Raw genomic sequence first — 72,089 nt, forward strand, 5'->3', positions numbered from 1 at the left:
GACACTCTGAATAGGCCTATATCTACTAAATAAATTAAGTCAATTATTAATAACATTACAAAAAAGAAACCACCAGACCTAGATGGTTTCACTGGTGAATTCTACCAAACACTTAAGTGAGAAATTATAAAATACCTTCCAGAAGATAGAAGCAGAAGGAAAACTTCCTAATTCATTCTATTGCTATGTAACCAACACCATCCTAACACCAAAACCAGACAAATATATTACCAAAAAAATCTAAGAACCAACATCTCTTATAAACATAGATGGCAAAATCCTCATCAAAATATTAACAAATTAATCCAAAAATGTATCAAAATAAGTATACATTATGACCAAATGAGATTTATTCAGGTATGCATGGATAGTTCAACATTCAAAATTCAATTTATATAATCCAATACATTAACAGGCTAAAGAAAAAAAAACTACATAATCACATCAGTAGATGCAGAAATAATATTTGAGAAAATTTAACACCTATTCATGATAAAAACTCTCAGCAAACTAGGAATAGAGGGGAACTCCCACAACTGGATAAATAACTTATAGAAATAATCTATAGCTAACACTATACATAATGGCGAGAAACTTGAAGCTTCCCGTAAATATCAATGTTTAGTCCATTTTCTGTTACTTAGAATAGAATATCTGAAATTGTCTAATTTATAAGGAAAGGAATTCCTTTCTTACAGTTCTGGAGGCTGAGAAGTACAAGGTCAAGGGACTATATCAGGTGAAAGTCTTCTTGCTGGTAGGACCGCTCTACAGAATCTCCAGGTGGTACAGAGTATCACATGGTGAGAGGGCTTAGCATGCTAATGTGCTAGCTCAGGTCTCTCTTCCTCTTCTTATAAAGCCACTAGGTCCCCTTCCATTACAAGCCACTAATCCAGTAATCTATCTATTAATTCATGAATGTATTAATTCATTCATGGGTGCAGAACCCTCACAATCCAATCTCCTCTTAAGGGCCCCACTTCTCAACACTGCCATACTGTGGACCAAGTTTCAACATGAGTTCTGGAGGGGACATTCAAACCACAGCAATCTAGAACAATGAAAAGACAACACCTCGCACCATTCTTTTTCACATCATACTACAAATCCTTTCTAATGCAACAAGGTACATAGATTGGAAAGGAAAATATAAAACTGTCTTTGTTCACAGATAATATGATCAACTATATGGAAAATCTGAAAGATCACAAACTCCCGAACTAATAAACAGTTACAGCAAGGTTATAGGATGTAAAGCTAATATACAGAAATCAACTGCTTTTCTACAGACACACACAATAAATAAGTCAAATTTGAAACAAACAAACCAAAAAAACATAAAATAAATAAATGATATAAACTTATCATTTTCATTTGGACCTCCAAAAATGAAATACTCAGATACAAATTTAACAAAATATGCATAATATGTATACTAGGAGAATTATAAAATTCTGATGAAAGTTATCAAGGAAGAACCAAATAAATGAGGAAATATTCCAGGTCCATAGATAGGAAGACTCAATATTGTCAAGATGTTTGTTTTTCCTAAGTTGATTGATAGATTCAATACATTCCTAATCAAAATTCCAGTAAGTTTTTTTTTTGTGAATATTGACAACTTAATTCCAAAATTCACATGGAGAGGCCAAAGACCCCAGAAAAGCTAACTCAATATAGAAAGAGAAAAAAAAAAAAAAATCAGAAGACGGACACTATCTGACTTCAAGGCTTTCTACAGACCTACTGCATGAAAATAGTGTGATATTTCCAGAAGAATAGGCAAATAAATAAATTAAACAGAATAGTAAGCCCAGAAGTAGACTCAGACAAATATAGTTAATTGATCTTTGACAAAGAAGCAAAAGCAATACAATGGAGAAAAGACAGTCCCTTCAACAAATGGCACTGGAATGATTGAACATTCATATTAAATAAAAAGGATTAATACACTGTTTACAAATATTAACTGAAAATAAATTATATACATAAATAGGAAATGCAAAACTATAAAACTCCTAGGAGATAACATTTTTAAATATCTGAATTCCTTTGGTTTTGCTGATGATATGTAGAGATAATACTGAAGCCATGGTTTTTGAAATAAATAATTAATAAGCTGAACTTTATTAAAATTTAAAACTCTGCTCTTCAAAAGACATTGTGAAGAGAGTGAGAATATATGCCAAAGACTGGAGAAAAATATTTGAAAAAGACATATCTGATAAACAACTATTACCCAAAATGTATTTTAAAAACTCACTTAAAACTCAACAATAACAATAATGCTTGATTAAAGATGGCCAGAAGATCTCAACAGGCACCTCATCAAAGAATATAAACAGATGGCAAATAAACGTATGAAAACAAGCTCCACATCATGTCCTTAGGGTACTGAAAATTAAAACAACAATGAAATACCACCAAACACTTATTTAAATGGTTGAAATTAAAGCACTGACAAAATTAAATGCTGGTGATGATGTGGGGCAACAAGAATTCTCATTCATTGCTGGTGGAAATTAAAAATGTTACAGCATCTTTGGAAGCCAACTTGTCAGTTTCTAACAAAACTAAATATATTCTGGCCATGGTATTCAGCCATTATGCTCTGTGGAATTTATTCAAATGAGTCAAAAATTTATATTCACATGAAAATCTGCACATAGACATATATGTAGCTTTGTTCCTAATTGCCAAAATTTCATTCGGTAGGTGAATTGATAAATAAACTGTTGTACATGAATACTTTAGAATATTATTAAGTACTAAAATTAAATGACTTATCAAGCCATAAAAAGACATGGAGGAAACTTCAATGCACATTGCTAAATTAAGGAAGTCAATGTGAGAAGGCTACATACTATATTAGTTCAAAATATGACATGCTACAAAAGGCAAAACTATGGAGACATTAAAAAGATCAGTGTTTTCAAGGGATAAGGGAACACCCATAAAATGCATAACATCAAGAAAGAACCTAATGTCAACACTATGAACTTTGGTTGGTAATGATGGCCGTGTAGGTTCAGTAATTGTAACAAATTTATCACCCTAGTGCAGGATATTGATAAGGAGGAGGTTGTATATCTGTGAGGATACTAAGTATATGATAATTCTCTATACTTTCCACTCAACTGGTCTGCAATCCTAAAACTCCTCTACAGAATAATGTCTATTTAAAAATTTTATGTCAAAGTACATGTTTAGTGTTCATTTGGCAAAAAATTGGAAATCATTACTACCTTTTGTACATAAAAAATGAATTCCTTCAAATCTGTTGCAAGATAGAAAATAACTCACCAACTGGTGAGTTAACTCACCTACCAATCTCATTAAGCCTTTCTTATTGTAACACCATAATATTGTGGTATTATGATTCGAATACTTCCTTTAATGAGAAGGAAAATTCAATGTATTAGTAGACACTTGATGTATCTGAATTTTTAGGCCCATTAATCTTGCTCTATTTCTTGGCAACAGATTACGAACTACTCTATAGCCACTGTGTTTGATTACTAGATTAATTGATGAGACTCTTGCCAAAATAAGCGAGTCCATTGAGCATTAGAATAAAGACTCCAAAATATTTTCCTTTGTTTAGTTTTATTTTTTAACAGAATTAAAGTCAGGTTTTTCCCTTGTCACCAGTGGTACCTTCTTCACTTCAGTTCTTGCTAAAAGTAAGAGATCTAAGTAGTAACCTCATAATTCTCCAGCTGAATTGAATCTTAGCTTTCAATGGAAATAATTATTTAACATCAAATATTCAAACCATTCTCTTTGTCATATCTCCAAATAAACACTCTATTAATTCATTTAATCCATAAACAATTATTTTTAGTATTATGTCTAAGTAGAGTACATTTTGAGTCCTTCAGAAATTCTGAAATAAATATGACATATAACCAAGGTGCTTAATATATTGTGAGCACTGACTAATCAAAACAGATACTCAAAAATCAAAGAAAATTTTGGCTGGTATTCTGCATAGTTCTTTCCAAGTGGAATTCACAGTGTAATGGGAAAAGAGAGAGGAATAAATGACTATAAGTAAGAAAAAACCATGTAATGTCCAAATTATCGCATATGCAAAAATAAGCAAACAGCAGAGAAGACAGTTAGAAAATTTTCAGAGAAAATGTAGGATTTGAGCTAAAAGTTGAAAATCAAAGAAAGAACAAAAAAATTATAAAATTGAAAAATAACCTCTCCAAAACCAAAATGGAAATATAATATAGATATAGCCATTAACAAAGTTATAGTATATATGTGGAACACAAATATTAAATGTTTGTCATGTCTATATATCAAGGATAGAAATAAACTTCATATATAGCCAAAAATTACTGTTCATTTTGGTGTATATAAACAAAACACTGCATGTATACATATGTAACAAACATGCATGTTGTGCACATGTACCCTAGAACTTAAAGTATAATTTAAAAAATACTGAAGAAATGTACCAGCCCAGTAGAAATATGCATAACTGAAACATGTTATAAATGAAGTAATAACTCTTCACCGATTAAGACTTACATTTTAAAACAGCATTTAAAACAGTATCTACAGATACTCATCTGTAGATTTAGGGAAAGAAAATAATTTGTGCATTACAGAGAGTATATTTCTGTAATGAATACATTGCTCAGGATTGATTATCTTATGCTGCCATGTTTAACTTAATTAAGTTTTCTTTTGCACTCACTCAAAATCTGCTCATATCTAGGTGAATCATTAGGACAGTTCAACGATTGATTTGATATCTATCTCCAAGTCCTATCACTTTCAACAAGTGGGCTACAGAATATGTTGACAGGGAAGTGGCCTGGAGAGCCCAATTTTATTCCCTTGATTCTGAAGATACACACTCAAGTTGTACTCACAATTATTTGGCCCAAACTCATACCTTGATTGCCCAGTGACTTCCAGAATGTTAAGAAGTATACCCAGCAAGGAGAGGGGAACTAGATACTGGTTTTCTCAAGTAATGTCTCCTAAAAATACACATTCATGACATCTACTTTGACAAGTAAACATGGAGAGTAAACATACCTGTAATCAAATATAAGGAAGATTGATGAGTCCATGACTTTACTGTTTTCTTTTTGTTTTGTTTTTTTTTTTTTTAAGAAAATAGAATGCGTTTCAAATTGTTTGTGTAGTGTGTGATTTCTTTCAGCAGTGCTTCATAGTTTTCTTTGTAGAGATCTTTCAACCCCCTTGGTTAGGTATATGCCAAATAATTTTGTTTCATTTTTTGCAACTGTTGTAAAAGGGATTGGGTTTTTGATTTGATTCTCATCTTGGTAGTTGTTGATTGTTGGTTAATATCAATAGCAGTGCTATTGATTTGTATACACTGATTTTGTATCCTGAAACTATACTGAATTCATTTATCAGATCTAGGAGCATTTTGGAGGAGTCTTTACGGTTTTTTAGGGATACCATCATATCATTGGTGACTAGCAACAGTTTGACTTCCTCTTTATTGATCTGGATGCCCTTTATTTATTTCTTCTGTCTGATTGCTCTGGCTAGCACTTCTGGTACTATGTTAAATAGAAGTGGTGAAAGTGGGCACCCTTGTCTTGTTCCAGTTTTAAGGGGGAATGCTTTCAGTTCTTCCCTGTTCAGTATAATGTTGGCTGTAGGTTTGCCATAGATGGCTTTTATTACCATGATGTATATCTCTTGTGTGCTGATTTTGCTGAAGGTTTTAGTCATCAAGTGATGCTGGATTTTGTCAAATTCTTTTTCTACATCATTGAGATGATCATATGATTTTTGTTTTTAATTCTGTTTTTATGATATGCTACATTTATTGACTTGCAGATGTTAAACCATCCCTGCATTCCTCGTATGAAACTCACTTGATTATGGAATTTTCTTTTTGAATTCAGTTAGCTAGTTTTTTTTAAGTATGTTTGCATCAACATTCATCTATGATATTGTTCCGTAGCTTTCTTTTTATGTTATGCCCTTTGTTGGTTTGATATTAGGGTGATACTTGGCTTCGTAGAACGATTTAGGGAGGATTCCCTCTTTCTCTATCTTTTGAAATAATTTCAGTATAATTGGTTGTCAATTCTTCTTTGAATGCCTGATAGAATTCAGCTATGATTTCATCTGGTACTAGACTTTTGTTATTGACAATTTTTTCTATTACTATTTCAATCTTGCTACTTGTTACTGGTCTGTTCAGAGTTTCTGTTTCTTCCTGATTTAATCTAGGTGGATTGTATATTTCCAGGAATTTATCCATCTCTTTTAGATTTTCTAGTTCATATGCATAAAAGTGTTCATAGTAGCCTTGAGAAATCTTTGTATTTCTGTGGTATCAGTTGTAAATCTCTTATTTCATTTCTAATTGAGCATATTTGTATCTTTTCACTTCTTTTTTGGTTAATCTCACTAATGGTCTATCAATTTTTTTTTCCCCCCAAAGAACCGACTTTTTGTTTTATTTATCTTTTGCATTTTTCTGTTGTTCCATTTTCATTTAGTGCAGCTCTCATATTTATTATTTCTTTTATTATGTTAGGCATGAGTTTGGTTTGTTATTGCTTCTCTAGTTCCTAGAGGTATGACCTTAGATTATCTATTTGTGCCCTTTCAGACTTTTTGATTATAGGTATTGAATGCTATGAACTTTCCTCTTAGCACCACTTTTGCTGTGTCTCATAGGTTTTGATACCTTTTTTCAATATTGTTGTTTAGTTTAAAGAATTTTTAAAATCATGCCCATGAATGAGTAGAATCAATATTGTGAAGTGATCATACTTCCAAAAGCAATCTATAAATTCAGTGCAACTCTCATCAAAATACCATCATCATTCTTCACAGAACAATAAAAAAAAATCCTAAAATTCATATGGAACAACAACAACAAAAAAAGCCTGTATAACCAAAGGAAGACTAAACAAAAAGAACAAATCTTGAGGCACCAGGTTACCCAATTTTGAACTATACTATAAGTTCATAGTCACCAAAACAGCATGGTACTTGTATAAAAATGGGCACATAGACCAATGGAACAGGATACAGAAGCCAGAAGTAAAGCCAAATATAGCCAACTGACCTTTGACAAAGCAAACAAAAACATAAAGTGGGGAAAGGGTACCATATTCAACAAATGATGCTGGGATAATTGGCAAGCCACACCTAGAAGAATAAAGCTGGAGCCTCATCTCTCAATTTATACAAAAATCAACTCAAGATGCATCAAAGATTAAAATCTAAGACCCAAAATTATAAATATTCTATGAGATAACATTGGAAAAACTCTTATAGACATTAGCTTAGGCAAAGAGCTCATGACCAAGAACCCGAAAGCAAATGTAACAAAAACAAAGACAAATAGATGAGACCAAATTAAATAAAAAAGCATCTCCACAACAAAAGAAATAATCATCAAAGTAAACAGACAACCCACAGAGTGGGAGAAAATCTTCACAAACTATGCATCCAATAAAAGACTAATATCTAGCATTTACAAGGAACTCAAACAAATCAGCAAAATAGTAGTAATAATAATAATAATAATTCCAACAACAAGTGGACAAAGGAAATTAATAGACACTTCTCAACAGAAGATATGCAAATGGACAACAAACATATGAAACAATCCTCAGCATCACTAATTAACAGGGAAATGCAAATCAAAAGCACAATGTGATACCACCTTACTCTTTCAAGAATGGCCATATTTTAAAAATTAAAAAATAACAGATGTTGGTGTAGATGTGGTAAAAAGGGAACACTTTTACACTGTTGGTGGGAATGTAAACTAGTACAACCATTTTGGAAAACAGTATGAAGAGTCATTAAAGAATTAAGAGCAGAACTACTGTTTGATCACAAAATCCCACTACTGGATATCTACCCAAAGAAAAATAAGTCATTATATGAAGAAAATACTTGCAAATGCTTGTTTATAGTGGCACAATTCACAATTGCAAAAATATGGAACCAGCTAAATGCCCATCAGCCGATGAGTAAAGAAAGTGTGATATATATGTGTGTGTGTGTATATATATATATCACACATATCACACATATATATACATATCACACTTATATATATACACATATCACACTATATATATATAGAGAGAGAGAGCTTTCTTTTTATGTTATGTCCTTTCTTGGTTTGGTATTAGGGTGATACTTGGCTCTGTAGAATGATTTAGGGAGGATTCCCTCTTTCTCTATCTTTTGAAATAATTTCAGTAAGATTGGTTGTCAATTCTTCTTTGAATGCTGTTATATATAATCAGAATACTACTCAGCCATGAAAAGGAATAAAATAATGACATTCACAGCAGCCTGGATGGAGTTGCAGACCATTATTCTAAGTGAAGTAACCCAGAAATGGAAAACCAAACATTGTGTGTTCTTACTTACAAGTGGGAACTAAGCTATGAGGATACAAAGGCATAAGAATGATATAATGAACTTTGGAGACTCGGGGGATAATGGTGGGGTTGTGAGGGATAAAAGACTACACATTGGATACAGTGTACACTGCTTGGGCGATAGGTGCACCAGAATCTCAGAAATTGCCACTAAATAACTTTTCCATGCAACCACATACTACCTGCTTTCCTAAATCTATTGAAATAAGAATAAAAATAGGCTGGGGCCAGTGGCTCAAACCTGTAGTCCTAGCACTTTGGGAGCCTGAGGTGGGCCAGTTGCTTGAGGCCAGGAGTTTGAGATGAGCCTGGGCAACATGGCGAAATCCAGCCTCTGGGAAAAATATAAAGAAAAATATATTAGCCAGACCTCGTGGTGCACGCCTATAGTCTCAGCTATTCAGGAGGCTGAAATGGAAGGGTTGCTTGAGCCCAGGAGGTGGAGGCTGCAGTGAGCCATGGTCATGCCACTGCACTCCAGCCTGGGTGACAGAGAGAGAATCTGTCTCCGAAATAAGTAGGTCAATAAATAAATAAAGTAAAATAATATGAAAATAAAATAAGTAAATAAAAACTTTAAAAACTTACTGAATAGAATAAATTGATAAATAAAAGAACAAAAAACATTTATTTTTTAAAAAATAAAATAAAGTAAAATTTTGGTCTTAAGATAGGATTTGGGCAGGATAGCCAAGGGAAGAGAAAAACTCCAAAAAGACCATTGGAGTGCTATTTAGTACAGTATGTGCAGATGCTAAGGGCCTGAATAAGGATGAAATTGTAGGAATTTTAAAAATAGGCAAGGGAACTTAGGAAAGCAAGAAACTTCAGAGTTCATAGATGATTGAAATTTGAGTATGAGAAGAAAAGGAGTCACAAACATGACTATGATCTTCAAAAAGAAGTAAAAAGACTCCTCAAGCTCTCTGTTTAGTACTTCTCTTGTATGTAAAAGAAAAAAAGTCATACTGAAAAAAAGAAAAAAATATTACAACAAACCACTCACAGAAATGTGCATAGTCACCTAAAATTATCTCTACCAGATTATAAAAACACCAGTTACACAGCAATGGAATTCCTCAGTTGTTTCCCTGGCCATGGAAGAATACAAGCCCTTTGGGTGCCACTTTAAGTTTCAGGGTTAAAAATTTTAAGTTTCCTATCTTTCGCATAAAAATGGGGTCATAGAGAGGATATATTGAACTGTTATTGAGTAGTTCTGTGTTTATTTTTCTGGCTCTGCCACTAAGGCTTTTTGTGATTCTGGAAAGTACAACTTTTCTGGATCATTTTATTTTTTCCTCTAAAGACCTTTCAATAAAAGATGACCAAAATCTTCAGCTCAAACATTCTAACTTTACCAGAAATGATATATGTTACATTGCCTAATTCAATTTCTACTTAGGACAACATACCGAATTAAAATCATGATTAAAAGAGAACTTGAAAAATTATAAAAATTATTGTTCAAGTTTTCCTGGGATTTTTGTTTGATGACATTTATACAGTGAAAGCACTTTATAAGGTAGCCTTTGTTATACTAGAATGTTAAATCAAGACAGAGTTGGAACCTAGATGGAACTAGTTTTTTCAAAATAGAGTTATTTGGCAACAAAAAAATGTAATAATATCAGTATTTCAATTGTTATTCCTGAGTATTTGTAAACATGGGAGTCATGGGAATCTTTCTGATCTTTCCCAGTAATTATTGGGACTCTTCAGGAAGCATTTCTTTCAAATAACAGGCATGCTACTTTATTGTGGATTTGATGGTAAAGTTCTTAACATTTTACAATCTTGCTAAGAGATGTCTCTTTTTGCAAGTGCTAAGTAATATGTTGTTATTAATGCATCAGCTATCAATATGTTTATTTTCAATACAGCATTTCAGGATCAAGTAGTTTATTTATTATACCATTTTTTTTCTTTTTTCTTTTTTTTTCCAGAGTAAGGGTAGAAAAGAAAAGACCTGCTAAGAGTTAAAAATATAGCTTTTCTTTATGTTAGGAGGAGAAACAAGCCTGTGAACCCAAAATGGCAGCTAAGAAAGGGTAGTATTTATAGAAGCTAGAATATGAAAGGAAATGCCAGGAGATGTCAAAATTGATTGAAATGCTCAAGCCTGACAGTTCTGAAATTTGCAGGTTGAATACCTGCCACAGTTTGTGAGTGATCCTCTATATTCTTAAACTGCTTGGTTTAGCTAGCATTGTGATAGAAATGGATGAGAGAAGCCAAGAAACTATAAGGTATATCTTAGTGCCATTTCATTCCTAAAACTTGTCCTAATACATGTTATTCTGCAATTTAAAACATGGCGAAAAAGTATATATGGATGTTGATTAGAAATTTATCCTCTAGTGACTTTTTTCTATGTCATACACGAATAATTTCAAAATGTAAACACTTTCAAATAACGTTTTTTTCTACTGAGGTGCTTACTTATTATTTAAGTGATCTGTACATGAACGTATGCTCTTTAATTAAATATATTTATTTACCTGCTATTTTGTATTTACTTACGTACAGTTGTGTGTGTCTGTTTGTGTATGTAACAGTTAAATATTCACTTGACATATGGTACTGAAGAACCTGTGCAACTTTATTAAATAAGATTGGGTGAATTGCAGAATGCTCTAACCTACTAGGCAAGAAATAATAAATAAGCATTAACAAAAGAAAATGCATAGAAGAGAGTCAGGATCTCTTGGTTAATCAAGGGTAACACAGGCAATTTAAAGCTTACCATCTATTTAAAGTTTACCAGTGGGGATTTTTATAAGTGTTGAAACAAAACTAGAATGGAAAACAAAATAATTTGATTTTAGCTAAATCAAAACAAGGTAAAGGGTAAAGCAGAGACATATTTATTTTAGTCTTTGCAGAGATTCTTTTTAGTCTAGCAAAATTCAAGTCCACACTATCACTACTCTACCTTTATATTCTTTAAACACATACACATACCCAACCACATATATACATAATATTTCAAATATAAAAAGAAATAACTGTAGCTTTATAGTTAAAATACTGTTCTACAATACACCACTCTACAAATATAAAAATTATTTGACTCTAACTGGTATTTACTGGTAAAATAATGCCAAAAGTTGCATATTAGTAGAGACTGAGCATCTTAGTTGTGTTCTTTCTTTATTCTTCTATTAGAAGCAAAGTGATGTCTTTGTAAACATTACATATTTTGTTTAAAAAATTGACAAATTACAAATCCTCAATCTTTCCAAAAGAACAACAATGCTAAAGAAAACATACAAAAATTTAACATTTCACTGTTGAGGAAAATGAATAACAATTTTCTTCTTTTTTAATAGAGTTTTTCAAAATGGAGAGAAACTGGAATATTGACTTCAAAAAACAGTTTCATAAAAATATAGTTATCCTTATACAGTATCAGAAGATAGGAAAATCATATTCAAATACATACATTTATTTTTAAAAAATAAATATTATTCAAAGGCCTGATGTCAATAAATACCAACATCCTTAACAAATTTGAGAAATAGGTTCTGAAAATTTCACCACCAACAATAAAAAATGTAGAAAGCCCTGATCTAATTACTATTCAGGAATGTAATTGATTTGTTGTAATTAAATAGGAAAAGGAAAAACAAGTGAGAAGCTGACAAAGATAAATACTTTAAATGTTCTTACCTTCCTTTAGGGATAGTGTACCTTTCCTACTTAGATGGACTCTATCATCATCAGAACTTTGGTATATGTTTACTACTCCATCTTCATTTAAACCTGGTACCATTGCCCAAGTCACTCCCAACCCATCCACCTCCATTTGAGTAGCCTGCATTTCCTGTGGTCTTGTCATTTTATTCTATCCTTTACTGAATTTTAATGTCACCATTCCCCTATTTGGTTGAAATAATTATGACTTTAGAGCCAATGGCTGCAACTTTAGTACAATTCATTAGACTTTAATCAAATGGTGACTTTAGAGCCAATTATGTGGCAAATATTAAACTCTCAAAGGTCATTGGAATAAATGAATAAATGTAATATAGCAGTGTGATAACTTCAGATTGTGTAGTACTTATTGCAAATAAATTATGAGCAAAACAAACTATCTATATTCAAATTGTATTTAAAATGTTTAATGTAATCTAAAAGATAGCCTAATTGCTGGTATAATCTGTCAGATAAATAGAATAATCAAATTAGATAAAGTTAGCTAAATCTAACTATGTAGAAATATATTTGTGATAATAGGTGATGTGGTTTGGCACTGTATTCCCACCCAAATCTCATCTTGAATTATAATCCCCGTAGGTTGAGGGAGGGACCTGTAATTCCCATGTGTCAAGGGAGGGAAGTGATTGGATTATGACACTGTTCTTGTGATAGTGAGTGAATTCTCATGAGATCTGATGTCTTTATAAATAATAGTTTTTCCTGCACTGACACAGGTGCACTCTCTCTTGCCTGCTGCCATGTAAGACATGCCTGCTTCCCCTTTCACCAGGATTGTAAGTTTTCTGAGGCCTCTCAAGCCATGTGGAACTGTGAATCAATTAAACCTCTTTCCTTTATAATTACCTAGTCTCGGGTATTTCTTTATAGCAGTGTAAGAATGGATTAATACAATAAATTGGTACCACAGAGAATAGGGCACTGCTATCAAGATACCCAACAATGTGGAAGCAACTTTGGAACTGGGAAACAGGCAGAAGTTGGAACAGTTTGGAGGGCTCAGAAGTAGATAGGAAGATGTGGGGAAGTTTGGAACTTCCTAGAGGCTTGTTGAATGATTTTGACCAAAATGCTGATAATGATGTGGTTTCAGATGGAGATGAGGAATTTATTGGGAACTGGAGTAAACATCACTCCTGCTATGCTTTAGCAAACAGACTGGAGGCATTTTACCCTGCCTTAGAGATATGTGGAACTTTGAGCCTGAGAGCTATGATTTAGGGTATCTGACAGAAGAAATTTCCAAGCAGCAAAGTGTTCAAGAGGTGACAGAGAGTAAAAGTTTGAAAAACCTGGAGCCTGACTAATGCAAGAGAAAAACAAAACCCATTCTCCGGGAAGAAATTCAAGCCAGCTGCAGAAATTTGCATGAGTAACAAGGAAACAAATTCTAGTTGCGGAGATAATAGGGAAAATGTCTCCAGGGTACGTCAGAGACCTTGGCTGCAATCCCTCCCATCATAGGCTTGGAGGCCTGGGAGGGAAAATGATTTAATGGGAGAGCCGCAGGGCTCAACTGCTATGTGCAGCCTTCTGAACATGGGGCCCCGTTTCCAGGGGTTTTCAGCTCCAGTCTTGGCTAAAAGGGGCCAAGGTACAGATTGCACTGTGGCTGCAATGAGGGTGCAGGACACACCTTGATGGCTTTCATGTGGTGTTGGGCCTGTGGATACACAGAAGTCAAGAATTAAGGTTTGGGAACCTCTACCTTGATTTCAGAGGATGTATAGAAATGCCTGAATCTCCAGGCAGAAGTTTGCTGCAGGGGCAGAGCCCTCATAGAGAATCTTTGCTAGGCAATGTGAAAGGAAAATGTGAGGTTGGAACCCCCACTCATAGTCCCCACTGGGGCACTGTTTAGTGGAGCTGTGAGATGAGGGCCATCATCTTCCAGACCCCAAAATGATAGATCAACAGACAGCTTGCACTGTGCACCTGGAAAAGTCACAGACACTCAACACCAGCCTGTGAAAGCAGCCAGGAGGGGAACTGTACCCTACAAAGCCATAGGGGCGGGGTTTCCCAAGACCACGGGAGCCCAACTCTTGCATCAGCATGACCTGGATGTGAGACATAAAGTTAAAGGAGATAATAGTGGAGCTTTAAGATTTAATAACTACCTTATTGGATTTCAGACTTGCATGGGGCCTGTAGCCCCTTTGTTTTGGCCAATTTCTCTCATTTGGAATGGAAACATGTACCCAATGCCTGTAATCCCATTGTATCTTGGAAGTAACTAACTTGCTTTTGATTTTACAGGCTCATAGGTGGAAGGAACCTAACTTGTCTCAGATGACACTTTGGACTTTGACTTTTAAGCTAATGCTGAAATGCGTTAAGACTTTGTGGGATTGTTGAGAAAGCATGATTGGTTTTGAAGTGTATAAACGACATAAGATTTGGGGGGTGGGCAGGGGCAGAATGATATGGTTTGGCCCCGTGTCCCCCACCAAACCTCATTTCTAATTGTAATTCCCACATGTTGAGGGAGGAAACTATAATCCTGTTTACAGGGAAAGAAGTGATTGAATTATGGGGGTGGTTTCCCCCATGCTATTCTCATGAGAGTGAGTGTATTCTCATGTGATCTAATGGTTTTATCATGTTTTTTTTTTCTTTTTTTATTATTATACTTTAAGTTCTAGGGTACATGTGCACAACGATAAATGGACTGTTTCTTACCTGCTGCCACATAAGATGTGTCTGCTTCCCTTTCCACCATGATTGTGAGTTTCTTGAGTCCTCCCCAGCCATGTGGAACTGTGAGTCAATTTAACCTCTTTCCTTTATAGACTACCCAGTCTCGGGTATTCTATGTAGCAGTGTGAGAATGGACAAATATAACAGGAATATTAGCTTTCTGTTTTATGTAAGAGTTTAGTTTTTTTAAATCAATTTGAGTTAAATATTGAAGAATAATGACACAGTAGAAAGAGCAGGTTATTTTTAACGAGTTAATCTGAACTTGAATTTCAGATTTGTTATTTATTGCTCTCTGATCATGGGGAAGTTACAAGCACTCTCAGCCTCGATTACCTCTGCGTGCAAATAGGCATGTAATTAGTGTTGTAAATGAGAAAATATCCTAACTCGTTGATCACCTTTGGAAGTTACTTGGTAATATTTGGTCTCACATTAAGTTGCCAGCTCTACTTTTTCCCATAAGATAACTCATGTACTTATTTAACTTTTAAGATCCTAAAATCAAATGTGATGTGAAATCAAAATCCAATAGAGAGAACTAAAGAAAGAAAAGGGATTTAGTATCACTTCTGCCACTTGATGGGTGTGCACTATTGAGGAAAATACTTTAAAATCCTAGCCTCATATTTCTGAAAACTAAGGACAAAACTATGCAAACTGCCTATCTCATATGGATGCTGTGGAGATCAAGTTAGAGAATACATGTGAATAATTGAAAATTATGTTTGTATTAAGTATAAATGAGACTAAAACTGAAAGTATGACTCAATATCATTCTAAATAAAGGTGAAAAAAAGTGGAAGAGTAAGGCTTCAGTGGATGATTTTTTGGTTAAAATTTGTTATACTACTTATTTTATCAAACTAGTGTTTATTTGAAATAAAAAAACAAGTGCTTTATAAACCATACAAGTAGAATCACATAGAGTAGTCAATCAGACAATAATATGTTGAATATACAGATTATTTTGGAATTAGGGACAGTGGAGACATCTGAGGCATAACACTTGGTAAGATTTCTACCTTATCAAAAGAGAATCTTAGGCCAGGCACGGTGGCTCACGCCTGTAATCCCAGCACTTTGGGAGGCCAAGGCGGGTGGATCACCTGAGGTCAGGAGTTTGAGACCAGCCTGGCCAGCATGGTGAAACTCCATCTCTACTAAAAGTACAAAAATTAGTGGGGCGTGGTGGCAAGCACGTATAATCCCAGCTACTTGGGAGGCTGAGGTGAGAGAATGGCTTGAACCTGGAAGGTGGTGGTTGCAATGAGCCAAGATCATGCCACTGCACTCCAGCCTGGGTGACAGAGCGAGACTCTGTCTCAAAAAAAAAAAAAAAAAAAAAAAGAAAGAGAATCTTCAAGCCTGCCAATGTAAAGACAAAGACTTAAGGTAACAGGTAGAACAATGAGTTGGAGCGAGTTCCAGAAACTGGGAACCTCCATAAAGCTGCTAGTTCCAGTCTCACAGAGTGAGTTGACTTTAAGTCCATGGCAGAAAGGATTAAGGTTTGTATCAAATGCAGGTAGTGTTTTCAAATTCAATGACAGTTGAGAGTTAGGTGTGTGGACAGGGATACAACAGGGGAAACATAGCAAGGGTGATGATTGATAACTCATGAGACAGGAATGAATCGGCAAACCATGTTTTTCAATGGAAGTCCCTTTGTTAATAAGAGACAGATAGGAAAACCATACTCTACCTTTTATGATGAAGGGTTAGCAGTAGACATATCTAGGAGTGAACTCTAAAGGAGAGGAGTTGTGTGTACCTATTGCTAGGTTTTCAAAGAAAATGTATGCTAAATTTCACAGACAGAAGAGTTTCTCTAAAAAAGCAATGTCATCAGTAAATATATAAAAAGAGCATGTGCCACATTTTATTAAAAACTATTAAATTACAAAATGATCAAGATAATCTCTTATGGTAATCATTTTATCATATTTATTATGCATGATATTAAAAACACATTTTGTATTATGCATATTATGGCAATTCTTACAAGTTTATGTAGAGGTGGCTCATCTTTCCATTACCTTCTTTTGTTTTGGTTTTCTTATCCTTTTTCATGGTGAAATTGTATTATAGCATATGATTCAGAAGATAGCTACTTTATTACATATATACGAAAGGAAATTAACCATATACTTGAGATGAAGTTTGTCATGGAGATAGAAAATCTCTTAATCTCTAAATATATAAAAATCTCATTTATTTAATTCTTTCACCCATTACTAAGTTATTACTTATTCATTTATTTTATTAAAGACATTGAAACTTTAAAATTCCTCAGGAGTTTAAGACCAGTATAATCTCTACTTTTTAGTAATTATGGAAGAAATGAGGAAAGATTTGATTATTTTCTCTAAACAAATTAACTTTGAGATATCATTCTTTTATTTCCCCTGAATAAACTTCCAGCTTCTTAAATAATTTTTATCATAAAGTTTTCATACAACTTTTAAACATAGATGTTTTCATAAAATATTACACAAAGTATCTACATTTATTTATATTCGCATCTGAACAACTACAAATATCTCTGGAGAATGATGTTTTGTGAAGATGAGTTTTAAAATATTAATGAACTTGAAAATAAAGTAGGTAGACGGAGGTGGAGCAAGATCGTCAAATTGTACCCCCACCCTCACATGAGCACCAAATTAAATTATCCATCTCCATAAGATCCAAAAATCAAGGGAGTGATCACAGTACCTGGCTTTAACATTATGTAAAGTAAAGAATCATTGAAGAAGGTAGGAAAGACAGTCTTGAATTGCGAACACCACCCCTCCCTCATGCCATTTCTGCAGCCTCATGGTGCAGAAAGAGAATCTGTGTGCTTGGGGAAGGAAATAAGCAGTGACTGTGGGACCTTATATTGAAACTCAGTGCTGCTGGTCACAGCAGAAAGCAACAAAGGGCAGAATTCAGCCAGCATCCACTGAGGGGGCATTTAGACTGGCCCCGACCACAGAGGAATCATTGATCCCAGGTGTCAGAATCTGAGTTCTGGCTAGCGCCACCACTATAGGCAAAAGTGCTCTAGGCTTCTAAATATACTAGAAAGGCAGTCCAGGCCATAAGGACTGCAACCTGGGCAAGTTTTGGTGTTGTACTAGACTTCAAACTAGTGGACTTGGGGTGCACATAACCTAGTGAGAAAGCAGCTGGGATGGTCAAGGGGAGTGCTTGCATGACTCTTCTCCAAAAACCAAAGCAACATATCTCACAGTTGTGAGACCCCTTCCTTCTGCTTGAGGAGAGTACAGAGGAAAATAAATAGAACTGTGTCTTGCTACTTGAATACAGCTCAGTCATAGTAGAATGTAGATCTGGAAGAGTCCTGAGGTCCCTGCTCTAGGCCCGAGCTCTTGGACAAAATCTGTAGACACACCCTGGGCCAGAAGGGAACCTGGTGTCTTGAAGGAAAGAAATAAATTCTGACAGGATTCATCACCTGCTGACAAAAGAGCCCTTGGAGCTTGAATAAATACCAGTGGTAGTCAGGCAATACTTGCTGTGGGAGTTGGGTGAGAACCAGTTCTGAACTGGCTTCAAGTGAGACACAGCACATTCTTAGCCATGGTGGCCATGAGAAGAGACTCCTTCTGGCTGAGGAAGGAGAAGGAAGAATAAAGGTGACTTTGTCTTGCAGCTTGGGTACCAGCCTGACTACAGTGAAGCAGGGCACCAAGTGGGCTCCTGGGGGTCCTGATTCCAGACTGTGGCTCCTACATGGCATTTATGGACTCACCCTGGGTCAGAGGGAAGCCCATAGCCCTGAAGGGAGAGACCCAATCTTGGTAGCATGTACCATAAGCTAACTGCAGAGACCTTGGGCCTTGAGTGACTATTGGTGTTAGCCAGGCAGTATTTGGCATGGTCCTGGGGTGGTGGTGACCGTGGGGAAATACTCCTTCTGCCTGATGAGGGGAGAAAGAAGAGTTGGAAGAAAGTTGTCTTGTGCCTCAGGTGCTAGCTCAGCTGTGGAAGAATAGAGTATCAAGTAGACTCCTGAGATTCCTAACTCAAGGCCCTGGTTCTCAGACACCATTTCTGGACATGCTCTAGGCTTGGGGAAAGCTTGCCTCCCTGAAAAGAAAGACAGAAGGCTGGCTGGATTTGTTACCAACTGACTGAAGAGCCTTTGGGCCTTGAGTGATCATTGAAGGTAGCTAGGCAGTGGACGTTGTGGCCCTTGGGCAAGACCCACTGCTGTGCTGGCTTTAGATCTGACTCAGCACAATCTCAGTAGTGGTGTCCACAGAAGTATTTGTGTCACCACTTCTCCAGCTCTAGACAGCTCAAAATGGAGAGAGAGAGAGAGAGAGAGAGAGAGAGAGAGAGAGAGAGAGAGAGACTACATTTGTTTAGGAGCAAGTAGGGAATAAGAACAAGAGGCTCTGCCTGGTAATGCAGGAAATGCTCTTAGTTCTTACCCAAGATTACTAAGGAAATACTTTATGAGTCTGCAAGAGCCATAATATTACTGGGCTTGGGGTACCCTCTCTAATGCAGATATAGCTACAGTGACCAAAAACAGATCACAATACCCAAATTCCTTTAAATACCAGAAAAATCTTCCACAAAAGCATGGAGTCAACAAGCCCAACTGTGAAGACTGCAATAAATATCTTACTCTTCAACGCCAACATTGATGAATAGCCAGAAGAATCAAGACCATTCAAGAAAACATGACTTCACAAAATGAACTAAATAAGGCGCCAGTGACCAACCCTGGAGTGACATAGATACGCGACCTTTCAGATACAGAATTCAAAGTAGCTGTTTTGAGGAAGCTCAACAAAATTCAAGATAGTACAGAGAAGAAATGCAGAATTCAATCAGAAAAATTTAATAAAAGAGATTGAAATAATTTTTAGAAATAACACAGAAACTCTGGAGCTAAAAAATTCAGTGGACATATTGAAGAATGCATCAAAGTCTGTCAACAGAAGAACTGATCAAGCAGAAGAAAGAGTGAGCTTGAAAACAGATTACTTAAAAATGTACAGTCATAGGAAGCAAAAGAAAAAAGAGTAAAAATGAATGAAGCATGCTTACAAGATCTAGAAAATAGTCTCAAAGTGCAAATCTAAAATTTAGTGGCCTTAAAAAGGAGAGAGATCAGGGTAGAAAGTGTATTCAAATGGATAGCAACAGAGAACATTCCAAACCTAGAGAAATATATCAATATTCAAGTAAAAAAAAGGTTATAGAACACCAAGCAGAGTTAACCCAAATAGGACAAGCTGAAGACATTTAATAATCAAACTCCCAAGGATAAGGAAAGGATCCTAAAAGCAGTAAGAGAAAAAAGAAACAAATAACATAGAGTGGAGCTCTAATATATCTGGCAGTACATGTCTCAGTGGAAACCTTACATGTCAGAGGAGAATGGCATGACATATTTAAAGTGTTGAAGGAAAAAAATCAAAAAACACCCTTAATACCAGTCCTATTCTACAAGAAATGGTAAAGGGGGTTCTTCAATCTGAAAGAAAAATATGTTAATGAGCATGAAGAATCATCTGAAGGTACAAAACTCACTGGTAAGAGTAGGTACATGGAAAAACACAGAATATTATAACACTTTAATTGTGGTGAGTTAATTACTTATATCTTGAGTAGAATGACTAAAAGATAAACTGATAAAAAACAACAACTACAACAAATTTTCAAGACACAAAGAGTACAATAAAATATAAACAGAAACAACAAAAAAGTTTTAAAACAAGGGGATGAAGTTAAAGTGTAGAGTTTTATTAGTTTTTCTCTTTGCCTTTGCAATCAGTGTTAAAAGTTGTTATCAGTATAAAACAATTGGTTATATTATTTACAAACCTCAGGGTAACCTCAGATTAAAAATCCTACACCAGATAGACAAAAATAAAAGCAAGAAATTGAAATATACCACCAGAGAAAATTACGTTCGCAAAAAGGATAGGAAAGGAGGAAGAAAGAAAAACAAGACCACAAAACAACCAGAAAACAAATAACAAAATGACAGTAATGAATTCTTATTTATCGATAAGAACATCAAATGTAAATAGAACAAACTTGCCAATTTACAGGCATAGAGTAGCTGAATGAATTAAAAAACAAGACCCAATCACCTGGGTTTATAAGAAACACTTCACCTATAAAGACATACATAGACTAAAATTAAACACATGTAAAAAGATATTACCTGGAAATGGAAACCAAAAACAGCACGAGTAGCTATACAGATATGATATAATTATCAGATATAATTCAATACAAACACTACAAGAAGAGAGAAAGAAGGTCATTATATAATAATAAATGAACCAATTGAGTAAGAGAATATAACAATTGTAAATATACATCCACCCAACAATGGAACACACAGATATATAAAACAAATATTATTAGAGCTAAACAGACATATGAAAACCAATACAATATTAGCTGGAGATTTCAACACCCCACTTTCAGCATTAGACGGATCATTGAGATAGAAAACCAACCACAACAAAAATCATTGCACTTAATCTTTACTATGGACCAAATAAATCTAATAAATATTGACAAAACATTTCATCCAATAACTACAAAATACACTTTCTTCTCTTCATCTCAAGGACAGACCATATTTTAAACAACATAACAATTCTTAAAGCATTGAAAAAAAATGAAATTGTAACAAGTATCTTCTATGATCACAATGAAATAAAACTAGAAATCAATAACAAGAGGAACTTTGGAAGCTATAAAAACACAAGTTAATTAAACAATATGCTCCTGAATGACCAGTAGTTCAATGAAGGAATTAAGAAGCACTTAAAACATTTATTGAAACAAATGATCATTGAAACACGACATACCAAAACCCATGATATACAGCAAAGGCAGTACTAAGAGAAAAGTTTATAGCAATAAATGCCTATATAAAAATGTAAAAAACCTTCAAATAACCCACCTAAAAATGTATCTTAAAGAACTAGAAAAAATGGAGGAAACCAAACCTAAAATTAGTAGAAAAGAAATAACAAAGACCAGAGCAGAAATAAATGAAATTGAAATTAAAAAAATACAGAAGACCAATGAAATGAAAAGGTTTTTTTTGAAAAGATAAACAAAAATGAAAGACCTTTAGCCAGACTAGGAAAAAAAAGAGAGAACACCCAAATAAGTTAATACTTAAATAAATTTTTAATACAAAATAATTAAAGATGTATCTCACACAAGTTAAAATGGCTTTCATTCAAAAGACAGGCAATAACAAATGATGATAAGGATACAGAAAAAAGGGAACCTCCATACACCATTGGTGGGAATGTGAATTAGTACAATCACTGTGGAGAACAGCATGGAGGTTCTTCAAAAACCTAGAAATAACACTGTTTTATGATCCATCAATACCATTGCTAGGTATACACTCCCCAAAAAAAGGGAATTGGTAGGTGCAAGAAATATCTGCACTTCCATGTTCACTGAAGCACTATTCACAATAGCTAAGATTTGAGAGCAACCTAAGTGTCTATTAAAGATAAATGGTTAAAGAAAATATGGTAGATATACACGATGGAATACTATTCAGCTGTATAAAAGAATGAGAGTCTGTCATTTCAACAACATAGATAGAACTGTAGGATATTATGTTAAATAAAATAAGCCAGATACAGTAAGACAACCTTTGTGTGTTCTCACTCATTTGTAGGACCTAAAAATTAAGACAATTGAACTTATGGAAATAGAGAGTAGAATGATGGCTGAGAAGGGTAGTTGGGAGATGGGAGAAATGGGAATGATTAATGGGGACAATAATATAGTTATATAGAATGTATAAGATCTAGTATTTGATAGCAAAGCAGGCTGATTACAGTCAACAGTACCTTATTATAGATTTTTTAAAAACTAAAAGTGTAAAATTGAAACATTTGTAACAAAAAATGATAAATGCTTGAGGTGACAGGTAAAAAACAATAAAGTATAGACTCCTAGATAAATGGGTACCCATCTGATAAAGCCCTTAGCCCTATTAACACAAATGGGAAAATTAATAATGGATAGTTTATAGTTCAAGGAATAGATTTCTATAGCTGTTATTTTAATTTGGATAAATAAGAATATTAATAGGCAACAAGAATAACTTAGCAGATAACAACATAAAATATAAGTATGTAATTGAATCTAAATTATTTTAATGATTCTTTATAAATTTCAGATTTCTCCATAGACTAGAAATGCTATATTTTACATAACTGTAATGCTGAATATACTAATGATTTAAGCTGTATTATCATTATATAACCACATTTTATGAAGTTATTTTAAATTATATTTAAAAAAAAAGTCTAAGAGTAAACTCCTACATTATGTTTTGGCCTCAAAATTCAAGCTGAAAATAGAAACAACATTATTATGGACAGATAAAATATTTTGGTTTTCATTTTAATGCCTTTTGTATCTGGTGACAAGTAGAAAATCAATTTTCTAGTCTGTATTGCCAAAGTTTTACAGTCACTATTTGTATGTGGCGTCTAACTTCAATTTTTTGATTCTTAACTAATAAAGCTTTGAAATCTCACTTTCCCTTCTTCCCTGTGTGCCCCACATCTAGTGAAGCTGATGAAAAGGCCTGCATACTCGTTCCTTTGGTACAGGTGAGCATTAATGTTTCAAGCCCCATCCTCGGTGAAGCCTCATCCTGGTCCCACCCTTAACCACAGTAAAAACCCAGACCACTCTTTTCCTGGCACTTTCAAGCCATTTTGGACTCCTCTGAGAGAGAATTGGCCTTGTGTGCCAAATATTCTAATTATGGGAATATTAAACCTTTTCATACTGTGATACTGTGTGGTGTGTGTGTGTGTGTGTGTGTGAGAGAGAGAGAGACAGAGAGAGATAGAGAGAGAGAGAGAGATCATCAGAGATAGAGAGAGAGAGAGAGATCATCAGACTTCTCTTCAGAACAAAATTGGGGCCAGGAGGTCCATATGTTTTGGCAGATGATAATAATATTCATCCATCCCATTAATTTGTTCATAGGTCACCAATTGTGGTATTAACTGGGGATAAAATGGTAAATAAAAAGGTCCTAGTTCTCCAGAAGTCAACAGTATATTGAGGTCAATGGTAGGTTAACATAAAATTAAAATACAATATCAACATTCTATAGTAGAGAAAAACAAGTAAAATTCCACAGTATGAGGAAAAAGTATGAATAAATAAAACTTTCAGGTTAGAGAAGACTTTCTAGATGACTGAGTTAAGGTTTAAAGGAAGAATAAGGCTGGGTGTGGTAGCTCACGCCTGTAATTTCACCACTTTGGGAGGCTAAGAGATGGTAGAGTCACTTGAGCCCAGAATTTCAAGACCAGTCTAGGCAACATAGCAAGACTCTCTCTATGAAACATGAAAAATTCCAAAAATTAACCAAGCATTTGTGGCATGCCTATACTTCTAGCTACTTGAGGGTCTGGGGCAGGAGGATCTCTTGAGCCCAAGAACACTGAGATTGCAGTGATCTATGGTCCTGCCAATGCACTCCAGCTTGGGCGACAGAATGAGGCCCTGTCTCTGAAAAAAATAACGAATGAATTAGAGTGAGCCATATAAAGCATTACAAAAGCATTATTTCGAAAGAGGGATTATGAAAAATTATGAAGGCTTTTGAGAAACAGATTCTATATTCTGCTAATGGCAAGTAGTTTTTCATGACTAGAACGTTTAATGTAAAAAATGGCTAAAAGAAAGCTATTTAGTGAGGGCCAGATAGTGAATGATTTTATAAAATCATCTCTGAAGTGTGGATTTTAATGTTATTCTTACTTTCAGTAGTATTCCACAAACTACATATTAAAGATTCCATCAATATCTGTACATGATCCATAGTGCCCAAAACATTTTTTTTTTTTTTTTTTTTTTTTGAGACGGAGTCTCGCTGTGTCGCCCAGGCTGGAGTGCAGTGGCGCGATCTCGGCTCACTGCAAGCTCCGCCTCCCGGGTTCATGCCATTCTCCTGCCTCAGCCTCCGAGTAGCTGGGACTACAGGCGCCCGCCACCTCGCCCGGCTAATTTTTTGTATTTTTTTTTAGTAGAGACGGGGTTTCACCGTGTTAGCCAGGATGTTCTCGATCTCCCGACCTCGTGATCCGCCCGCCTCGGCCTCCCAAAGTGCTGGGATTACAGGCGTGAGCCACCGCGCCCGGCCCCAAAACATTTTTTATAGTTACGTTGCCAATATTTCATTAAATCATTTATATGACTACCTTGTTTTCACTCCATGTGTTACAACTAAAAAAATATATAAATTATGGAGCTGCCAATTTTGAACAATTCTTACATGATTTATGGTTGTACACATAAAACATCTTTTATTGCTGTTTATAATTGGCATCTTAATCTGTAAAATGAATCCAGTGTTAACTCTTCCATTCTTTTTCTCGAAACAACAAACCTATTTTGGCATGAACTTCCTTTGTTCGCTCGTATCTGATCCTTTCTTCTTCCAGTGATATAGTCATCTGTAGTTAAGATTAGCTATATCACTGGGTATGTTCAATGATACAGAAGTTGCAGTGACATATGCGTTTTTCAATATATACCTTTTTCCTGATACGCAGGCTAAGGATATCATAAATTCCAGATGCTATAGCTAAATGGATGGAGCAACCTCCTTCATCCTGACTGCTGAATTGCAGCATTATGTGTTGAACCCAAAGATCCAAGGAGACTTAACAAAGAGTGAGTACTACATCTCTATTCTGCTAAAACTTTGATATTTCAGTTTCTTCTATCAGTATGAGTATAATCATGCATCAATACAATTTCTTTTTAATAAATACCCAAATAATTAAATGATTTAAATTTAATAACAATAAGAAAATAAATAATGATGAAGTCATTATTATGCTGATGATAACATCTTCTGAAATTTATACAGGTGAGCATTTTTAAAATCATTTATTTTTGTTTTCAGGAAGCATTTAGCTCATTTTTGCTACATGTAAGCACTGTACTTAGAATATGTCACTTGTTGAGTTTTATGAGATCAAAAACAAGGAAAAACTTTCCCCTCTAGGTTTTTATAGTCCTAATGAAGGGATTATGTGAGTAATAAATGGGTACAGTATATAAAAGATGATGAAGTATTTATATTTATTATCATCAGGTAAAAGTTTATAAATGGAATGGCATTTGGTCCATGTCAAGTTTTTACCATTATCTGTATATACCAAACCTTTGAACCTAATCATTTCAAAATTACTAAACTACATGAACCAAGTCTAACCCCTGACTACCTGTCTCTCTTTGTCTCTTCCTAGTGAATCCTCTATTTGGATGTGACATTTTGGATGCAAATTTTATTGAAATTAGACAGCAATATGAAAAATTGTCCACTTTCCCTAGGTAACTGCATACAGAGCTCCCTCACTTCGGGTGTCAGCTTAAATGTCACTTCATAAAGGTCTACTTTGCCACCTTTTTTTCCTTCTTCAAACTAATACCTGGCATGCTGTTATATTGGATTCTTTGATATTTGCTATCTCTTCCACTTGAATACAATCTTCATGAAGGTAGATAGTTTGTTTTATGTGCTATCATATCTCTGGCTCTAGTTTGGTCTTGGACATATGATATTTATTTAGTAAATTGATAAATGGAAGAATAATAAATACATGTAATTAATATTTTCTGAATCTTTCTCTTATAGGTTAAAATTATATTATTTTCTACCTTCAGCGGCTAAAATTGTATATTTGCATAGCACTACTGCCTTCCTCTTCTTCAAATTGGGAGTGAAATACATGAAGATTTTGCTCACCAACATGTATTAATAAGTATCACAATGTTTCTTTTTAATATTCTTCTGTATTTTATAAAAATGACAAGATATAAATGGATAAATCAGGACTTTTTTCCTATCAAGTATTTTTGCAATCCTAAATCAAACAAAAGCAGTATATTTCTGTGTAGGTTCATAACACAGCTGAAACTGTTTACTCTCTAGAGAAGTTTTAATTACAAATAGTAGACTTTGTTCCTCTTTTCCAATCTCCTACATATAGCAATGAAGTGACATCCATGAAGTGAGTCAGGAAAGTGAGTAGGATTAGAGCAGAAATAATAGCACTGATGCTAACCATATTGTTTAACTTGCTATGAGTCTAAATTTAATGTAAACTTATGAAACATATTTGAGCATGATAAAAATTCAGGTGCAATCATTTTTTCTGCTTCTTTAATTTTCTAATGGTTTTAACTACGCATATGAATTCAGTGAAAAGGTGAATTGTCTGTTATTTAAATTTTTAACTTGAATAAAATAGTAGAATACTTAGATCATCTAGCATTATATAGGTTCATTTTAGAGATACTTGAGGAACTGAAGAAAATACACAGCTCTTAGCAGGTTTTATGGAGAATTAGGCTATCTAGAACACAGGTAACTATTGTAGATCAACAGCAGTTCTAATATATCAACTGGAATGTTCAGTCATTCTCTCATTAGTAGGTATCCATTTGGCCTTGAATTTCCTTGCTAATTAATCAGCTTAATGTGGTTTCCATTTTTCTTGACATTTATATTTTTCCTATTCCTTCAACCATTAAGTACCTTTTCTTTCTTCTATCCCAAACTTTTGCTTACTCTTGGCCTCTACTTTTATGGATCCTTGACTTCTGGCTTTCTCTGTTTCTATGTTTCACATTGTAGCATCTCAAGATAAACCTTATAATTCCATTGGCAAGGCAGCTACTAACCAAGTGATAATGCATGTGTTAGTGACACATCCTCTGCCCCATGGCTCCTGAACAACATACACAGGGCTATTTTTTTTTCTTTAACTTTATGCTGATCTCTATCCTATCTATGTGGACAGTATAAAAGTTGATTAAATAGTACAAAGCAGATCAAGTGACACATAAGCAATCCTTATGAGAAGAACTCGGTGGTTTAAAATAACAGCTGTTTATTTTTGTGTGAAGAATTGCAGTGAGGTCATTAACAACTTCAAAGCTGATCAAATCAGAGAGCTCATCTCAAATATCGGCCTTAAGTGACATCTTAACCCCAACCTTATTGCCAACCCTGAAACCATTTCTGGTAACATTGTCAGTGTCAGATTTTTTTTTTTTTTTTAGGAAAGCAGAGCGACTTCAATTGAGTCTGAGAATTCACTAAATCTGATCACCACTCCAACCTCCTTAGAATAATGACTTTCACTTCATTTCTGTTTTTCAAATTTCATATACTCGGACCTCATTGGCAAACTCTAACCTGGAATCTTATTGAAAAAAGTCGTTCCGGAAGACATAGGAAGAGACTAGAGGTTGTGCTGAGTTAACCACATACTGTCCAGCAAAGGCAGCAAAGAGGTTTGGTGGATCTACAGTCTTTCCCTTGGGTGAAGTGGAAGATGAGGGAACAAGCTAGAGACAAAGAGATACCAAATCGTATTAATTTCATATGGCTAAGGACTTGTAGGATATGTCTCTTAAAAAATATTTGTCTGATGAATGTCTGATTAGTCAGAGGTAAATGCTGAGAAATACAATCTTTATTTTGCAAAATTGCAGTAGATTTAATCAGTATTTCTCATGTGGGAAGCATTTCTACAGCTAAAAATGAGTCTCAGCAGAAATTTACTCTGAGATAATGAGAGCTTTTGGAGGCTATATATTATTGTATTGGAAATAAATGTGTATATTATAAGCTCAATGAAGAAGAATGTATTTACAATGGATAATGATGCATTGAGAAAAATCTGAACTTTTTTAAAGTTCTTTAAGTACTTAAAGAACTTTACTTAAGGTACTTATCTTCAGATTTTGAGTTTTGATTAAAAGACAGAGTTACAAAAGTTTTACATAAATGGCTGAATTATTAGAACATAAATCTGTGTAAAATATGAAGTCATTTTATTTTGTTAGATATCATTTGTCCTGATTACTTCTTCTTTTCCTCTATGCATGCATACATTTATTTCATCACTTACTGTGAGACCTTGGATAGTTACAAACTTTTTCCTTGATTTGGATTCAACATCCATAAAATGGGGAGTTTTGACTAATAAAGCTCTTATAAGAGTGCCTGGCACATGTCTGAGTCTTATTTAATGTTATTATTAATAATAGTTTTATTGTTGTTATAATGGTTTTTTGTTCTCGATTATAATAAATAATACTAGGATCTATATTTAAGAAATGCCCAACTCACATGCATAAAATATTCAACATTTAAACAAATTAATGAAGAGGAGGAAAAACAAAGCTTGTCAGAATTATTACAAGCAACATAGGATGATTAGATTGGATAATTTAAGAAGAGTTAATAGGACTATTGTGTATAGGAAAGGACTAGATACAGTGGAGTATCATTTCTATATATAGGCCTAAAAGGTTGAAGAAAAAATAGTAACTGGAACTCTAAGAGAGACAAAGCTGTATGAATTGGCTAATCATTTTTCTCACACAAAAGAGTAAGTGAAGTCCACAGTGAACCCAAAGGGAGGAAGATGGGAGAACAAATAACCATATCCTTTCATATCCCGCCCTCTAATTTCTTGCTAATATTCCTTATTAACTGAATCTGAATTTTATCCAAAGACAAGGGAACTCTTAATATAAAAATATAACTCACTTCAGGCCTGCAATCCCAGCACTTCGGGAGGCTGAGGCGGGTGGATCACGAGGTCAGGAGATCAAGACCATCCTGGCTAACACACTGAAACCGCATCTCTACTAAAAAAAACACAAAAAAATTAGCCGGGCGTGGTGGGGGGCACCTGTAGCCCCAGCTACTCGGGAGACTGAGGCAGGAGAATGGTGTGAACCTGGGAAGTGGAGCTTGCAGTGAGCCACGATCGCACCACTGCACTCCAGCTTGGGCAACAGAGCGAAACTCTGTCTCCAAAAAAAAAAATAAATTTTATATATATATAAAAAAATAAAATATATAAAATATATTATATATTATACATATTAGATTATATATAATGTATAATACATATATTATATAATATATAACATATAATACATATATTATATAATATATAACATATAATACACATATTATATAATACATGTATTATATAATATATAATACATAATACATATATTATATAATACATAATACATATATAATATAGTAATATGTAACATATATTTAATATATTATATATTTATATATATTTATTAAATATAATATATATTTATTCAATATTATATATTGAATATAATATTTATACATGTATTTTATATATATATAACTTTCTAGAAACTGTAATAGAAACAAAATATTAACCTGATCTTTGGGGACTAATAGATATTACCTGGTAAGTGTGTTTTAAAGTAATTATCTTACTTTATGGCAACCTTAATTATATAAAAATATTAGCCAAATTCTAATGGCTAAATTTGAGAACATTCACTAAATTGGACAGAACTAGGTAAGGGTATTCTGTGTTACTTTTACATGGGGAAAAATGATATTTGTTTTATATTACAGATAAAACAGTATCTTAATGATATTTATACATAAATATTGGCCAGTGTATTTGTTTATATTAGTAAAAAAGTTTTTACTTATGACCTTCAAATGTCGATATGTTTCTATTTTTAAAATTTTTATGCTTTGAGATGAATCAAATTGTTTTATTTAGAAAATTAATTCTTTCAAGATTCACCAGCTAACAATATTTACTGTAATTGTTGAAGTGTAGGGTATTTTACTAGCATTCCAATAGTTATACATTCATATTGTAGTATACTATATTGTAAATATTAAAGGCCATTATTATCCTGAATTAAAATCGGTACTACACTTTATGTACATTTCTACTTGATATTAATTTAAATATCAACTATGAAATATATATTATTTCAAATAATGCTTGTTTTAAATATAATTTAAGTAATATTTTTAAATAAATTATTTTAAATAATTTTGTAAGTTTAAAATAATGATACTTATTGATACAATTCAATTGATACAATTGCATATGAATGGCAATTGGCTTCTAACTCCAGTTCTCTTAGCAGCCATACCATACTTATATTCCTGATTTTGTAGCCCACTTCATAATCCCATTCTTCTCAGTTTCATCAGATAACTTGAAATATGACTTATTTGTAGAGAATACAGAAGTCATTAGGTCAATAGAACTTCAAAGTCTGTTTTGTTTTTCACCCAACATATGAAAATTAATGCCTTACCCCAAGAAAAAACTCCAAAATTTTTAGAAATCATACTTCTTCAATACATTTCAATTAACATTACAGACCAAATACTCAAATTGATGCCTATCACAAAAACCTAAAAACTGTGTATATAGAATAACAAATGTCTTATATGCTTTCAAGGAAATAAAGAGACGCCTGGACCTTGAACAAAAATGGGACTGCTGTAAAAGCTAGCATTAAAACTTTTTTTAAAGCTTGCTTTCAGACTAAAATGATGCAGAGGCTTGGATTCTAACGAGCACATCAGGGACGGGAGATCATGCCTTTGGTCAAAATAAATTGAGTAACTAGAACTGAGATTTATATGTAAAGCCAGGATTTCAAATGCCTAGACACTCCGGCAATAAGATGGCTAGAAGAAATCTTTTCATCAGCAAAAGAGAAAGAAAAAAAATCACTGTCTTTATTTGGGCTTTAGGGAGAAAAATCAAAGCCTCCTCTTAAATATGAATTTTGATCATTCAAAATTCATGTTTTGTTCTCTGCTAGGTTTTGGTTTCAAATGGATACTGCTAACTGATCCAGAAAAGGTGAAGGTGAGAAAAAGATTTAATTGGTCTTGGATTGATAGAGAATCAGGGCAGCTATGAGAAGCAAAATGTGATCTCCTTCGTGGAGCATTTTTTCAAATCAGGCCTGGCAGCAAGAGTATCACATAGACCTCAAGTGAACATGAGCATAGTATAAGGCACTATAGCATGTAGGTCCTCAGGACCAAGAGTCAGTGGAAACAATAAGGAGCAGAACTCAATCTCTAAGGACCTTTCTTATATACTATAATTGTCAAACGTTGAACATAAAATTAAGTGTGACTGAAACTTGTACAAAATTTTCAAAGGGAGATTTGAAACTTGATCAGATAAAATGATACTATAAAAATGACAAGACTGATTTTTAAAAAGAGAGAACAAAACTAAAAAATATTAGATTAAAATTAAACCTACATAAATTGATCAACAATAGATTCTGCATGGTTTATGAGAGAACTAAAAGACAAATGAAGAAATTAGAGAGGACAAACTTAAAAAGGCAAAGAGATAGAAAATATTAATATTTCTGAATCATTAATGGAGAGGATGAGGATGATTATTTCTGTCCTAAATATTCCCAAAGTTGTAAAAGAGACTAGATTAAGGAAAGGGACATGCATAAAACAAAAGCTTAAGCTGGTTCATAATTTATTAGAGATAATAATCTCAGATATAGGAAAGTACAAGAAAATCTATTAAGTGTAATTTTAAAAAACTAATCTAGACACACAATAATGAAACTTTAGATCATCAATGACAGTAGAAGGAATTCAAGAACATCCAGAGGGAACAGATTTTAATGGACAAATCTTAATTTAAATGACAGCAAACTTATCAGGAGCAAAACTGAAACAGAGAACAACAAATTAATAGCTTCAACATTCTGATAGATAACAGTATTAATATAGAATACTATACTATGTTTAACCATTCTTTAAGAACAAGTTGAAAAGGCATTGTTCTTTAAAATAATGAAACAGATTTCTCATTATCTTAAATAAATTAGTGAGAAGTGCTCAATAATTTATTTCAAGGAGAAGAAAACTAAGATTCAAAAAAGACTCAAAAAAGATTTAAAAAAATTAATAAACATTTTGGTAAATATAAGTGAAATTTGACATAAGTTAGTAATTATAAAAATGACAACTTTTGGAATTTGAAGTTAAATATAAAAATATGTTATAGAAAAATGGAGGTAATTGGAATTAAAATTCTAAATTCATATAGTTCAGATGAAGAAGAAATATATTTATTTTCACCTCCTCAGTAGGTCAGGTAATGTTATGACCTGAATTGTACCCTTCCCAAAATGTATATGCTGAAGCCCTAGCCCCGAGTACTTTAGAATGTGACTGTTTTAGGAAATATTGCTTTAAAGATAAAATTAAGGTTAAGTGAAGTCATAAAAGTTGGGCCCCTAATCCAACATGACCTTATAAGAAGAGAAAGAAACACCAGGGATATGGATGTGAGCCGATATGAGAATACAGCTAGAAGGCAGCCTCAGAAGAAATCTACCCTACTGTCCCCTTGGTCCTGGCCTTCCAGCCTCCCAGAGTGTGAAAAAATAATTTTCTGTCATTTAAGTCACCCAGTCTGTGGTATTTTGTAATGGCAGTCCTAGAAAACTAACACAGGTAGCTTGCAAAATAAAGCATAAAATTAAAGGATATACATACTAAGAATGTTTTAAAAAAGAGATAAAGAAAAAAAATCAATCCAAAGAAGGGAGAAATAAAGAAAAATACATACAAAAACCAAAAAGACATGATACAAAGAATTAAAACTATATTGTTCACTCCATCCAGAAGATCTAAATTGTATAGTTAAATGAGAGCTATATATCATTTACAAGTAGCACAGATAACACACAAAGACACTGAAATGTTAAAAATAAAGTATCAGTAACCTGTGTCACACAAAGAATCTTATCACATATCAAGTTAAAAATTTAGACATGAATGCCAAGATAACTAAAGCTTTCATCCATTTAAAAATTTAAATCACACTTATAAATAATTCATTACTCAGCAAAATAACAATGAAACTTTAAATACATCCTAGATTTTAACATAAACAAACAAAAAAACACATACAAAGTTTTATTAAGCAAATAAGCTGACTGATCTTTGAAATAATTTTATAGTCTTCAATAATTATACTAGAAAATGAAAGAATGAGATAAATATGTAACTTACAATTTTAAAAAGTAACAAAAAACAAAGATAAAGAAAGGAATTAAGACAGTCAGGCATTAATACAAGGAAAATATATGTATACTTGACACAATCAACAAAGTCTAAAACTGCTCTCTAACTGGATAAAGATAAATTTAGCAAAACTGATTAAAAAAAGAAAACTTGCCTATTTTATAACAATTAAACAACATGCATCAATAATATGTATTTGTGCCAAAACTATCTGATAATATTGAGGAAATAGTTAAACCTAGCATACCTAAAATATGGAGAAAACAACATTAGACATTTAAACTCTATGTTTTAAAACTCTCAGGTGATTTTGGTTACTGGTTCTCTGTTGAAAAATGTGTGTGTATGTGTGTGTGCCCATGTACATGGGAATGTGTAGGTGTGTTTGTTTAAACATTGACAGCCTAACCAGATGAAAGAAGATTTATGCCATTTTGAATACCTTGGTGGAATTCGAGTATTTATTTATTGGGCAGTTTTATTTATAAGAATTTATTTATTGACCTATTTATTTATTTATAGAAATAAAAACAATACCTGAAATTGTTGATTATCTTTATTGTTCATTTTGAAATATTAATTTTGAAACAATTTTCAATACTCTGTATTGTACAGTTGAGTTGATAACTGCTGACAAATTTTCCCAAATAGGTTGTTATTTAATTTTCTGAGCTTTATTCAATGTATGTGTTTATCATAAATTAGTTTGTTTTATTAGTTTGCACATAAAGACACACAAGTTTACTGCTTAGAAGACAGGGAATGGAAATTTGATTTAATTACACATTTACATAAAAATATTTCAGGACTTTTAATAAGACATCTTGAAGTGACACACTTCTGTGATGGTTAATACTGAGTGTCAACTTGATTGGAATGAAGGATGCAAAGTATTGTTCCTGGATGTGTACTGTGTCAGTGAGGATGTTTCCAAAGAAGATTAACATTTGAGCCAGTGGACTGGGAAAGGCAGGCCCACCCTCAATCTTGGTGAGTACAATCTAATCAGCTGCCAGAGTGGCCAGAATAAAAGCAGGCAAAAGAATGTGGAGAGAATAGACTGGCTTAGCCTCCCAACTAGCTGCTTTCTCCCATGCTGGATGCTTCCTGCCCTCAAACATCAAACTCCAAGTTCTTCAGCTTTGGGACTTGGGTTGGCTTCCTTGCTTTTCAGCTTGCAGATGGGCTATTGTGGGACCTTGTGATCATGTGAGTTAATACTTCTTAATAAACTCTCCTTTATATAGACATCTATCCTATTAGCTCTGTCCCTCTAAAGAACCCTAAATAATACAGATTTTGGTACCAGAGTGGGGTGGTTCTAGAGGAACAGAATATTAAGGATGAAATTTTTTCATTGGTTTTGGGATTTCTGGAGTTGGCTGCTTAAAAAGATTAGACCCAAAAATGTTATGTCTGTGTCTCCACCCAAATCTCATCTTGAATTCCCACATGTTGTTGGAGGAACCCAGTGAGAGGTCATTGAATTATGGGGGCAGATCTTTCCCATGCTGTTCATATGATCGTGAATAAGCCTCATGAGATCTGATGGTTTCATAAGGCGGAGTTTCCCTGCACAAGCTCTCTTCTCTTATCTGCTGCCATGTGAGATGTGCTTTTCACCTTCTGCCAGGATTGTGAGGCCTCCCCAACCACGTGGAACTGTAAGTCCATTAAACCTCTTTCTTTTGTAAATTGCCTAGTCTCAGGTATGTCTTTATTAGCAGTGCAAAAACAGACTAATACTGTAAATTGATACCAGTAGAGTGGGCTGCTGCTGTAGATACCGAAAATGTAGAAGAGACTTTGAAACTGAGTAACAGGGAGGGGTTGGAACAGTTTGGAGGGCTCAGAAGAAGACAGGAAAATGTGGGAAAGTTTGGAACTTTCTAGAGACTTGTTGAATGGCTTTGTCCAAAATGCTGATAGCAATATGAACAATAAAGTCCACGCTGAGGTGGTCTCAAATGGAAATGAGGAACTTGTTGGGAACTAGAGAAAAGGTGACTCTTGTTAATGTTTTAGCAAAGAGGCAGGCCACATTTTTTCCCTGCTCTTGAGATTTGTGGAACTTTGAACTTGAGAGAAATGATTTAGGGTATCTGGTAGAATAAATTTCTAAGCAGCAAAACATTCAGGAGGTGACTTGTGTGTTATTAAAGGCATTAAGTTTTATAAAGGAAGCAGAACATAAAAGTTTGGAAAATTTGCAGCCTGACAATGTGATAAAAAAAGGAAATCCCATTTTCCAAGGAAAAATTCAAGCTGGCTGCAGAGATTTGCATAAGTAATGAGAAGCCAAATATTAATCCCAAAGACAATGGGGAAAATGTCTCCAGGGCATGTCAGAGGTCTTAATAGCAGCCCCTCCTATGGCAGGCCCTGGGGCCTAGAAGGAAAAAATTGTTTCATGGGCCAGGCTCATGGTCCTTGTGCTGTATACAGCCTAGGGACTTGATACCCTGAGTCCCAGCCACTCCAGTTGTGGCTGAAAGGGGCTAACATAGAGCTCAGGATGTGGCTTCAGAGGGTGCAAGCCTCAACCTTTGGCAACTTTCATGTGGTGTTGAGACTGTAAGTACACAGAAGTCAATAATTGAGATTTGGTAACCTCCACCTCAATTTCTGAGGATGTGTGGGAAAGCCTGGATGTCCAGGCAGAAGTTTGCTGCAGGAATGGGGCACTCATGGAGAACCCCTGCTATGGCAGTGTGAAAAAGAAATATGGGGTAGAAATCCCCACACAGAGTGCTTACTGGGGCAGTAGCACCCTAGTGAAGGTGTAAGAAGAACTCCACTATCCTCCAGACTCTAGAATGGTAGATCCACCAACAGCTTGCACTTTGCATCTGAAAAAGTCACAGATGCTCCTGGCTCCTGAAAGCAACCACGAACGGGGTTGAACTTTAAAAAACCAAAGAGGCAGAGCTGCCAAAGACTATGGAAACCCACCTCTTGCATCAGGGTAACCTAGAAATGAGACATGGAGTCAAAGGAGATCATTTTGGAGCTTTAAGAACTCACTGCCCTGCTGGATTTTTGGACTGGCATGGGACCTGTAATCCCTTTGTTTTGACCAAGTTTTCCTATTTGTAATGGCTGTATTTACCTAATGCCTCTATCCTCATTGTATCTAGAAAATAACTAACTTGCCTTTGATTTTACAGGCTCATAGGTGGAAGGGACTTACCTTATCTCAGAGGAAACATTTGACTCTGGACTTTTGAGTTAATGTTGAAATGAGTTAACACTTTAGGGGACTGTTTGGAAGACAAGATTGGTTTTGAAATGTGAGGACATAAGATTTGGGAGAAGCCAGTAATGGAATGATATGGTTTGGCTGTGTCATCACCCAAATCTCATCTTGAATTGCCACATGTTGTGGGAGGGACCCAGTGGGAGATAATTGAGTCATGGGGGCAGGTCTTTCTTGTGCTGTTCTCGTGATAGTGTATAAGTCTCGTGAGATCTGATAGTTTTATAAGGCAGAGTTTCCCTGCACAAGCTCTCTTCTCTTGTCTGCTGCCATGTGAGACATGACTTTCATCTTCCACCATGATTGTGAGACCTCCCAAGCCATGTGGAATTGTAAGTCCATTAAACCTCTTTCTTTTATAAATTGCCCAGTCTCAGGTATGTCTTTATCAGCAGTGTGAAAATGGACTAATACACCTTTTTATTCACAAATGACTAAATTTGGATGTAATTGTGCATTTCTTTTAAATGTTTGCCACTTGAACACATAACAAAATACTGACATAAAACAGGTTTAATCCTATACTGAAGAGTCATGCATGAGACTAGACCAGTAGATGCAGACATTCACATCATGGGAAAATATAAGAAAAATGACAGTAACAATTTAAACTGAATAATAATGAAGAGTATGTATGATGTTACAGAACATTTTTTATATACTAAAATTAATCAAGTAATGTGTTAATCACCAGTAAGCATGAAAAAAATGGATTTCAATTTACTCATTCATTAGATTTTAAATAGCACTCATTGGCTCTTAAATTTGCAATTAACCAACATATGTGAGGGTGGGTGTTGAATAGTGGAAAGAACACTAAAGAAATATTGAAAACAAATCATATTTCTATCAGTTATTAGCTATGGATAATAAAGCTAAATCAGTTTCTTAGTCATGTTGAATCTACCTACTTATCTATAAAACTTGAACGTTACATTTCTTTTTCTGCTGATTAGTATTACATCTGTTTAAAAGGATAAAGGTAAGATATATTTCATAGAATACTAGGGGATTAAAATACTAGATAGACCAGAGATTGTGAACGGCTTAATATTCCATAATGAAAAGTTTGAAATTTCCGTACTGGCTTTAAAGCTCTTCGGATTTTCAGAGAAAGAAATGACAAGATAAATATTACTTGGTTATTCAAGAGAAACTATAAGTTATCAATTCAATAAAATGTTGAGAGAAAATAAACAACAGGAAGTACAGTGACTATGAGGTTACAATAGGTTTGAGAAACCCTTAGGAGATAATGAAGGTACTTTTCAACAAGGAACCAAGATCATGGAGAGAACTGCACTATTCAGTCATTCATACAGTACTCCTTCTGATGTCAATCAATTATGATTGGAGGTAAAATCACAACTGTATATAACTGTAGAAAATGAGCAGAGAACGTCAGCATCACAGGTCTTTAGAGAAATTATGCCAACACCATTTTATTTCCACTTTGATTATATTAGAAGATGAAGGGTTGAAAAAAATTATAATACTGTATGTTTTAGTTTCATTGCAGTGTTGTATAATTTCAGTGCAGTATAATTTTAGTGAAGTATTGTAACTAACAAAAGAACCTTTGAATAATTAAGATTGGTTTGCCTGTTGAGTACAATACATAGGGTATATTGTGGTGAAGGACAACAAATCAAATATAACTGATACATTTTTACATATCTGGTTCTGAGAGATTATGATTAAATGTGAATAGAAAAAAGTAAAATGATTTATCTTAATCAATCCTTAGAAAATCACAAATTAAATAGCCATACTTTTCCCTAAAGGTAATAAAAATAATGAAAAAAGCAATCTATGCATGCTTTAGAAAGTTGATGATGAAACATGTACTCAAGTTTTTTAGGCATCAAAACTTTCAATTGTATAAATTAAATGTGTAAAATATATAATTTCTCTTTCATCATGCATATTTGCTACATACTAACCCCAAACCCCGTATCTAAAAATCATCCAATTTTTATAGTTTATTCCAATAAGTACCACATACAAAATTATGAAAACCTTTTTATACCTAAATACATTTAGGAATTCAAAAATTGGTAGGCTTTAAATATTAAAAGAATTAGCTTTTATTTGGTCCCAGATAATTGGGACCAAATGGAAAATCGTTGGAAGATCAGGCTTCCAAGTGCTATGTGATCCCTGAAGACCAAAAGAGAAAAAATAAAACACTGAAAAACTGCAAAGCGTAGTTACAAGATGTGGGTAACACCTTTATTGATTTGCTTTCTTCATATGGTAGCTCAGAAAGCATGAAGCCAGATGAATGATTCCCCAGGTATTTTGATACTTCTTGGACCAATCCCAGAGGGTGCTAAGGTGAGAACAGAAAAGAAGACAAAAGAAAAAAATCCTTTTTGAGTTGATGGTTTCCATCCCTATACCAAATAATACAATTTTGAATCCAATTTAAAACTCTTCACTCATATCTTGAAGACCTTGGAAAGGTTAGGCCATTGCCACCTTAGTAATCATATGACTGTATTCACTCCCTATAGTATCTTATCCACTGACTCACAATGTTGTCTTTCCTAAGGTTATTCTTAAAGAAATTGAGTAAAGGATTTTTTTTTTTTAATTGTAGTCAAAGGACAAAACCTGTAACAGTCTTTTCTTCTCCGTCTCCTAAAATTCTTTTGAAGTTCGTGTAAGTCTAGATCCAGTATTCTTGGTTTTTGAGAAAACACAGTCACTGTTTAGAAAGGTTCACTTAAGATTTTCAATAACCGAGGTTTTCCCTCAGTTTAATTTAGTATTCTCAATCTCATCTACAGTCTATGCATACTTTTCAAATTCACATATTAAAACATCTACCTTTAGTGTAAAATCTCTTCATGTATATTTTCTGAGCTTTGTTACATTACTCATTTGACCAACAAGCCTTTTTAGAAAATCTAAGAATCTGTCTAAGAATTCAAGACATAGAGACTAGGATAAAGAGACAAAAAAGAACCAAGTCCTGCCTCCAGTGGTGGAAGTATATTAGCATTAGTAAAATGAGCCATAATGGAATCAGTGTTTGCCAATTTATCATCTTGAAAGTAGACATTACCAGGTGATGTTAGAAGCTTTATTTTGAAACGGTATTTTGAAGCAATTATTGGAAAGTTGAAGGTCTGAAAAACATGCAGATTTTTGTTTGATGAATTTTAGTCACATTATATATTTGTTTGGTTCCTCTAAGAAGTAGGTAACAACTGTGATTAACATGCAAAAGATTTTTATGTGTTGTTTTGCTAAACTGTATTTTTATTAAATATGTATCTAGGCAGATATTTAAATAACAAGGAATTATAAAAACTTCAAGTAGGACTGGGCATGGTGGCTCATGCCTGTAATCTCAGCATTTTGTGAGGCCAAGACAAGCGGATCACGAGGTCAGGAGTTCAAGAACACCCTGGCCAACACTGTGAAACCCTGTCTCTACTATAAATATAAAAATTAGCCAGGCATGGTGGCATGTGCCTGTAGTCCCAGCTACTCAGGAGGCTGAAGCAGGAGAATCGCTTGAACCTGGGAGGCGGAGATTGCAGTGAGCTGAGATAGTGCCATTGCACCCCAGCCTGGGTGACAGAGTGAGACTCTGTCTCAAAAAAAAAAAAAAAAAAAAAAAATCAGGTAGATATGAAGAAAAAGTGCCTAGAGTATATATACATTAAAACAAATTCATAGTGTGATTTTTCAAAATAGCTTAAAAATGGTAAATTTAAGACTAATATGTATATGTTTATAAACAGTGACCAAGACTGGTAAAAAGACGACCTCATTGCACAACATAATTGCAGCATGCTCACGAGACGAAAAGGGTCAGAGAAAATGACAACAAAAATTGGCAAATTACTTCTGAGTCATGCTTACCATTGCTTATTTATAATTCTCTTAAGACCTCAAAAGTGTTTCACTAACTGATATTCCAAGTGTTGGTGGAATTATATGGAATGACTGTAAGATAATACGGGTATAGGTAGAAGAAAGATCAACTACTTCCAGTAACAGAAACATTTATATAAATGTTGAGAGGTATATGATGTGTGATGGCCATTAGAATCCACTTCTCCAATCAGTAATTTCAGGGAACATAATTGAACATAGGCCACAGTCACTGAGCAATGAAACCTATTAGATATTTTTCCTTAAGACTATCCTTCTCACTATTCCCAGCTAATGAGTGAATGTGACAGTGATATTAATGCACACTCATTTCTAGGAGGCACTGGAATCTTCTGTTGTTGGATGACTTTGTCTCAAGATCTCCATAAAGGCCATGCTGAACTTGTAGAACTGCAATGCAATCTAAGATGCTGCTACTCAACCTTTCTTCCTTCCATTTTTCCTTTAACATGAGTCAAAACTGTATTAAAAGCTGATGGTTCTCTTGCCCTTCTCCAACTCTTTCATGTTTCCTTACAGTCATTGTCCCTAATATATCTCTTGCAAGGTTAATCCTGTTTTGGCTTCTGCTTTTCAAGCGACTCAGGCAAACTCATGATGTGACTTAAATTAATCAAAATACAATTGTTTTAAGATGTCGAACTTTCAAATCATTGCTTTGAATTACCATTTCAGGATGAAAATGTGGAGAAAGAACCACTACTTAAGGCATGGGCAAAGACTTAATGACTGAAATACCAAAAGCGATGGCAACCAAAGCCAAAATTGACAGATAGGATCTAATTAAACTAAAGAGCTTCTGCATGGCAAAAGAAACTACCATCAGAGTGAACAGGCAACCTACAGAATGGGAGAAAGTTTTTGCAATATCCATCTGACAAAGGGCTAATATCCAGAATCCACAATGAACTTAAACAAATCTACAAGAGAAAAAAAAAAAAAAAAAACCTCATTGAAAAGTGGGCAAAGGATATGAACAGACACTTCTCAAAAGACGACATTTATGCAGCCAACAAATATATGAAAAAAAGCTCATCATCACTGGTCATTAGAGAAATTCAAATCAAAACCACAATGAGATACCATCTCATGCCAATTAGAATGGCGATTATTAAAAAGTCAGGAAACAACAGATACTAAAGAGGATGTGGAGAAATAGGAACACTTTTAACTGGTGGTGGGGGTATAAATTAGTTCAACTATTGTGGAAGACAGTGTGGTGATTCCTCAAAGATCCAGAATCAGAAATACCATTTGACCTAGCAATCCCATTACTGGGTATATACCCAAAGGACTGTAAATCATTCTACTATAAAGACACATGCACATGTATGTTTATTGCAGCACTGTTAACAACAGCAAAGAGTTGGAACCAACCCAAATGCCCATCAACAAAAGACTGAATAAAGAAAATGTAGCACATATACACCATGTACTACAATGCAGTCACAAAAAAGGATGAGTTCACATCCTTTGCAGGGACATGGGTGAAGCTGTAAACCATCATTCTCAGTATACTAACAGAAGAACAGAAAACCAAATACCACATATTCTCACTCATAAGTGGAAGTTGAACAGTGAGAACACATGGACACAGGGAGGGGAATGTCACACATGGGAACCCGTCACGGGGTGGGGCAGTAGGGGAGGGATAGCATTCGGAGAAATACTTGATGTAGATGGCGGGTTGATGAATGCAGCAAACCACCATGGCACATGTATACCTGTGTAACAAACCTGCATATTCTGAACATGTACCTTATAACTTAAAGAGTAATCAAAATAAATAAATAAATAAATAAATAAATAAATGTAAGATTTTTTTTTTCTGGATTTTATACTATCTGGAGGGATAACCATATCAGGTCACTTAAAAACTGATGGATGTTCTTGATTCCTTAATACCTACTTGGTCAAAGCCTAGTTACTCATCAGCCCCATACCATGACAAAAGCACACACAGACACACAAGCACACAACTTAGAATATCCAGTATCACATTACTGCTACATTTTAAATTGCAGATTATTAAGGAACAACAAAAACTAAAAGACAATCTTTTGGAAATCATTCAATTTAGATTTAGAAAGTTAATATAAGCATGAATGGTTTCTTGCCAGAGAAGCAATCCTATTAAGTATTATTTTCAAGTCTCACAGATTCTATTGTCGCTTTATTATGAGGATGCCTGGAATGGTCCAGTGACAGGTAGGCACTGTGACTCAAATGCTTTTCTCTGCGTATGAGTAATGTTTGTATGCTTGTAGTACCTTACAATGTGGAGATCATATTTAATAAATACTTTTTGAATGGCATAGAATAAAGTCGATTTGTGACAAAAACCATTTATAGATGAAGAAGTTTGTTTGAGAAAGGCTAAATAGGACAGACAAATTAGGATCAAATTCAAAACCGCACCATTTGTCAACATTTGATCATGTAAATGTCCATGTCTTTCTTTGTTCAAAAATAATATCTTCACAATAAACTGCTGGAGATTCAGACTTTGAAGAAAAATAAATAGAAATGTGTCAGTTTTTTTGACAATGTTACAAGAAAATTTGTCAACTTTGTGTTGCTATGGCTATTTTTGTCCTTTGTGGTTCTTTTGTTTTTATCTTTAAGTGCATCACAGAAAATGAAAATTAAGAAAATGTGTTACTATTTGCTCTATAACTGTCGAGCAGGGAGAAAAAAACAAATAAATAAACAATAGAGTAAAATAAAATGGCTTTAGAAGAAGAGCAAACTAGGCTCTGCTCCTGCAGAAGAAAGAAAGGAAAGTTTAGGGAATACAGCAGCCTGAGAAGGAACCCTAGGCTTGTCATTTGAAAGGCCTGTGAAAGGTGTTCCCATCACTACCTGGGAAAACAGAATAGCATACATACACATTGTTCAAACACTGTGTACTGACCACCAAATACATATTTAAGAAAATGTTCTTACCAAAACATTAATTTCAGCAAAAGTCTGCAAGATCGAGATTCTCCTAAGAAGCTTGACATAGTAACATTTTCACAGTTTCACCTGGCAAATCATTGAATAGTAACATAAGCTAAATTTAAGCCTCTTTGTTACAGATAGAAGTTGCTATGCATAATCTTCTTGTTTTCTTTGTATGCTTTTTAATATAATAATGATAATAATAAAATAATTTCTATTTATTTGTTGAGAAACAAAACATAATAATTAAAATGGTTTAAACAATTAACATGTTAGATACATAAATTATTAAAGGTAAACTAATGATGCAATTTTCAATTAACTCATTACAACTTCAGTAAAAATTTAAGCAGAAAATTCAATCAAATACAACAACAACAACAAAAAACCGAGACACACAAAATAAAAAAGAAACAATGCAATAATTTTCATTCTATATTTTCATTTCTAAAGAGAATTAGACCGTAGATATAAAAGAAATAATGTGAAAGGGAAAATTGAGATTAGTTAAAGTAGATATACACAATTTTGTTTCACTGAATATATTCCTGTGAATTTTTCTTCTAAAAGTATCATCCTTAGTTAAGTTACTTTTGTTATCACTCTGTTATTGCATGTACCCCAGTAGAGATCCACGTTACACATTCAGACAGTAAGTCATCTGCGTATGCACTTACAAACAACATAGACACGTGCACATTTGAACCTGTTTTGTAACCCATTACTTTCTTAGACAATTTGCTCAAAGAGCTTTTGTTATGATACTTATTAATATACCACATAAAAGATTACCAGTTTCCCACACTTGTGTATGTGTGTAGAGTACATATCTCTATCAATTATAATAATAAAATAGTCTGTGTTCTGTATTTAATGACAAAGTATGTAATAGTAGTTAAAGTCATTATTTTGCCATGTAATAAATATTTTGTTAAGTTGAGACATGTAAAAATCTACTAAAAATATTATGAGACAGAATACAATGCCCTATTTCTGATAAATATATACAAGAAAGGGCACGAAAAATTTTACAGCTCTCTTTTGAAAACCAGAAGAAGGGATAATATTTGTTGATGAAATAGAACAAAAAAAGTAAATAGTTCTAAAGTTAGCAAAATGGAACATTTAAATGTGGTAGTACTTGACCGGGACAAATATGGAATATAAGACTGGTGCTGTAAAATATATGATAGTCAATAGGCCCTTAAGAGCTACTGTACCCCTCCCCATAGCTAATGGTGTCAAGCCCTGTTCCCAACCATGAAGACTTACATTTAGATATGATTCCCTTGGAATGAGGAGGCATTTGGGAACCACAGTTACTCATATCACCCTTGTTTTTAATATTTTGAATTGCTCATCTACTGGTCTGATAGAAAATCAAATACAAATCTTTAAATTGAGATTTCTCTGTGTGGTAGGACCTGGCTTATATGGTGGAGTTAGCAGGGCTGGTAAGAATGCATTTGTGAATAAGTAGAATCAAGTATAATATCTCACCTATTATTTATAGGAGGTGACTGATGGCAACCCATATCCTCTTTTGCATTTGTACTCTGTTTCCCAGGTAAAGGGGGAGGATTCCTATGGGGGTTAGATAACCCTACATCAGACTTGGGCTACATATATGATACCTGATGATTTGTATTAAGAAAAGCTGAGATTATTATCCTGGGAATCTCACAGAAGTCCGGGTTTTAAGAAGTGGTACCAATTTTATATCTCTGTTGGAGATTAGACAGCAAATAGTAGGCCACATCCTGAATGCCTGCACCAATTGAAACTGTTGGCACACATGTCTTTAGCTGGGCATATTGCCCTCAAAGAGGCGATGGAAATCATAGGACATTAGCGGCAAGGCCTGGTTATACATATTATGACAACAGATTAAAGTGCCTGTGGTATTAGACTACTTTGATGTGGAAGGCAGGATAGTGCCTCCCAGAGATGTTCACATCCTAATCCCTGGAATCTGAACATGTTAGGTTACATAGAAATGAGAATTAAGGTTGCAGATAGAATTAAAGTTGCTGATCAGCTGATTTTAGGAGACGGAGATTATCCTGGATTATCCAGATAGGCCCAATATAATCAAAGGATCCTTTAATGTGAAAAAGGGAGGGAAAAGATTCCGAGATGGGGTGATATAATGTCATGTGAGAAAGACACTACCACAGGCCACTGAGGGCTCTGAAACTGGGAAGTGCCAAGAGCCTTGCAATGTAGGTAACTTTTAGGAGCTGCAGAAAGAAGCACACCCCTGCTAATACCTTCATCTTAGCCCAGTGAGAAACATTTGAATTTCCTAACTATAGAATTGTAAGCAAATAATTTGGAGGTTTTTGAAGCCACTAAGTAGTAATTTAGTAGTTTGTTACAGCAGGTATAGAAAGCTAATATTTCCCTATAGTGAAGGCTTGGATGAGTCAAACAGAGCATTGAATTCTTATGCACATGATGGGAATCTTTTGTGATTAACAGTACCTCTAACTCCATCAAAATATAAGTCTTGAAGCACTGGCTAGAACACTAGAAAATTTCAAACATAATAAAGACACTAAATAGAGGGGGGGAAATAGACATCAAACTATATATAATCTCTAAATACTTTTTTTTTTTTTTAATTCTAAAGGTGAATATCAGAGGATCTGCTAGTTTGATCTTTTCTGTCCTGTCCACTGGAGTGATTGAATCTGAGCACACTGCAAACACTGCTGAAATTCAAATCCCTTATTCCGCCATGTATGCTTTAAATGAATCTTCTCATTTTTCAGGCTTGCCAAATGAGAAGGGTGGCCAAGGGAAATATAATATAATCGAAATATGTAGGAGGGATATTCAGGACCTCTTCGGGCTCTTCTAAGAAAAGTTGTAATACCTTTGAGTATATATACCCCAGTTTATCAGGGGACAACCTCTGGTTTATTAAGGGTGTTTCATAGAATAAAGGGGCTCACTATGGAGTATCATTCACCATAATCCTAAATATAGCACACACTGAATTCCACTGGTAACCATATTTTCAATACAAGCAATAAGACTGAGTGAGTATGTGATGCCCACTGACTCCACCATCCTCCCTGGATATAACCTCTTTGATGCCATTGATTATGTCTTCCATTCCTTTGAATGAGTATATACTTATCCAAGACACTACACGCTGAAAATATTCAATGATAGTTTTATGATTTTCTAGCTGCTCAGTATCCAGCAGAGTTGTGTAAAGAATAAGTGTTCTGAGGTCTAAATGTTTATTTCAATTTGTAACACAGGAGGGCATAATGTTAATTTTTAAAGTGTTTTTTTATACCCACATCTTAAATTTATGGATGAGAATTGTTCTACTTATAAGGAAAGACTTCTTGTTCATGGCAACATGATAGATGAGACTAAGATCTGCTGGGATTCTGAATTTTGCAGTAACTAATAATAGACGACAGATTAAGAATAATTGATAGTGTCATCTTGAAGTGTTATAATAACAGAAGAAAGGGCTTCGATAGACAGCTGGAAGAGAAGGCAAGATACTGTCAGAGGGAAGTAAGTGCTTTTGTAGGCATTAGGCTTCAAATCTAGCTGTAATAAGCTTCCAATGCTTGAGTTGAGTAGAAAATATTTTTCATATTTTTCATGTTTTCTACTCAACTCAAGCACTGGAAGCTTATTAAAGCTAGATTTGAAACCTCACCAGATTTCCAATACAAACAATTTTCATGGCAGGCTTTTCCCATTTTCTCACATCACAAACCACATAATATGCTTTAATAAAATTCTGGAGAATGGGTAGTTTATATTTAGAAGATGGCTAAAAGAGATCAGTAACCAATTGATAAGTTATATAGCTATCACAAGCTTGTAAGTTATGCTCTTATAGTGACTTGTATATGTTACATTTAGGCATGCACTGAGCTAGAGTCAAACACTTAATAAAGAAAGTAAAATGTCTATACCCTTCTTATTTTTACCTATTAGTGTGAAACACTTTATAAAACAATAAATGGCATTATTCTAATTAGCATCCCTTATAATGAGTTGGGAGAAGTGTTAATTAGCTTAATTCCATTAGCTTTTAAATACAAGGCAATAATGTAAAAATACATGTTACTTGAAATTTGGAGATTGAACATAATAAAATTATAGTTTATATCAAAGATAGGTATGCCAGTAAGAAAAATAATTTAGGGACTTCACAAGAATTTCACCGAATTAAGTTACATAGATATCTGTTATAGAAATATACACTGAACTGTGGGCTCTAATAACCAAAATTTAGCCCTAGCCTCACTCTTCTGTAGCTATGTGATCTGAAATTTTATCCTCTTTTAACCTGCTTCAGTCTTAAAGATTAAATGAAACAATATATGTCAAAATATCTTACACGTTATAAACCCTATACAGTTTCTTCCACAAATGATCAGTTATCCACAAAGATTCATTTTCCTACTGGCATATATAGGATTGTTTGCCCTTAGCAAGGCATTACATCTCTTTGTCTGTTATGTATAGAAAATCTAGTTCTCAACAAAGGTGTGTGTAGGTAAATTATGTAACATTTCCAAGTCTTGGGACTTACAAAACAAGTGCCTGTTGTATGATTTCTTTGTCTCTCTACTTGCTGAAGACAGAGCATTTGGGAGATCTGAATGAGTCTGGGTCCCTGAGTAATTCAATAGAAAGATACATTCCAGCCACTAACTTCTTCATGAACTTCTTATGAGCAAGCAATGAGTAACAGTGATAAATAATTTTGATAATTAATAATGTTAAAATAGTCAAAATGTTTGTTGTTATATAATATAGTATTGTACAGAATCCAATGAATTTATCCAGGTATTTTTACTTATACTTTTTGTAGCTACATATTAACACATTTATTTGTATTGAGCATATATACTATTTGAAGTGCTTTTGTGATAAAGAGATGTGAAGATTTTTATACATCACATAGAGAATAATATAAAAATTTTATGATACATTTTAATTTTATAATCTTTGGAATAAAGATGTTTGGAAGTATAAAGGAATATATTTCAAACGACTGAGGCTTTATAAGTGAATGAGTATAAATAAGGTAATATTACTATGACTCCTTGAACTGTTGTACCTCTTTTCCCCTATCTGTTGACCCTAGATATTGGATATTTACCAAGTTTCCTATTCCTATGTACTAGCGGGGCTATCCAAGGAAAAATTCACTTTTTTCCACACTGCTTTGCTGAATTTCCATTTCCCACTCCTGCTGCCCTTTATTTTCCACTACCATGCATCACGTATGAAATCTGCAGACATCCCTGCTAGCTCAGCTGGGACTCTACAGGAGCAAGCGGATTTGATGGTACCACAGATCTGCCACTGCAAACTAAATTTTATTTCAGGTTACAGATAAGCTGAGCTGCAGATTTCTGATGCTTTGCTTAACAACACTATTGCAAAGTGAGGAGAATAACTTCCCTTCCGTCTGTGTTGTACTCAATTAAATGGTAAAGGATGTTGTAGTCTATTCTATATGAAGAGTCATAGAAATTTTGCCTGGAACCGGCAAAAATGCATCAATTAAAATTACCTCATTTTAATCAATACTTTTTCTCGCTTTATTTTTTCTTTTTCCTTTCTTCCTTTTTTTTTCTTTTTTTTTTTTTTTAAGAAAAAAAAGAAAACACATTTTCTAAATCCACATGAATTTCCAGTATCTCTGGGCCTCTAAAGTTCCAAGTAACTGACATATGGTAAATCAATACATATTACTTCCCTTTAGACTCTTGAGCTGTATTGCTAACAAAAGCTTTTAATCCCGGACTCTTACTCATAAAATCATTGCCAATCCCTGCAATGTCTCCAATAATTTCTATTAGAAAATCTTTATATGTCTGAATCTTTTACATTAATTAGAGTTCACGTGACTTCCCTCCTCCTAACCAAGCAAGGAGACTTTATGCAAAACTTTCTTCACAGATAGATAGTCAGGGAAAGAATGCTGCATATCTTCAGTTGACAGATGAATCTAATCCTTGTCCCTGGTCCAACCTGTATAACGTGTTTCAAAAATGAGCATTGCTATCTGAATTTATTTGCCTGTTCTTTCAGAAAAATATTTAAGATTGTATTGCTTTTCTGAAAGGAAGCTTACTTTTAAGCTAATTTTCTTTAAAGTAGTTCACCCATCTCTAATGGTAGCTCTAATATTATGCAGGGTGAGGATGAAATATGCACATCTCATGTGGAAATAATCTTTTTCAGGAGTAAAACCAAATTAAAGAAAAAAATGTTTAAGTAACTACCCAGGAGAGATAATCCTTTAATGCATTAACTAGCTGACAATCATTCATGAAACACAAAATTCTGCAAGTTTTAAAAAAGAGAATTTCTATATTCTTCTTTCAAGTTTATTCTGAGTTATAATCTGTAGAAATTGATTTTAAAAGGTATGAAGTAAAACCTGAAGTCTAGAAGTAGAAGTTTTATATTAGAAATATTATATTCAAATTATTAATGTCAGTGATACTTCTAAGTACACAGATACAGAAAAAAAAAACTGTAAAGAAGGAAGAAAATAAAATATATTCCATTCTTAGGAGTATTATCATTTCAAGCACAATCACATGCAAAACAAGTATTTTAGAATGTTTCAAGAAAGTCGCAGTTCATTGGAAGGCCAGTTTAAATTATTCTATTTCACATTTCCAAAAATTCTTGACATTTATATATTACCATAAAGGCAGCACGGTGAACATCTCCGAAGGGAGACAGTGGATTTTCTGATGCAGTAAGTGTTATAAAGGACAGTCATTTTGCAGTTTTAGATTGAGTCAATAAGTATATTACCATGTAAGCACTTTTCATGACAGAAATTCAATAATCACTTGTTTAACCTGGATTGCACACCATGGAATTGTAAAAACCTTATAACCTGTCTAGTAGGATGAGTAAGTTAGCATACATCTAGAAATATTGTTGTTTTTAAAGAGAAATGATTTCAATAGAAAATATTCAGATAACACATACAGGTATGTATTTTCACATATATGCATATACACATGTAGTTTTCATATGTATGTATGGAAGAATATGTATCTAATCACATTTTTATAAGAAAGAATTCCAAGAAGATTTATTGTGTTTACACATATACTGAAACAAGTACATGTCAATACATATTATCCAAATTAGAAGGAGCATTAGACATTAAGAAAATCAGAAATATTATAAATAAGAAGCTGCAGAGAAGTTCTCAAAGAGGAGGAGAAATTTTATCCTATTGTCCTAGGATTCAAATTAACACATAATTTGAATTATGTGTATAATTTGAAATTTCTGTACAAGGTATTATTACATTTAGTAAATATACATTGGGCATCAAGTACATATATATATTTATTATTTCACTTGGTTGTTACAGAAACCCTGTGAGAATGGCAAGGCAGTTATTTTTCTACCTTCTTTATAAGAAAGATTATCAGGTCAAATGACTAAAAAAAAAAGTAAAATACTCTTCCCCAAGACCATTTCTTTCTTTTGAAGGCAGAGATTCTGCTAAAAAGATACTGCACATAATTAATATGTACCCTAAAAATGTTCTGAAAGGTATAGGAAAGGAAGGAAAAGAGTTTCTATTTTACACTAGATTAAATTTAAATTCTCTTATATTGCCAATTAACATATCAAAAGAAGGTTTTTTCGAAATAATAAACAAAACTTTTCAATCTAGACAAAGTACCCTCTAGACAAAAGAGAGGTGCTATTACTGAAACAGTATTATTTATTAATTTTTTTCAAAATAAAAAAAATATATGTTGGGAATATTAGATATATTTAATATTAAATATTTTTCCTAAGTAAGATTATTTTAAATTTTAATTAACAGTATTTGTTTAATGTAATTTCAAAATATAAGAAGAATGAGGTTATTTTGATAAAAACAAACATTTGAAATGAAATATTGTGAATACATTTTGAAACTCTGTATTAGCATCAATGTCTGGTCCATTTCTGCATTTATTTTTATTGTTTAGAACCAAGACAATACTGCTTCAAGCATAATATAGAAAATTATAGGAGACTACCATTTTTAATAACTCACCTGAAACTTTTATGAAACATTCATTAAATACTAATCAAAATATCTAAAAGAGAAGTAGGAGAACATGTTTGCTTCTAAATGAGTCATTAGCAATACTTAATAACTACTTATATTCCTTACATACACATTAAAGTAAGCAACATCTTCCAAATGATAATCAACTCTTAAACTGCGTGTAATGTGATATTGTCACTATAGCACATGCTGTTTACTAGACAATTAACAATCATGGGCCAAATAGGAACACCTTGAGCCTCCGACTCTCAGTGTGAGTGACACAGAAGATGGGTGATTTCTGCATTTTCAACTGAGGTACTGGGTTCATCTTACTGGGGCGTGTCAGACAGTAGGTGCTGGTCAGCGGGTGCAGCCCAACCAGTGAGAGCCGAAGCAGGGCGAGGCATCGCCTGACCAGGGAAGCGCAAAGGGTAAGGGAATTCCTTTTCCTAGCCAAGGGAAACTGAGACACACAACACCTGGAAAATTGGGTAACTCCCACCCTAATACTGCGCTTTACCAAGGGTCTTAGCAAATGGCACACCAGGAGATTATATTCCACACCTGGTCCAGAGGGTCCCATGCCCACGGAGCCTCCCTCATTGCTAGCACAGCAGTCTGAGATCTAACTGCAAGGTGGCAGCAAGGCTGGGGGAGGCGCGTCCACCATGGCTAAGGCTTCAGTAGGTAAACAAAGCCACTGGGAAGCTAGAATTCGGTAGAGCCCACTGCAACTCAAGGAGGCCTTCCTGCCTCTGTAGAATCCACCTCTGGGGACAGGGCATAGCTAAACAAAAAGCGGCAGAAACCTCTGCAGATGTAAATGTCCCTGTCTGACAGCTTTGAAGAGAGCAGTGGTTCTCCCAGCACAGAGGTTGAGATCTGAGAATGGATAGACTGCCTGCTCAAGTGGGTCCCTAACCCCTGAGTTGCCTAACTGGGAGACATCCCCCACTAGGTGCAGACTGACCCCTCACACCTCACACGGCTAGGTACACCTCTGTGACGAAGCTTCCAGAGTAAGAATCAGACAGCAACACTCGCTGTTGAGCAATATTCTATCTTCTGCCACCTCTGCTGCTGATACCCAGGCAAACAGGGTCTGGAGTAGACCTCAGGCAAACTCCAACAGACCTACAGCTGAGGGTCCTGACTGTTAGAAGGAAAACTAAAAAACAGAAAGGACATCCACACCAAAACCCCATCAGTAGTCACCATCATCAAAGACCAAAGGCAGATAAAACCACAAAGATGGGGAAAAAGCAGTGCAGAAAGCATGGAAATTCAAAAAATAAGAGCGCATCTCCCCCTCCAAAGGAACACAGTTCATCACCAACAGGGAACAAAGCTGGACAGAGAATGCCTTTGACAAGTTGAGAGAAGAAGGCTTCCGTCGATCAAACTTCTCAGAGCTAAAGTAGGAACTAGGTAACCAGCACAAAGAAACTGAAAACCTTGAAAAAAGAATGGATGAATGGATAACTAGAATAAACAATGCAGAGAAGACCATAAAAGTACTGATAGAGATGAAAACCATGACACGAGAACTACGTGACAAATGGACAAGCTTCAGTAACCGACTCCATCAATTGGAAGAAAGAGTATCAGTGATTGAAGATCAAATGAATGAAATGAAGTGAGAAATGAAGTGTAGAGAAAAAAGAGTAAAAAGAAATGAACAAACCCTCCAAGAAATATGGGATTATGTGAAAAGACCAAATCTACGTCTGATTGGTGTGCCTGAAAGTTACAGGGAAAATGGAACCAAGTTGGAAAACACTCTGCAGGATATCCAGGAGAACTTCACCAACCTACTAAGGCAGGCCAACATTCAAATTCAGGAAATACAGAGAACGCCACAAAGATACTCCCCGAGAAGAGCAACTCCAAGACACATAATTGTCAGATTCACCAAAGTTTAAATGAAGGAAAAACTGTTAAGAGCAGCCAGAGAGAAAGGTTGGGTTACCCACAAAGGGAAGCCCATCAGACTAACAGCAGATCTCTCGGCAGAAACTCTACAAGCCAGAAGAGAGTGGGGGCCAATATTCAACATTCTTAAAGAAAAGAATTTTCAACCCAGAATTTCATATCCAGCCAAACTAAGTTTCATAGGTGAAGGAGAAATAAAATCCTTTACAGACAAGCAAATGCTGAGAGATTTTGTCACCACCAGGCCTGTCCTACAAGAGCTTATGAAGGAAGCACTAAACATGGAAAGGAACAACCAGTACCATCCATTGCAAAAACATGCCAAAATGTAAAGACCATTGAGGCTAGGAAGAAACTGCATCAACTAACGAGCAAAATAACCAGCTAATATCATAATGACAGGATCAAGTTCACACATAACAATATTATCCTTAAATGTAAATGGATTAAATGGTCCAATTAAATAATACAGACTGGCAAATTGGATAGAGTCATGACCCATCAGTTTGCTGTATTCAGGAGACCCATCTCACATGCAGAGACACACATAGGCTCAAAATAAAGGGATGGAGGAAGATCTACCAAGCAAATGGAAAACAAAACAAAACAGAAAAGCAGGGGGTGCAATCCTAGTCTTTGATAAAACAGACTTTAAACCATCAAAGATCAAAAGAGACAAAGAAGGCCATTACATAATGGTAAAGGGATCAATTCATCAGGAAGAGCTAACTATACTAAATATATATGCACCCAATACAGGAACACCCAGATTCATAAAACAAGTCGTTAGAGACTTACAAAGAGACATAGACTCCCATTATTATTGTATGTTGACACTTCACTGTCAACATTAGACAGATTAACAAGACAGAAAGTTAACAAGGATATCCAGGAATTGAACTCAACTCTGCACCAAGCAGACCTAATAGACATCTACAGAACTCTCCACCTCAAGTCAACAGAATATACATTCTTCTCAGCACCACATCGCACTTATTCAAAAATTGACTACATAGTTGGAAGTAAAGCACTGCTCAACAAATGTAAAAGAACAGAAATTATAACAAACTGTCTCTCAGATCACAGTGTAATCAAACTAGAACTCAGCACTGAGATACTCAATCAAAACCGCTCAACTACATGGAAACTGAACAACCTGCTCCTGAATGACTACTGGGTACATAAGGAAATGAAGGCAGAAATAAAGATGTTCTTTGAAACAAATGAGAACAAAGATACAACATACCAGAGTCTCTGGGACACATTTAAAGCAGTGTGTAGAGGGAAATTTATAGCACTAAATGCCCACAAGAGAAAGCGGGAAAGATCAAAAATTGACACCCTAACATCACAATTAAAAGAACTAGAGAAGGAAGAGCAAACACATTCAAAAGCTAGCAGAAGGCAAGAAATAACTAAGATCAGAGCAGAACTGAAGGAGATAGAGACACAAAAAAACCTCCAAAAAAATCAATGAATCTAGGAGTTGGTTTTTGGAAAAAATCAACAAAATTTATAGACCACTAGCAAGACTAATAAAGAAGAAAAGAGAGAAGAATCAAATAGATGCAATAAAAAATGATAAAGGGGATATCACCATTGACCCCACAGAAATACAAACTACCATCAGAGGATACTATAAACACCTCTACTCAAATAAACCAGAAAATCTAGAAGAAATGGACATTTTCCTGGACACTTACCCTCTCCCAAGACTAAACCAGGAAGAAGTTGAATCCCTGAATAGACCAATAGCAGGCTCTGAAATTGAGGCAATAATTAATAGCCTACCAACCAAAAAAAGTCCAGGACCAGACGGATTCATAGTCAACTTCTACCAGAGCTACAAGGAGCTGGTACCATTCCTTCTGAAACTATTCCAACCAATAGAAAAAGAGGGAATCCTCCCTAATTCATTTTATGAGGCCAACATCATCCTGATACCAAAGCCTGGCAGAGACACAACAAAAAAAGAGAATTTTAGACCAATATCCCTGATGAACATCAATGCAAAAATCCTCAATAAAATATTGGCAAACCCAATCCAGCAGCACATTAAAAAGCTTATCCACCATGATCAAGTGGGCTTCATCCCTGGGATGCAAGGCTGGTTCAACATACACAAATCAATAAACGTAATCCAGTATATAAACAGAACCAAAGATAAAAACCACATGATTATCTCAATAGATGCAGAAAAGACCTTTGACAAAATTCAACAGCCCTTCATGATAAAAACGCTCAATAAATTCGGTATTGATGGAACGCATCTCAAAATAATAAGAACTGTTTATGACAAACCCACAGCCAATATCATACTGAATGGGCAAAAACTGGAAAAATTCCCTTTGAAAACTGGCACAAGACAGGGATGCCCTCTCTCACCACTCCTATTCAACATAGTGTTGGAAGTTCTGGCTAGGGCAATCAGGCAAGAGAAAGAAATCAAGGGTATTCAGTTAGGAAAGAAGAAGTCAAATTGTCACTGTCTGCAGATGGCATGATTGTATATTTAGAAAACCCCATTGTCTCAGCCCAAAATCTCCTTAAGTTGATAAGCAACTTCAGCAAAGTCTCAGGATGCAAAATCAATGTGCAAAAATCACAAGCATTCTTATACACCAGGAAAGACAAACAGAGAGTCAAATCAGGAATGAACTCCCATTCACAATAGCTTCAAAGGGAATAAAATACCGAGGAATACAACTTAAAAGGGATGTAAAGGACCTCTTCAAGGAGAACTACAAACCACTGCTCAGTGAAATAAAAGAGGACACAAACAAATGGAAGAACATACCATGCTCACGGATAGACTTTCTTCTCATAATTGGAAAAAACTGCTTTAAAGTTCATATGGAACAAAAAAAGACCCTGCATTGCCAAGACAATCCTAAGCCAAAAGAACAAAGCTGGAAGCATCATGCTACCTGACTTCAAACTATACTACAAGGCTACAGTAACCAAAACAGCATGGTACTGGTACCAAAACAAAGATATAGACCAACGGAACAGAACAGAGCCCTCAGAAATAATACCACACATCTACAGCCATCTGATCTTTGACAAACTTGACAAAAACAAGAAGTGGGGAAAGGATTCCCTATTTAATAAATGGTGCTGGGAAAATTGGTTGGCCATAAGTAGAAAGCTGAAACTGGATCCCTTCATTCCTCCTTATATGAAAATTAATTCAAGATGGATTAGAGACTTAAGTGTTAGACCTAAAACCATAAAAACCCTAGAAGAAAACCTAGGTAATACCATTCAGGACATAGGCATGGGCAAGGGCTTCATGCATAAAACACCAAAAGCAACAGCAACAAAAGCCAAAATTGACAATTGGGATCTCATTAAACTAAAGAGCTTCTGCACAGCAAAAGAAACTACCATCAGAGTGAACAGGCAACCTACAGAATGGGAGAAAATTTTTGCAATCTACTCATCTGACAAAGGGCTAATATCCAGAACCTACAAAGAACTCAAACAAATTTACAAGACAAAAACAAACAACCCCATCAAAAAAATGGGCAAAGGATATGAACAGACACTTCTCAAAAGAAGACATTCATACAGCCAACAGACACATGAAAAAATGCTCATCATCACTGGCCATCAGAGAAATGCAAATCAAAACCACAATGAGATACCATCTCACACCAGTTAGAACGGCAATCATTAAAAAGTCAGGAAACAACAGGTGCTGGAGAGGATGTGGAGACATAGGAACACTTTTACATTGTTGGTGGGACTGTAAACTAGTTCAACCATTGTGGAAAACAGTGTGACGATTCCTCAAGGATCTAGAACTAGAAATACCATATGACCCAGCCATCCCATTACTGGGTATATACCCAAAGGATTATAAATCACTCTACTATAAAGACACATCCACATGTATGTTTATTGCAGCACTATTCACAATAGCAAAGACTTGGAATCAACCGAAATGTCCATCAGTGACAGACTGGATTAAGAAAATGTGGCACATATATACACCATGGAATACTATGCAGTCATAAAAAAAGATGAGTTTGCGTCCTTTGTAGGGACATGAGTGCAGCTGGAAACCATCATCCCCATCAAACTATCGCAAGAACAGAAAACTAAACACGGCATGTTCTCACTCATAGGTGGGAATTGAACAATGAGATCACTTGGACACAGGAAGGGGAACATCACACACTGGGGCCTATTGTGGGGAGGGGGAAGTGGAGAGGGATAGCATTAGGAGATATACCTAATGTAAATGACGAGTTAATGGGTGCAGCACACCAACATGGCACCTGTATACATATGTAACAAACCTGAACGTTGTGCACATGTACCCTAGAACTTAAGTATAATAATAATAATAATAAATTATGCTATGATAATGTATTAAAAAGGGATTATATATAAACTATATTCATTTGGTTAAAGAATATATTAATAAATATTGTTGTATTTTATTCAGTCACCAACACTTGGATTCAAAACAAAATAAAATACATATCAGTATACAAGTATTAACTTTCAGATTTATGTAAGAATTTAAAATGTATGCAGAGAAAAGGGAAAAGCCATATTCTAAGGCAAGCAGAAAAAACATCAATCAGATAGCACAAGTTACCATATTTATGGTATCCAGCGGATATACCCAATGGAATGTAGGTGTCTGTAGTGTGTGTGTTATCAGTGATGGTGTGAAGACTTTAAACAGTTAAATCTTTTTAAATATTGAAATTTGAGCCAAATAATCTTACAATAAGGAAATCAGAAAAAAAAAATCCTTCTAAGGCTTTTGAAAATTTTAACAACATCTGAAAATATAGAAACGAGCATACAGCAAAGTGCATTCATTCATCAAGGTCATTACTAAGAAAAAATATGGCCTGAAAATTTTAAACACGTTCCTAATCGCATAATTTTTGCCTAAAGAATGACTTAAGCACCAGGTGGAATAATGTCTACCATTAATTTTTTATTTCCTTTAAGCAAAGCATGGATATTTAAATGACTTAAGTGCTGGTAATATAATTTCGGTGTCTTCTGTCCTGCAATAAAAATACAAAAATCAATACCTTTAAGATTGGGAGACCCCCATTTTAAAACTTTATTGCCCATTACCCATTAATGTTTGCTTGTCAGTACACATTAATGTTTTGCCCTTGATCTCCTCTTTCATTTCTACCTATTTCCTTCCCTATACACTCTACTGCACACACATACACCTCTCGTGTGACCTCATCGCTTTTTCCTGTTTTTGCTTGCAGTCTTGTTGTCCTCCATGACTTTGCTCACTTGAGAAAGTGAGCAGATTTCTGCAACCACTATAATAACTCTGATTTTGGTTAATATGGTTTACTGGTGATAAATAGGAATGAGTTAATGACTTCCAACTCTTTTAACATGCAAGAAAGATGTGATAAACTATTAGCTCTAGAAACAAACTTTCTAAACATCATTATACTTTATCATTTTACAACAAACATACATTTTTACAGCAACACATTACCCATTTGTTCTCATATCAATTATCTTAAATATTGATTGTTTTTGAGTCATTTGTCATAACATTTATCGAGTATAGAATATTAACCATTTGAAAATAAAGACAACTCTTAAAATCACTTACATGTAAAAAATGGAAAATAGATTATAGAGTTGGCATACACCTAACTTTATCTTAGAAAATTGTTGATAACTTTCCCTAACCCTTTAGATTTTAGATACCTTTGAAAACAACTTGATTTAGAGTATAACTGTATTGTTCTTCTGTTTCATCATTATATATTTTACTTCTTAGTGAGACTAAATATCCAATACAATGGAACCACTATTTTAAAGGTCGAACACTATTCACTATGTCTTTCACAATACACACAGAATAACCATCATGGAATTTTGAAGGATTTTCCTCCTTTCCTAGATATTTATTGTACTGAAAATAAGTTTCTATTTTAGTTTTTACTCCCATTGACATATTTTTAAAATAATACATTCTACTTACTCTTCTTTTCTATATCTCAGCTATAATTACTCATACATTAAAATAAAGAAAAGTAAAATAGTACACTTTTTGGAATTAGGAAAACAAACAGATCTTCTATAGATTGTGACCAATTGTTTTCTGTTTATTATGAAAACTATTTGTAACATGAAACCATTTCAGTAAAAACATCAATGTCAGTTATTATGCGGTCAAAATTAAAGATGATAGGAGCTTAAAAATCAAAGATTATTTGTTTCAAAAGCCAATATTCATTCATTCAATTTTGAAAATCATTATATACATGGTATATAGTCTCATTCAGGTAATTTCAGTGAGCTTAATTAATGTTATTTGCTGGTTTATATTCTAAAAATCTATCTTCTATTTTTAGGTGGATACTTTAAAATCATTCTCATATTTCAGATTATAGTTATTATATGCACAGGTCAATAAACAGTATCATTGAAAATGCTTCCTGTTGTCACACAAGTTCTCTTGTACTATCTAAAGCTTTTATAAAGAAAACCTATGCTGACAAGATAAAGAAATGCATCATGCTTTCTAGTTAAAACTGCTATACAGAGCTGCAATCTATTACACACCTGGGAGTCATGAAAGTGCTGAAACAACTTTACCATGTCATGCCTAATAATTATGTAATAAAAAAGCTATGCTATTCCAGCACATACAATTATTTAAAGTGATTAATTTCCTGAAAACTTAAGTTGAAAATGCATGAGAATTATTAAGCCCATACCTGATCTGGGTTTGTGAAAATATATCATTGTACTTACCTGAAGTGTCTCTTAAATTGTAGCTCTTTTATGTATTTGCTTCTTTTAAATTATTAAGATACATATGCATATCTGTAATTTTATTATAAATATGTTATCCAACTAATTACCTAAAATATAAAGAGGTATATTTGCATATTGCTAAGTTCTTTTCTTTCTCCCTCAAAACTACTCAGACCTCTTTAAATATTTCAATAGAAAATAGAAAAAGATGGCTCTTCAATATCACATTAATTTATTATGAATTATTACAAACTGCTAATACCTTTAGAAACCATCCTCTATATTATTAAACTATAGCTTCTATGTTGTTCAGTACTCACTCTTTCAGTTTATTTACATGAAAAAATAAATTGATTGACCTTGAGGAGACTAGTGCTTTCATCTCCTCCTCAAAGTTAGAAGACTCTCCATCTCTCACCTAAGCGTTGAGGTTAGGCCTCTGTTCATGCTGTTAGTGAATCTTAATAGAACCTCTTGGCCCACCTTCTTACTTCCTCCATTGCCAAAGGATCTCTGAAACCTATTGTTGTATGTGATAGATCATTACCAGGTGTTTGACAGTAGAAGAGGGTAATCACCACACAGGCAGAAAACAACTTAAAATTGAAAGCTGTGTCTTGTAGTTTACAAAGTCTTAGTGGTTAGGCCATTACAGAATGGAAGAAGACACAAACATCCCCTAAGTATGACTTAATTTACCCTGCCCCAGCCCTTCCTGCCCACCTCAGCCTTACCTCTACTTTCTTCCCATATCATCTTCCATTGTCTCTACTCTCTCTATATATATATAATGTATGTGTGTATATATACACATATGTGTGTGTATATATACATGTGTGTGTGTGTGTGTATATATATATATATATTTTTTTTTTGGTGAATGGAGTCTCACTCTATAGCTCAGGCTGTAGTGCAGTGGCGCAATCTCGTCTGACTGCAACCTCCGCTTCCCGGGTTCAAGCAATTCTCCTGTCTCAGCCTCCCAAGTAGCTGGGACTACCGGCACACGCCACCACGCCCAGCTAATTTTTGAATTTTTGGTAGAGACCGGGTTTCATCGTGTTGGCCAGGATGGTCTCAATCTCTTGATCCACCTGCCTCGGCCTCCCACAGTGCTGGCATTAAAGGCGTGAGCTACAGAGACCGGCCTATCCACTCTGTTTTTAAACCATCATCTGTCAAGCCCAAAATTCCTGTTGCATTGTTTTACAAGCAATCTAATCCTTATTTATTTAAATACTTTCTGTGAAGGTAATAACAAACATGCCTTGCTTTTCATCACTGAAGAGGCCAAGCAAGGTATGTTTTGGTTGTGTTTTAACAAACGTTAACAAAGGTTAATTTCGGTGAATAATTCTGCCACCCTCTTAGAGCAAGTCATTTAAACTGCCAGCAACTTTTAAAATAACATGTTTTTCTTTCGTGTTTGCTAACTTGGTCAGCACAGAGCATTCAGTCAAAATTCATTCATTTACATTATGCTGTAATAAGAGTGCCTACCCTTTTCACAGAGTGAAAAAAAATGATGTCATACTAAAATTTATGACTGTTTTTCTAAAAAAAATTATTTCGTTTTATTTTAATATTCTGATAGAGTAACACAGTCAATTTAAGTAAAAAAATTTCAACATTTAACTTTTTTAATACATTCACTACATCACTATTTTTACTTCTATTGACATGTTAATTGCAATATAACTAGATCTATCAGTGAAATATAACTGGATATGTCCATCTACAGACACTTTGTTAATAATGGAAACTTACATTAAAAATTAGAATACGAAGGTTATATTTGTTACAATACCTTAATAATATGTTTGTACACAAAGTTAATTTAATCAATGATACATCTGTCATTTTAGTATTCATTGTATAAGTTCCTATCGGGAATTTTGCTTATTAATTTGACCACAAATGACAAGCACACTCTCCTAGTTTAATATTTATCCTGCTGACCTGTTAAATGTTTGCAAAATAGGAGGTATTGTATTGTTTCTAGTTTCTGTTTTTGTTTTTGTTTTTGTTTTAGAAAGGGGGTATGCTCTCTTTCTCCATCTGGAGTGCAGTGCTAGTTTGCTGCAGCCTAGAACTGCTGGACTCAAGGGATTCTCCTATATTAGGCTCCCATGTAGCTGGGATTACAGATGTGTGCAACCATGCTCAGTTAATTTTTGAAAACAAATTTAGGGATGGGAGTCCCCCTGTGTTGCTCAGGCTGGTCTTGAACTCCTGGCCTCAAGCAATCCTCCCACCACAGCCTCCTGAGTAGTTGAGATTACAGGCATGAGCATCCACACCCAGCTAAAAATAGAAGGTACTGCTAATGAGGATTCTGATAACTTCATCATACCATTATTATTATTTTTCCTAGAGCTGCTGATTTTTGACAATGTATTTCTTTTTTGGTCTAACATTCACATAAACTTTATATTCTGGCATCATCGTATGCCAGACATATCTGAATGAAGATAAAAAATGATTATTCATAAAATTTTCAGAGACTATTAATTAATCCTGTTTTTAATGAACACTAAGGAAAAACAAAATAAAACAAGACAAGCAAATGCTCAGAAGGCTGCCTCAGTAGAGAAGTGCTAATTGAAGAATCACTCCAGTAATGGCAAATTTTAAACATCAAAACTGAAAGAAACCAAAAGTGATAGAATTCCTGAGGAAAATGATTGTAGCTGAAGACAAGAAAGATGTAATATATCAGGAGCAAGTCAAACAAATAGGAAGGATCAATAAATAGAAATAACTCATGAGAAAACACGTTTTCACTCAGTTGCTACATAAAATTTTCCACATGATAAAAGTGTTTGATTGGAAGTATTCCAGTACACCTTACTCTTCAGAGTGTCTGGAATTTATATTGACATCATAACTCAATATTGCCTAGCATAGAATTTAGCTATAATATAACTAATGATCAAAATGAGTAACCTATATTATCTTTTCTCGATTTCTCAGGTAATTAAACTGAAGAGTTGTGCTAATGCACTTAGTATACTTTCATCGATTTAACAAATCTGTCATTGTTTAGGTATAGCATTTAAACTTTTAAAGTACAACAAAAGACAACTTGTTTTGCCTATAAAGGATTCATTCTTCATCTATTGATGTAAAGACTATTAAGTCTTCTAATTACTAAATAAAATTAAAAGTTGCACATAGGTAATGTGACAAAGTCTCATGATTTCTTTTAATATTTTGGTATTCTTTATAAGAGAAAATGCAGAAAGCATCTTTTAAATCTTAGAAAATCATACCTGAGAAATAAGCAGATCTGGACCAGTAATTGACCGTACGTTTTAATTTGTGAAAAACAAAGACTATATTTATTCAAATATTATTGTATCCCATTAAGTATAAAATATTAACATAGACCAAGTTGCTTGTTAGAGTGTAACATGTAAAAATTTCATTTTTTCCAATAAATGAAGGTGGCTAATTAACATTCTACCATGCTGGTTTCACTGTTCTTCATTAGCTGGCTTTCAATTATCCATGTCAAATATATCGCTTCGCTAAAGGTCTCTGTCAGCAGAGGAACCCACTTAAAATAATTTGTATTCTGTTGGTGTTGGAATAAAGTGTGTAAAACAGAGATATAACTAGAGATACATCAGCATGATTGGAACTCCTCCAAGTTACTGTACCTGGTGTGCTCTGTTCTATGTGTTCATACATTTGGTAAATGTGAGTGGTACATTTGTTACAGTTGATAAACTTCCATTGATACATCATTATTATCCAAAGTTTACATTTTAATAAAGTTCATAGTTTAGCATTCATTTTTTGTTTTTGTACATTCTATGGTTTTGAACAAATGTATAATGACAGATACCACCATTATAGTATGATACATAGTAGTTTCATTGCCCTAAAAATCCTCTGTACTCTGCCTATTTATTCCTCCCCCACCTTACCCTCTGCATTGGCTTTTTCCATTTAGTAACATGCAATTAAACTTCATCTGTGTCTTTTAATGATTTAGTAGCTTAGCTTATTTATTTATTTATTTTTTTAGTACTGAATAATATTTCATTGTCTGGATATACTACAGTTTATTCATTCACCTAAAGAATGACATATTGGTTATTTCCAAGTTTTGCCTATTATAAATAAAGCTGCTAAAAACATCCACGTATTGAGTTTTTAGTTGACCTAAGTTTTCAGCTTATTTGGATAAATACCAAGGATAGCTGAATCATATGGCAGGAGTATATGTAGTTTTATAGTACTTATTATAGAACATATCTGAGTTAATAGTGTTTCCACCCTAAAAAAATTTGCTTTTGGCTTTCCAGATTTAAACCTCAGAACTTGTATCCATGTGGTATCATTTTTAATGCTATTTTATCACAATGAATTTACCCAGACCATGCAGGTAATGCCCAGGAAAAATCTAGGTCTTTGTAATAACCAGCTTATGGCTATAAATCTTCACATATAATTTCTTCAGATAGAGCCTAGCTTGAAACAATCGATTTTAGAAATTCAGTGGATAATTTTATTAATTGAGTCTGTAAGGTACTTCTATGTAGATTTAGCTCTAATCCACTGCCTTGTGAGAGTGCAAGCTTTATTTTCAAGCTTTCTTAGGCAATATACCAAGTTTCTCAGTTACAGACATCTGGAATATCAACATGATTTTACAACTCTGGTTTTCAACTACCACTACCCCATCCCAACCTACTTACAGTTTTCTTTATTCCTTTGTGAGCTCAACTCTTCATTGCATGGATGTTTATTATATTCCATCCAAAACTTCTAAAGTATTTGCAGCAGGCAAATTTTAAAAATATATAGATTAGTAGCTTTCTGATCCCAGAAGACCAGAGTTGTAAGTTTTACTATAATTTCTGTGTACAAATTATGTATGGTATACTTATGTGAAAATATGGACAATTTTTTATAACCAAGTTATGCACAGAAAATATATTAATAAAAATCTCCACTAAATGATTCATAACTCCTCTTTAAGGATGTACGTTCTAGTTATTAATTCTATTATTTGAATTAGTTAATACCCATTATTATCTTGCAATCTCTGCTCAATCAGACAGTTTGTTTCAAGAAAAAAACAAACAAGCAAATAAAAATATCTTATTTTGGCTAGGCCTATAATAATTATTCCTTAAGAATGTCCCCAGGGATTTCACCTCCTTTTCTAAGATGTTCTTGGAAGTAATCATTAAACATAATTTAAAAATATTTTAATTATCAACAAAATTGGTAAATTCTTCATAGCTTTGTGGAAACTTTTGTTTTCATCTTCTGTTCAACTTTACTGGAAATGTATTCATCATTTTGTTACTGAAATTGTTAGAAGTCCTAAAAATATATGGTTGCTCTAAAAACCATCATAATGATTTCCAGTCTTATCTTCATGTCATGTTTTTAATTAAAATTTTTATTTTGAGAAAATTATAGATGCATATGCAGTTGAAAAAAATACATACAGATCTTACGTACATTTTAACCAATTTCCCCCTACCTTGAAAACATACATTAAAATGTCCCTACCAAGATACTGATATGGTACAAGGAACATACAGAATAGTTGCATTATCACAAAGATCCATTGTGTCATTCTTCTTGTTATTGGTCTTATTTCCAAATACAGAGAAAAAACATTCAATATTTCCACAATTAGGTGTAATATTTTTTGATAAATATTCTTTATTAAATTGAGAAACATTTTCTTTGCTTAGTTTACCAGAAGTTTTTATCATGAATAGGTGTTGGATTTTGTCAATGGTTTTGTGTGCATCCATTGATATGATCAATTGATTTTTCTTCTTTAGCCCGTAAATATGGTGGATTACACCGATATATTTTTGAGTATTGAAGCAGTCTTACACACTTGGAATAAATCCCAGTTGGACATAGTGTATAATTGACAATGGTCTATAATGGTGCATAATTCTCTCTATATGTGTGTGTGCACAGGGATGTGTGTTTGTATATTTACATACATACATGATTTGCTAATATTTCCTTGAAGCTCTGCATCCAAGTTCATGAGAAATATTGCACAAATATGTGGTAAAGATCAGAACTTTTCTGGGCCTTGTTGACACTTCCTGGTGAAAGTACAAGGTTGCCATGCATCTCTCATTGCGTCCATGTGGGAATATTATATTAGCTCCCACTATGCCCCCTGCAATCAAAAAGAGGGAAGCGAAGGCTAATGCATACTACTACATTATAGCCGCAAGGTGTTGGTAAAGGTTCGGATCCTTGTGGGGCCTCCCTGACACCAGAAGAGTGGAGAAAAGGAATGGAGGTGTTTAATATTTTCCTGACTTGCACCCCCACAAAGCTCCATGAAGATAGCAGCAAATTTTTTGTAGCTCGCTACTGAAACCCCAAGTCTTAACACAACGACTTTTTTTTTTTAATGAATAGAGATATTTGTAATTATATTGAGATTTACAGATGCATATCATCATCTATATGTTGAAAAACATGGTTCTCAGAGATTTATATATTAAGTGTTTTTACGTGAGTTTTGGGAGATCAAAAGTAGCATATTTTTTAGCAGATTAATCCTTTAAAAGACTAACTCTTACTAGAATTGTTTAATGATCTAATTTCAGGCTGTTCATTGTAACTTACTATGTCTACCAACTGGCTATTTCAATATGTTTACATAAAGAAACATTAATATTTAGCAATTTTCATTATTTAGTGTCAAGCTTAAATTGAATCTCTATTTGACAATATTGATGTTTTGGATTTTTCTTTGTTGGAGGGACATAGGAAGTCTTATTCACTAGTATTTTTGTCCTGGATTTTATTCTTTTTCAACAAACATGAGGGGGAAAGTTGCTAAGCTCAAATGAGAGAAATCAGGTTTAATTCTAAAGTGCTAGTGTAGAGTATTCCTATGATTTTATTACTTATAATAAAAGAATCTGGAATAAGTCCAGTGAGTAAGAGGATTAACTACAGGAAATACACTATAAGAAAAAAAAAAAAATGCTTAGGTGGTTACAATTAAATAGATTCTCAAGAATGGCATAAGAATTTCTTCATCACAATGAACTTCTATGAACTTCTATTCTATGTCTCACTAGAACTTGCCAAATCTTAGGTTACAATATGTTGAATATATCTATGTCTACAGATTTTCATAATTTGAAATATATTTTATCATTTTTGTTAATTATTGTATTTTTTAAATGTGATGACTTGTAAATTTGGATACTACTTTGTTAATAAAAATATCAGAAAATTTTCAAAATAAGAAAATGGAAGATTTTGATTTTCCAGTAATATGTTTATAACAACATGCTAACACTATGACTACATACTATTACAAGGAAAATAAAATAAGCCAAAATAGCAACAGTAATTTTGCATTTTAGCCAAGAGAATATACAGTTGAAAATACACACAGACAAAAGCACATATACACACTTGGAAATAAAAGAAACCGCAGAATTTTAACATGTATCATGAGTTTGATATTACATATGTTTTAGAATAATTGACGATAAGTATAATAACATAGAGAATATTGGTGCAAGCTATATGATTTAAAAAAGCACTCATGCTTTACTGGAAAGAACAATGACAAGGAAGGAAACAGCTGGAATTATAGTCTTTTAAGTTAGGATAGGGTGTTGAAAACTGAAGTCTTTCATAATTTTCATTCTACTTTTTAGAATAAGTTTTAGGAATAAATTGTTCCTTTCTTGTATTAATGATGTAATAGGTGGAGGAAAACTCATTTTTAACCACTTTTCCTATTGTAGAAACAATAGAATACAAGTTTCCCACTGAGAAATGATAATTTTTCAGGAATTCTGAATGCAATTTATATTGAATATTTTACAAGAAAATTAAGGAGGATCTAATTCAATTATCCACACAAAAATATAAATTATACAGGAAAATTGGTTTCTTTTTGTTTAACTAGTGATATACTTTATGTGCAAACGTTTCTTTATATAAACAATTTTTCACTTGTTTTTATAAAATTTACTGTAGGTATATCTATGTATCAATACAATGTATCTGTTAATCATTTAACTATCCTATAATCAGTTAAAAATTATAGAAATGCTGAGTTTAGAAGTACTTTAGGAATATGTATTCTTCAGACTGTCTTATTAAAATCTAGTCATAAAGATTTTTGAGCATGATAGCACATATCAAAACTACTATTAAGCTTTTATAAATCTGTGAAAGCAAAATGAAATAAATTTGGCAATGAAGAGTCTTACAAATACATTGATTTCTAAATGATAATAAGACCAGCATTTCCTTTTTTGTTTGTTTGTTTTCTTAAGACCACATTTTCTATGATTTGATGAAACAGTTTTATATGTTCATTTACAATTATTATGATCATTACTATTTACATGAGTAGGCAAAAAATAATCATATGAGGAATCCTCAAGAGTATTTTGAAGTGGATATTAGTACTTTCTACTCAGGTTTTGAGGGTTGTAATAGTATCAGAAAGTGGTGCTAAGGTATGAACTTATGCAATAAAATACTTTTTTTTTTTTTTTAAGCAAATAAAATGTTACTTCAATATCTCTAATGTTCTGGTTTCTCAACAGGCTCACTCCCCGAAGCCTCATTTCTTGCCAAGACCAGGGAGTTTCTGCCCATATGGTCCCATAAAGTCTTGGTTTATAGTCCCCTGATTTCACTACAGTTGGAGAAAAAAATCTTCCAGGCTTCTGATTTCCTTGTAGATAAAAATAGCATACACCTTCGGTTAGTGAAAGAATGGCAAAATTAAAACTCCCCAAATATTCTGAGTTCATTGTAGTGGCTTCAAAAACTTCTGAAGCAAGCATTGTTTGTTAAACAATGGAAAAGCCTATGCCTTATTTGATGCTTTATAGGGTTTGATAAATTTTCAAAACTAAATTAAAATATGTTCACTAATTATTCCTTGCCAATACTATCAAGCGAGTAAGGTATACCAGGAAAATTTGACAAGTTTTTACATATATACCATGGAATAAAACTATATGAGTATTTTGAAGAAAGATACATTAGCAAATTCAAGATTTTCTAGTATTTTTTTTTTATTTTTGCATATCATCAGTCACATTTTATTTCACTTTAATTAACTAATACTATTAATATCTGGTATCTAAAGTCTGATACATATTTTATACACCCTAAAAGCCTCTAGGCAGTTTTTAAGCACCTATTTATTTAATTGTGTGCTATTCAACCTCATAGGCTGTCTTCTTTGATTGTAGAAAGAAAGTTGCTGTATTCATAATGTGCTTTCTGGTTTATATACTCAGTAGTTTATGGTGAAGCTCTATCAATAATATATAATATATATATGTAAAATTCTAACAAGATGTTTCAATTTATGTTACGTTTTAAGTTTTAGAACTAACCCTACAATTAAGTTTTGGCACTAACCCTACAATTTAAGTTCACATAACAACACAGAATTAATAGTTTTTGAATTTTAAAAAATGTTCTTTTACATATCATGAAGAAACATCCAGATAGATTATAGTTTGGTAGATAGATAGATGGATACATAGATAGATACATAGATAGACAAACAGGAATGAATTATTTCAAATTGTCTTAAAAATCGGGCGCATATATATATACTGTGTTACATAAGAAACAGATTAAGTTTGGGTGAAATTCTGCATCTCTTAAAATATGTTCATGGGAGGCCGAGACGGGCGGATCATGAGGTCAGGAGATCGAGACCATCCTGGCTAACACGGTGAAACCCCGTCTCTACTAAAAAATATAAAAAACTAGCCACGCGAGGTGGCGGGCGCCTGTAGTCCCAGCTATTCGGGAGGCTGAGGCAGGAGAATGGTGTAAACCCGGGAGGCGGAGCTTGCAGTGAGCTGAGATCCGGCCACTGCACTCCAGCCTGGGCGACAGAAGGAGACTCCGTCTCAAAAAAAAAAAAAAGTTCATGATATGTTCTATAAATAATATAATTCAAAAATTAAAAGTTATAGTCTACTTCAATAAAAAATAAATAGTGCTTTAGTAAGTGAAAGTAAGGTCAGGCGTGGTGACTCATGCCTATAATCGCAACAACTTTGGGAGGTCTAGGCAGGCAGATCACCTGCGATCAGTTTTAGGCCAGCCTTGCCAACGTGACAAAACACTGTCTCTACTAAAAATACAAAATTAGCCGGCATGGTGGCATGCACCTGTAGTACCAGCTACCCAGGAGTCTGAGGCAGGAGAATTGTTGGAAACCGGGAGACAGGTTGCAGTGAGCCGAGATCTCGCCACTGCATTCCAACCTGGGCAACAGAGGAAAACTCCATCTCAAAAAAAAAAAAAAAAAAAAAAAAAGTGAAAATAAATTTTGAATCTTGGTGCATATAAAATCACAATTTTAAAGAAGTAAAGCAATTAAAATAGCCAATTTTTATGTCTGAAATAGTAATTTTCTTTTTAAATATCTACCTGGCATAACAGATTATAAGTCTTTTGTTCATTCAATACTTATTTCAACAAATTATTATGGATGGAGTCTCATATTTTATGTAATGTTCTGAAATCTGGTGATAAAGTCTGATAAATCATGTAATGTTCTGAAGGCTGGTGATAAAGTCTGGTGATAAAGTCTGGTGATAAAGCAGTGACTGAAACAATCTCCTTAAGCTCTGGAGTCTATGTTCTAGAGTATTCAGATATATCAATGATTCTTTCACACATTTATTTATTCAGGTATGCCAAAATAATATTTTTAATTTTCAGATAATGATGTAATCTTGTTGCCAAATGAAGCAAATGTCATGATACATTTGTTCTTCATTTATACTCACTATAATACTTTGTTTTGTATGTATTGTATAGTCATCTCTCATATTAGAGACATCAACCCATTCACTGAATTTAGTGAAATATTTCATCATGACAACACTGGAGCACTTATTTGATGTTCTGAGATTGTCGCCAAAGTTTCACAACTGTAGGACTGACCTTTATAATGCACATTTTTGAGCACTGGAACCACAATTACCATCTTTTGACTATCACTGTAACTCTGAGCCAGCCACACTGCTCTAGTCATATTTCTATCCTATAGTTTGTTCTCAATACAAAATCCAGAGATCCTTTTAAATTGCAAATAATAGCATGTTGCTCTTGTGTTCAAAATTCTGTACAGGCACACCATTTCATTCAGAGTTAGAAGCCAAAATCTTTAGAAGCAACTACAAGGGCCCAAATGATGTGTAAGTTTACATTGTTACCCATCACATCCCACTATCTTATCTCTGATATCCTCTACTATTTGTTCTCTTAATATTGGGGGAATCCACCCCCAATATTTCAACAGAGATTCTTTCTATTTTCCATAAGTGTCAGCTGACTGAGAAAGAGAAACAGTACAAAGAGAGGAATTTTACAGCTGGGCTGCCGGGGGTG

The sequence above is a fragment of the Theropithecus gelada genome, chromosome 5, assembly GCF_003255815.1.
Source record: "Theropithecus gelada isolate Dixy chromosome 5, Tgel_1.0, whole genome shotgun sequence".
Classification (NCBI taxonomy): domain Eukaryota; kingdom Metazoa; phylum Chordata; class Mammalia; order Primates; family Cercopithecidae; genus Theropithecus; species Theropithecus gelada.